The sequence below is a fragment of the Hyaena hyaena genome, unplaced genomic scaffold (assembly GCF_003009895.1).
Source record: "Hyaena hyaena isolate Hyena2069 unplaced genomic scaffold, ASM300989v1 scaffold_637, whole genome shotgun sequence".
In the NCBI taxonomy this organism is placed as follows: Eukaryota; Metazoa; Chordata; class Mammalia; order Carnivora; family Hyaenidae; genus Hyaena; species Hyaena hyaena.
The window spans coordinates 204764-274563 of NW_024081260.1; the positions used below are offsets into that span (position 1 = coordinate 204764).

At 46.5% G+C, this 69800-nt stretch overlaps 4 protein-coding genes and 1 non-coding gene across 6 annotated transcripts; 4 read left to right on the top strand and 1 right to left on the bottom strand.

Annotated features, from left to right (window-relative positions):
- Nucleotides 1–1927: 1927 nt before the first annotated feature.
- Nucleotides 1928–10941, top strand: LOC120249067 (zinc finger protein 2 homolog). Of its 2 annotated transcripts, none has more exons than XM_039257554.1 (3): nucleotides 1928–3000; nucleotides 3570–3708; nucleotides 9260–10941. In XM_039257554.1, exons 1-3 carry the CDS (start codon nucleotides 2446–2448, stop codon nucleotides 10849–10851), a joined length of 2286 nt encoding a protein of 761 aa, XP_039113485.1. In that variant the 5' UTR covers nucleotides 1928–2445; the 3' UTR covers nucleotides 10852–10941. The 2 variants fall into 2 exon arrangements, with proteins under 2 accessions (XP_039113485.1, XP_039113486.1); XM_039257555.1 differs by having other exon boundaries at nucleotides 1928–2997.
- Nucleotides 10942–24245: 13304 nt separating this feature from the next.
- On the top strand, nucleotides 24246–24327 carry TRNAS-GCU. The gene has a single exon. It is a non-coding gene; the product is annotated as a tRNA-Ser (tRNA).
- Nucleotides 24328–31605: 7278 nt separating this feature from the next.
- Nucleotides 31606–38477, top strand: LOC120249057. The gene is made up of 6 exons (XM_039257543.1): nucleotides 31606–31633; nucleotides 31819–32025; nucleotides 32518–32821; nucleotides 33440–33929; nucleotides 34111–34258; nucleotides 37227–38477. The coding sequence occupies exons 1-5, from the start codon at nucleotides 31606–31608 to the stop codon at nucleotides 34132–34134; spliced, it is 1053 nt and encodes a 350-aa protein (XP_039113474.1). The 3' UTR covers nucleotides 34135–34258; nucleotides 37227–38477.
- Nucleotides 38478–55220: 16743 nt separating this feature from the next.
- On the bottom strand, nucleotides 55221–62302 carry ZKSCAN4 (zinc finger with KRAB and SCAN domains 4). The gene is made up of 5 exons (XM_039257566.1): nucleotides 61488–62302; nucleotides 60013–60160; nucleotides 58892–58974; nucleotides 57776–57899; nucleotides 55221–56873 (listed from the first exon to the last, which is right to left on the bottom strand). Exons 1-5 carry the CDS (start codon nucleotides 61920–61922, stop codon nucleotides 56011–56013), a joined length of 1653 nt encoding a protein of 550 aa, XP_039113497.1. The 5' UTR covers nucleotides 61923–62302; the 3' UTR covers nucleotides 55221–56010.
- A 3458-nt stretch (nucleotides 62303–65760) lies between these two features.
- Nucleotides 65761–67503, top strand: NKAPL (NFKB activating protein like). The gene has a single exon (XM_039257577.1). It carries the CDS (start codon nucleotides 65857–65859, stop codon nucleotides 67072–67074), a length of 1218 nt encoding a protein of 405 aa, XP_039113508.1. The 5' UTR covers nucleotides 65761–65856; the 3' UTR covers nucleotides 67075–67503.
- Nucleotides 67504–69800: the final 2297 nt, after the last annotated feature.

Genomic DNA, 69800 nt, shown 5'->3' on the forward strand with positions numbered 1-69800 from the left:
GAATCCTGCAACATCTGCTCATGTCAACTGATCCCAGATGTGAACTCCATCTACAAGGTCCCTTCTCCGCAGCAGCTACACCGTGGGAGCGTGATGCCACCGCAGAAGAGGGGCAGGGGGCAGTCAACCCCACAGATGTCCACGCCATCCTCCCGAGGGCGCCGGACAGCACAATTGGGTTGTGCTAGCTGCTCCCGTCCATGTAAATGCGTCTCACCGATGGGCCGAGCAAGGCCGGGAGCAAGCCTTCTCGGTGCAAGGGTCACAGGAAGAGCGTGAGCCTACCCTCCGGCAAAGACTGGGTACTGGGGTGGGTGGCAAGCGGTCGGGGGACGGGTCGTGACCGCACCGGCCGGGAGTGCAAGCCATAGGGAGGCCCAGACCTCCCGGTTCCTAAACCCGAAAGTAGGTTCTCGGGGATCCAGTTCCACGGACCACTCCACGCGTGGGCTCGCCGTGCAGCGGGGCGCGGAGAGCCTGGGCTCGGGGAGCTGATCGGACAGAGGGCTGGGCTGGATGCGAGGTAAGAGGGCACGGGGCGACCTTCTGCTCTGCCTGCCCAGCCGGCCCCTGGGGTCAGCAGCTCAAGCCGCTCACTGTTCCAGCTCACTGCCCCCGCGGGCCTGGAGTTACTCGCAGCCCCGAAGACAGGGCGCGCTGCAAATACCTGCCTCCGCAGCCTGGGCGCCCTGTGTCCCTAGATTGTCCCGGTCGGCTTACCACCGCCATCGTATTAAGGTATTAAGTTAACAGCCTTATCCAAGTTCTCTGCTGCCCCGGTCATTCTGTGTTTATAATACGTTCTGATCCCCCAGAGCCCAGAAGAGCCGACTCTGACTCTGCCCCGAGTCCAGCGAGTTTTGTCTGGAGTCTTCGCAGCCCGAGTTGGCTACAGTTTGTCTACAGTTTGGTGTAACCCTGATTCCTGTCGTCCACACTCCCCGAGAGCAGGAGGGTTTGCACATAGTGAACCGGGAAGAGAACATTTTGGGGAGCAGTCTACACTGTGTGGGAACGTGTGTCCTCTCCAAACTCTCACCAGCATTTCTGGCGCTTCTGCTGCCAAGAAGCCTCTGGGCCCCACGAAGAGCTAACAGGCTCCAGGACTGGCAGAAGCCGGAGCCAGACATGCATACCGAGGAGCGGATCCTGGAGCAGCTGGTGTTGGACGGTCTTCTCTGTCCCTGGGGAGCTAAAGCCGTTAAAGGGTAAGACACGCGGCGGGGAAGGGAGGGGGCTGCATGCGGGAGGTGCACGTGGCCGGGCGGGTAGTCACGGGTGGACAAGACTCGCTGGCACCCCCCGCAGCCATTTTACAGTGCGGTCAGGCCTTATCCTCTGGGAAGGTCTGGTCTTTCACTTCTCAAGGCCAGTGGTCCGCAAACCTCAAGGCCAGTGTATTTCTGCTACAGACCAAGGGACGTAGGTCAGCAAGCAAGGGGTGCATAAGCTTGAAGCAAGGTCACCCTTACACGGGCTGGAGCGCTGTTCCCACTCCCCCAAGGCTGTATGAGCTGATTAGAGCATCTAGTCACATAAAATGAGGTCAAGTTTTTGTTACTGTCATTGGTTTTTAGTAAATTACAGACCACAGCAAGGATAACCTGTTTTTACCAGACAAACGAACCTTAGGCTCAACAATTTTCCCTCGTCTATAAAAGATATTCCCGGAAAGTAAGCATTCTTATCGCCAATGCTGGATTCCATTTACTTCCTAGTATTTCAGACAACTGACAGAAACAGAAATGTACCTCAACGAAAACGACTTCACATTGCTAACGGCGCGTCGTGCTTTCCTAACCCGGTTGCGTGTATTCCGGGAGACGCCGGAAGTGGACGCGGGCGCGCGCGCCAGGGGGCGTGGCCTCCAGGAGCCGCCGGCGGTGCGCTGGGTGCGGCGGGGAAGCGCTTCCGGGAGCCTGGCGGTCGCTTCCGGGAGCCGGACGCTTGGCTCGTCCGGTGGCAGCCGAGCTGGACCAGCCGCCTGGAGTGTCCGTCGCGCTGGGGCCCTGGGCTCGGCATCCGAGGCGCGCGAGGGCGCGAGGCGTGAGGGCTCCTTGTTGAGAGCCGGGAGTGGGGCTCCCCGCTCCCCGTTGCCAAGCCAGCACGAACGAAGGTCACCGCTGTCGTGACCGCGGCTCCCGAGCGTTTCTCTCCCACCGGGTGGGGCGCCCGTGCGCGCGGACGGACGACCCCGTGCCGCCTCACGAGGGGTGGAAGCGTCTCCTGAGGCCAGGACGCCGGGTTCAGCCTTCCTCGCCCCTCCCCGCCTCCAGGGCCGCGGCACCGCCCCACGCGCGGGGTTCCGCTGGGAGTTGTTTGCTGACTGCCCCGCGGGGAGTGGACGCTGCAGGGCTCTTTGCTCTGCGCTGACGCGGTTCAAATACCTGCAACACTTTTCTACGCAGGGCGGCCTCTATGAATGCTTATTTGTGGATTTAGTGAATGAATAAGAGTAGTTCCTGTGGTCCCAGGCCCTCCGTCTGGCGAGGCTCTTCGCAGGATTTGCCGTTGACCCCCCCATCTAGCCCTGTGCCCGAGAGCGCCGTCAGCGGCCTCCGGGCGACGCGGCCGCAGAAGCCGGGCAGGATGGCTGCGGACGCCCGGGAGTCGGCTGGCCGGTCCCTGCACCCCGGGTGCGGTCAGCAGCGGCCTGCGGCGGTGACGGTGGAGCTGGAGGACGCCAGCCCCGGCAGCCAGGGTGTCCGCCTGCTGGACGACCAGCCGCCGGCCTGGGAGGGCTTCAGGCGGCGCTTCCGGGGCTTCCGCTACCCAGAGGCCGAGGGGCCCCGCGAGGCGCTGCGCCGGCTCCGCGAGCTGTGCCGCCAGTGGCTGCGGCCCGAGACGCACAGCAAGGAGCAGATCCTGGAGCTGCTGGTGCTGGAGCAGTTCCTGACCATCCTGCCCGCCGGGCTCCAGGCCCGGGTGCGGGAGCAGCAGCCGGAGAGCGGGGACGAGGCGGTGACCGTGCTGGAGGATCTGGACAGAAAGAGAAATGTAGTAGGAAGACACTGGTCTGATGTGGTTGTGGGTGACTGGGAACAAAATTTCCTAAGCTGTGGAGTTCTGAGGGAGCAGGGGAGAACCAGCATTCAGCAGGGGACTGAGCTTCTTGCTAAGCCAGCCCTGAAAAGAGGGAAAGGGAGGGAACAGATTCAGGGATGGTGAGTAAAGGTACGGAAGGCATTTTATCTTTCACACACAACCAGGAGCATCATGCTCCTTGCTTTAGGGGTCACTCGGAACTCTCACAGCAACAAAGAAGGAGGTGAAATCATTCCCAGTTTGCACACATGGAAACTAAGGTCAGAGAGGTTGTGTAACTTGGCCAAGGGCACACAGGCAATAGTGAAGTAACAGAAACAAGGCTTGATCAAATTTTGCTTTGCTTACCTTTCTAGCTGTTTCCCGGTGCCCCAGAAGGCAAATTAGGCTGTGGCTTTTCTTTTCCTAGTGTTTCGGGGGGATTTTTCTTGTGGATTCCTCAAGGAGTCCTTCTAAACCAGTTTAGTCTCTGTTAAATTCTCACTCAGTATCCTTAGGGCTTAATCACTATTGCTTGTCTCCAGGTTTCAGCCTGTGCTCTGGAACAGGAAATCCTTTTGCAGACAGTGACCCTTCAGACACTGGGTGAAGAATCTTCATACACATGGGTTCAGCCCCCAGTGGTCCAGTTCAAGGGCAAAGGACCTGAACCCCAGGAAGGAGGTGAGACAATAATTTCTCTAGGAGATTTGGACTAAAATGAACTCTGAGTGGTTATTTTTGTGGAGTATGACATGTTAATTCCTTGTGATGAGGGTTATTAAAGAACCTGATGAAGGCAACATTTTAGGTAATAATGATTAAAAAGCAGTAAGTCGTATCAGAACAGCCTCAGTAATAAGGTTGGTTTTAAATATCCATATTTGCAGGGTGCCTGGGTGGCCCAGTCAGTTAAGGATCTGACTTTGGCTCAGGTCATGATCTCGCTGTTGGTGAGTTCAAGCCCCCCATCAACTTCTGTGCTGACAGCTCAGAGCCTGGATCCTGCCTTGGATTCTGTCCCTCTCTCTGCCCCTCCTCCACTCATGCTCTGTCTTTCTCTCTCTCTCTCAAAAATAAATAAATATTAAAAATATGTATATCTATCTTTGAATATCTGCATATAGTCTAATAGCAAATGTTATTTCAAGAATTTTTATGCCTACATCTTTCAATAGATACTGATAGGATTAACCTTGTAAAACTATATTGACTGTTTTGAAAGTTATCCTTCATTATTACCCAGACATATATATGCATTGTACAAAGTTAGAAAATACATAGTAGCAAAATAAGAAAATAAAGCACCATATTCTATCACCCAGAGATTATTACAATTGATGACTTTTTATTCGAAATCTGTGTATTTTTTGTGTGCGTGTATATTTACATACACGTATGTGTACATACATATGCATACACATACATACCTTTTACCAAAAAATCATATTCTGCTTTTTTCTAACCTATTTTGTTCGCTAATGAAAATGTCAGTACATTTTCTTTTTTTTTTTTTTTTAATTTTTTTTAATGTTTTATTTATTTCTAGCAGAGAGAGAGAGAGACTGCATGAGCAGGGGAGGGTCAGAGAGAGAGAGAGTCACAGACTCTGAAACAGGCTCCAGGCTCTGAGCTGGCAGTCAGCACAGAGCCCGACACGGGGCTTGAACCCACGAACCGCGAGATCATGACCTAAGCGAAAGTCGGACGCTTAACCGACTAAGCCACCCGGGCGCCCCGAGTACATTTTCTTGTTATCTAAATTCAGTTCAAATTCAGATTGGCTCATTTTTTTCAAAAATGTATTTAAAGCTGATCTGTCCAACTCGGGGTAGAATCCAGGGCCACATGATACATCTGGTTTTTATGCCTCTTAATTCTTTGCTACATTTTTTTTTTTAATTTAAATATATTTTTTTTATTTCTAGGAGAGAGACAGCGTGAGCAGGGGAGGGTCAGAGAGAGAGGGAGATACAGATTCTGAAATAGGCTCCAGGCTCTGAGCTGGCAGTCAGCACANTACGTGTTTTCTGTGAAAATCTCTCTCTCATCAAAATAGCAATGCAGAGTAATTAGGAGTGTAGACTTGAGAACTGGACAGACACAGGTTCTTACCATGGTTCCACTGATAAATACCTATAAGATTCTGTACATTTTTATTTTATTTTATTTTTAATGTTTTATTTATTTCTAGGAGAGAGAGAGAGAGAGAGAGACAGTATGAGCAGGGGAGGGTCAGAGAGAGAGGGAGATACAGATTCTGAAATAGGCTCCAGGCTCTGAGCTGGAAGTCAGCACAGAGCCCGACGCGGGGCCCGAACCCACGAACCGCGAGATCATGACCTAAGCGAAAGTCGGACGCTTAACCGACTAAGCCACCCAGGCGCCCCAATTCTTTGCTACATTAAAACAATTCCCCACCCATTTTTTCCCCATAACCCAGACTTTTGATGAGCCCAGGCCAGTTTCCCTGGAGTTTTCTAATTGCTTCCTCATTGTATCATTTACTTTGCTGCCCATGTACCTTGTATTTGGTACAAACTGGAAATTGGATCTAAAGGTTTGAAGGACTTGAGGTAAACATTTTGGGCTAGAATTAATATTAGGTAACAAAAGACATTACTACCTGGGTGACCCACTATTGAAATCACTGACTTACATGATGACAGTGAACGGCTGATTTTTTCCCTGGTAGCTAACTCTGAGGTGTCACCTTGGCACTTTGCGAAGAGCTGGTTCCCCATCAACAAATTACAAATGTTTGATAATCCTTGTATAGGTCAACCATTTTATTAAGAGTTACAGGATGATTTTATAATTCTTTCATTCTTTCTATTATTAATTGGCATTCTTCAAAATGAAGCTTTCCTTCATCGGATATGTCTTTTTGGTCACTTCTTTCTACGCAGTCATGATTGATGCGTAGTTTTCCCCCTTTTATTTACCAATTTCCAAATTTAGAAAGTGGTTTATTAGGCATCTTACATGGCGACATGAGATTTTAGGACTTTATCTGTGTAGGTATCATTATGGACGTGGGCATTTTTATTGAGTTAGCCTATTTCAACCCACCACATTAAAAATCCACCCTTTATTCCACACATCTTTGGCTTGTGTGGATGTCTTCATTCTTGCTCCCATCTCTGTTATTTTTGAATGCTTGCTTTTGCTTTTTGAACAAAATAAATTGTTTCAGGCTCACCTGTATCTTCTCTATGCCCAGAGCCGCTGTCAACCATTTCTGAAGGAGCCTTGTTTTTTTTTTTTTTTTTTTTTAATGGAGAATGCTGTTGGCAAATAAGATCTGGGTGCGAGGAGTGTTCTTAATAACCTGGGTAACACTGCTTCTCAGACATTTCATGGGCAGAGCTAGGTAATATATATTTTTCCTAACCTGCATGAATTTATATTGATGTATTCAATTATGTTTTCCCATTACAATGTTCCATCAGTTTTCTATATTGTATTTGGCTTCTGCATTTTTTAAAATTCATTTCTTATGTCCTCCTTTGGTTGGTTGGTTTATTCATTCACTTGCTCACTTATTTACTTAAGGTTATGACAGTTAGTATCAGAGGTGATCCCAAGAAGAACAGGAGTGGGAATTGAGACACTAAAGGGAAAAAGCCAATAAAGTGCGTGAGTGAGCAGTCTGTCTTGGCTTATTTAGTTGTCTTTCTTGTTTTTTTCCCCTAACTTTTCAGCTGGGTTGATTTATATATTTTCATTCTCCTATTTACTAATATAAATATTTAATGCTATGAATGTTTCATTGAACACTGCTTTAGATGAATTCCAAATGTTTTGAAATGTAGGGTTTTCATTATTATTTTCTAGAAAATCTCAAATGCATGTTTATATTTTGCCTTTGAACTAACAGTTTTTTTTCTTTTAAAATGTTTATTTATTTTTGAAAAAGAGAGCTAGAGAGTGAGCAAGAGAGGGGCAGAGAGAGAGGGAAACAGAATCCCAACCAGGCTCCACGCTGTCCCCAACACGGGACTCCAACTCACGGAACTGTGAGATCATGACCTGAGCCCAAATCAAGTGTCAGATACTTAATCTACTTAGCTACCCAGGCACCTCAGTTGTTTGAGTTCAAAATTTTCAGATGAAAGAGCTTGTTTTCTGATTTCATTTTTAATTTATTGCATTGTGACCAGGGAATGTTTGTATTAATTCATATCTTTTATAATTTATTGTGGTTTTCTTATTACCCAATAGGTAGTTTTCATTAATGTTCACTACACATCTGAAAAGTTTTTTTGCATTCAGGATATAGAACTTCATATGTGTATGTATCTGTAAGATTATTGATTTCACTTTGTAAATCTTCTCTATCTTTATTTTTTTGTCCATTTCGTGTTTTTGTGACAGAGAGGACAATTAAAGTCTATTCTTTGTTGTGTCTGTTCCTTAAATTTTTTTAAGATTTTATTTTATTTATTTATTAAAAAAATTTTTTAATGTTTATTTTTCAGGGGGGATGCAGAGAAAGAGGAAGACAAAGAATCCAAAGCAGGCTTCAGGCTTTGACCTGTCAGCACAGGGCCCAACACAGGGCTCAAACTCATGGACCACAAGATCATGACCTGAGCCAAAGTTGGACACTTAACTGACTGAGCCACCCAAGAACCTCTTTTAAGATTTTATTTTTAAGTAATCTTTATATGTAAAGTATTTTTAAAAAAACAAACATTAAAAAGCATATACGTAAAATAGAGTTCAGTTTTGCTCTGTGACCAAATCTAATGTTTTTTAATGAGTAGTCATTTGCATTTATTGATATGGCTGTTAGGACAGTTATGTTTGATTTTTAACATAACTTTCTGGGGCGCCTGGGTGGCTCAGTCGGTTAAGCAGCTGACTTCGGCTCAGGTCATGATCTCACGATTCGTCGGTTCGAGCCCCATGTAAGGCTCTGTGCTGACAGCGAGCTCGGAGCCTGGAGCCTGTCTTCGAATTCTATGTCTCCCTCTCTCTCTGACCCTCCCTTGCTCATGCTGTCTCTATCTCTCTCTCAAAAATAAATAAAACATTAAAAAAAAAACCACATAATTTTCTTATGTTTCTTGTTCTACATGTCATCTATACACATATGACTATATAAACATAAGTACATTCATATGTGCACAGATACATGTGTGTGTACATGTACATATATGTGCTTTTCATCGTGTAGTTTGTTTACCCTTTTGTTTTTTAAGATTTTATTTTTAAGTAATTTCTACATCCAACATGGGGCTTGAACTCAACTCTGAGATCAAGAGTTTCATGCTCTTCCAACTGAGCCAGCCAGGCACCCCTCTCTTTTCTTTTTATTTATTTATTTTTATTTTTTTATTTTTTTTATTTTTTATTTATTTCTAGGAGAGAGAGAGACAGCGTGAGCAGGGGAGGGTCAGAGAGAGAGGGAGATACAGACTCCGAAACAGGCTCCAGGCTCTGAGCTGGCAGTCAGCACAGAGCCCGACGCGGGGCTCGAACCCACAAACCGCGAGATCATGACCTAAGTGAAAGTCGGACGCTTAACCGACTAAGCCACCCAGGTGCCCCTCTCTTTTCTTTTTAATTGTAGTAGTTCTTATACTAAGGAAGCTTTGTGATTTTGTGCTAATTATACATTAGTTATCAACTGCTGCTTAACAAATTACCACAAAGTTAGTGGCTTAAAGCTATGCAGGTTTTATCTCACAGTGTCTGTGGGGCAAGAGTCTGGGTTGGCTCAGCTGGCCCCGTCTTCTAGATCTCTTACAAGGTTGCAGTCAAGGTGCTAGGACAGAGGTCTCATCTGAGTTGTGACTGGGGAAGGATCTATTTCCAGCCTTACATCAATGCTGGCAGGACTCACATCTCTGTCAGACAGAGGGTCTCAGTCCCTTACTGGTTGCTGGCCGGGACTACATGGCTTCTCTGTATGGTAGTGGTGGCTTTCTTTATCAAAGGCAGCAAGCCAGCAAGGAAGAGCAGGATGGGACTTACAGTCTTATGTCACCACAGAAGTGATAGCTTGTCACCTTTGCCACACGCTACTAGTAACTCAGCCATACTTTGTTCTTTCTCACTTCCACACCTGTATTACTACCATTCCTTCTACCTTGACTAACACGAGAGACGATACGATATCCTCTGTTAACATCAACCTAAAATCAAGACTAACCTTTCCAGCCGTCTTATCTCTTACATTACTTTTGAGTTATCTTTTCTCCTCAAGTTGTGTGGTCTGTTGTTTCAGATGGTGGTGTGAGGACTGACAACGTGATGTTAGACGTGAAGCAGGAACTTTGTGAAGAAACAGAACCATGTGGGAAGGGGTCTGATGGACGGGATGGAGCTTTGTCTCCGCACACCAAATACACAGGGGACAGGGAGCCTGGTGGAAGTGTGGAAATGGAGGACGGGGGTGCCCCTGGTAGAAAAGCCTACACCTGTGAAGAATGCAGGAAAACCTTCACCTGGACAGGAGGCCTTCACATTCACAGGAGGACCCACATGGGAGAGAAACCGTACTCATGCACAGAATGCGGAAAGTCCTTCATCAGACGTGCAGAGCTTAGCCAGCACCAGGGGCTTCACGGCAAGGAAAAGCCTTATCACTGTCAAGAGTGTGGCAAAGGTTTCAGTCAGAAGGCAGGCCTCTTCCAACATCTCAAAATCCACAGTGGAGAAAAGCCATATCGATGTAGTAAATGTGGCCGGTGTTTTAGTCGGAGATCAGTTCTTACAAAGCATCAAAGCATCCACACTGGAGAGAAAGAATGTACGGACTGTGGAAAAGCATTCTGCCGTAGTTCAGATCTCACTGAGCATCAGCGATTCCACAAGGAGAAGCCTTATGAATGTAACGAGTGTGGGAAAACCTTCAGGCAACGTTCACATCTGATTGAGCATCAGCGGATTCACAGTGAAGAAAAACCCTATGAATGTAAAGTGTGTGGAAAAGCCTTCACTCAGTATGCAGGACTTAACCAACACCAGAGAATCCATACTGGGGAGAAACCTTTTGAATGTCCTGTGTGTGGACGAGCCTTTAGCCGGACCTCAGAACTCATAATACATCACAGAATCCACTCGGGGGAGAAACCCTATGAGTGTGCTGAGTGTGGAAAAACCTTTAGCGTGAGCTCAACCCTGGTCATACACCAAAGAAGCCACACTGGGGAGAAGCCCTATAAATGTGGTGAGTGTGGCGAAGCCTTCAGTCAGCGCTCAGGTCTTAATAAGCACAGGTCAGGAGGGAAGCATGGTAACCCCCCTGAGCCAGGAACATATAAGTGCGACGAGTGCGGGAAGACCTTTACTCGGTCGACTGGCCTGCGGAACCATAAAAGAATCCACACTGGGGATAAAACCTACCAGTGCCCTGAGTGTGGGAAGGCCTTCACCAGGGGTGAGCATCTTATCGAACACCAGGCGATTCACAACAAGGTGAAGCCATATCAGTGTAAAGAGTGTGGCAAAGCCTTCAGTCAGAAGACGGGTCTTAGTCACCATGTCAGAATCCACACGGGAGAGAAGCCTTTTCAGTGTCCGGAATGTGGGCGCGCCTTCAGTTGGAAGTCAGATCTCAAGAAACATAAGAGAGTCCACTCCGAGGAGAAACCCTATGCATGTGAGGAGTGTGGGAAGGCCTACAGGCAGAGAGCCACGCTGCTCCAGCACCTGAGAGGCCACACAGAGCTGAGCCCCGGCGATCCAGTGAGTGCGCTGAAGCCCAAGGCAGGAGCTCAGCCCCAACCCAGTACCAGAGAATCCGCTGCACCAGACACCCTGCCCAGTCATGAGGTGACAGCTGCCGGAGAATCCACGATTTCGTTTCTTAACTGAGATAAAATGCTTCTTGAACTTTATTTAATTTAAAGAAATCCTGAGGCACCACATTGGAAAGTTTTTATAGGGGCTCCTGGGTGGCTCAGTCGGTTACGTGTCTGACTTCGGCTCAGGTCATGATCTTACCATTCGTGAGTTCCAGCCCCATGTCGGGCTGTGTGCTGACAGCCTGGAGCCTGCTTCAGATTCTGTCTCCCTCTCTCTCTGCCCCTCCCCTGTTAGTGCTCTCTGTCTCTCTCTCAAAAATAAATAAACTTAAAAAAGAAAGAAAAGTTTTTTATAAAGGCCATATATGCTGGAAAAATTGAGAATTTAGAAAAATAAACGTCAACAAGAAATTTACCTGCCATTACCTTTATTAAATGCAACAAAGTATCAGTTAATAGGATGAAAAGTAAACAGGGGAGCTATAAAAAAAACAGTATTTTTCTACTGAATTCATGAGTTTTTATGTTGTGTGTTTTCAAACCATTTTGATTCCTCACTAGCTTTAACTTAGCCCAGCGTCGAGATTACTACTCTTACCGGCTGGGGACTTTCTAATGTCCAAGTTTAGAATGTGCGAGGTGAGTAGTCTGTTTCCCTCCCTCCCTAACCATGCCTTTGACCACAAGTGGATGGCCTGTGGACCCTTCCTGATCTCCAACCCCAGATTTAGTATTTCCTGGTGAAGAAAGGATGTGTTATACGGTCGTTTTTTTTTTTTTAATGTTTATTCATTTTTGAGAGAGCATGAGCAAGGGAGGAGCAAGGAGAGAAGGGGGCAGAGGATCTGAAGCAGGTTTCAGGCTCCGCAGGTGACAGCAGAGTGCAATGTGGGGCTTGAACTCACAAACCATGAGATCATGACCTGAGCCAAAGTCTGACACTGCTCAACCCACTGAGCCACCCAGGCGCCCCGAGGATGTGCTATAGTCTGAGTGATGTGGAAAGCATAAGGGTTTTGACCTCCAGTAGCTCAAAATTTTGGAGGGGTGGTGGGCCTTCTGACTGAAGCCCAGGGCATACTCTTACTGTGAGCACTCTCCTTGAGCTCACAACCCAGGACAGAAGGGAAGAGGGAAGATCAAACTTTTCATTCCAGCATTTTCGCCCTCCTGTTATAATTATACAACTGAAAACCTCTTTCGGAACTACCTGTGTCCCTCGGGCAATGACGTGAGGGACTTCTCTGCTGAACCTCACAATAGTCTTCACATACTGGAGAGTATGTTCTCATTTTTTTGTGCCATCCATGATGGAACAGCTACAGACCTGACACAATTTAAAGCTTAATCTGCATGACTAACATTGTCTTAACCTAGACAGCCAGCAAAAGAACAGTTCTGCTTCTCCTTTTCTTTGATTGATGTTTGCATCATGTACGTGTATCTCTTCCCATCCTTTTACTTTCCGCTTACCTGTATCATTAAATCTGAAGAGATTTTCTTGTAGATGGCATAGACTTGAGTGATGGGTTTTAATTTACCCCACCAACCTTTGTCTTATGATTGAATTGAAACGTTTTCCACTTAATGTAATTATTGGTATTTTAAGGCTTAAGTCTGCTATTTTTTTTCTTGTTCCCCATATTGCATTTCTGTGGTTTCCCTGCCTTCTTGTGGCTTACATGAATGTGATTTTGGAAGTCCATCCTGACTGGTTTATGTTTTTGAATGTATCTCTGTATAGCATCTTTGTCTTTGATAAAAGCTGTTATTTTGATCTGGCTTTCAATCCACATACACTCTACATCTTTCTCTCCAAGAAATACATCACTTTTTATTAATATTGATTTGAGAGCAACCATAGACACCAATACAAAACATTCTAAACAGACACAGAGGACTAAACAGAATTGGGTTCTTATCTAAGTCTGTGTTAATTTTTTGTTTCCAGTTACTCTTGTCTCAGGAGAGGCAGTGAGGAGGCCCAGCAGAGGGAGCCCTCCAGCACTTCTGGAGCTAAGAATGGCTGAGAGCAGGACTCTTATTCTCAGCCTATCTCCGTACTTCATATGGTACCTGACATGTATTCATGCCCCATGAATATGGAAGGAAGGAAAGGAGGTTCCTGAGCCTTGGGCAGCTCTGGCTTAGTTACCAGCAGCTGAGGCTGGAGACACACGACAAGGTGCTGATCCTGGAGCTGCTGTTATATAAGTGGTTCTTGACCTTCCTGCCTAAGGAGCTATAGGCCTAAATTCAAAAACATAATGCAGGGGAAGTTGATACCTTTGCTGTGGAGAAATCTGGTAAACAACACCTTAATCAAGTAATCCAACAACAGCTAGTAATGGGATGAACTGCTGTATTACTTCTGATACCATTGCTTCACCGAGGACACATCACTTCTGTGGTATTTCTGGCAAAAATGCATAACCTGAATCTAATTGTGGGGCAACATTAGGCAAACCCAAGTTTGGGGCAGAGGGTTCAACAGACCAACTGCCCTGTATTCTTCAAAAATATGTATGTTATAAGGTGGGGCACATGGGTGGCTTGGTCAGTTAAGCGTCCGACTTTGGCTCAGGTCATGATCTTGTGGTTTGTGGGTTTGAGCCCTGTGTCGGGCTCTGTGCAGACAGCTAAGAGTTTGGAACCTGTTTCAGATTCTGTGTCTCCCTCTCTCTCTGCCCCTCCTCCACTCATGCTCTGTCTCTCTCTGTCTCAAAAATAAATAAACTATAAAAAATTTTTTTAAATCTATGTTATGAGAGACAAACATTGGGGAATTGTAATTGAGATTAAAGAAATGTAATAACTAAATTCAGTGTGTGAGCCTAGGTTGGATCCTAGATTGGAATAAAATTTGTGTAAAGAACATTATTGGAACGATTGGCATAGTGGAAACATGGACTATACATTCAATAATAGGTTTGTCTCAGTGTTCAGTTTGAGTCAGGCATCATTTTGTGGTCCCAGGGCAGAATGTCTGTTTTTAGGACATGCATATGGAAGTGTTTGGGGTGAAGGTCTTGGTAACTTGGCAGCACGTCTTCAGGAGGTTGAGCAGGCTAGCCAATGACAAAGGTAAGGCATATGTGGGGGAGAAAACCAGTGTCAAGCATTAAGAACAGGCAAATCTCAGTAAAAGGGATATAGCACTCATTATGTTGTTCCTACAATTTTTTCTAATGAAGGTTGGAATAAAAACAATACCCACACCACAACAAACCCAAAGAGTGAGTATCAAGGATCGGTTTTTATTAGAGAATCGTAGAGAGTATGTAATAAGCCAGGACAACTTATGGAAGGAGGGCGGTAAATGACAGATGTCTCAGAGTAGGAAAGGCTGGAACGTCCTCGGGGAAGTACTAGTCTGTATACTTTGGGTTGCTTTGACAAATCTACTGTAACACTCAAAACTTCACATTTAAGAAAGTTTTTCTCACTGGGTTCTTTCCAACAGAGACCAGTTTGCCCTGAAGTGTTTTCTTGTGGCATCTACATTTTTTAAAAATATCTTTTACATTTATTTATTTTTGAGAGACAGATCACAAGCAGGGGAGGGGCAGAGAGAGAAGGAAACACAGAATCTGAAGCAGCTCCAGACAGCTGTCAGCACAGAGCCTGATGCGGGGCTCAAACTCACAAACTGAGATCATGACCTGAGCTGAAGTCGGAGGCTTAACTGACTGAGCCACATAGGCGCCCCAGCATCTACATTTTCTACTGCATGATTATCAAGCTTCTTTCCAGACTCAGGACTCCTTTAAGATGAACTCACACACCACTCACCTCACAGACACTGAAATTCTCCTAGTGGCCATTCACCTCGCTAAACATATGTGAGGTGCAGCTTTAGAGCTGCAAGAGACCAGAATGAAATGCACTCACTCCTTTCTCAGGCCTTTGTTAGGTGCCAACGCTGTGCCAACCATAGAAGGGAAATGATGCAAAAAAAAGTTTAGCAGATGCGAAATGGGTGTGCTTCCAAGATGAGAAGTGTGTCCTTGGAAAGAATTATTTTATTTTTATTTCACTCAGAAAACAGAAGCTTGATTTGCAGCATGTCCCAGACCACTGCTCCTGACTTCCTACTGGATTTACCACGTTTATAGGCAACATAATTCCCTGTCAATAATGAAAAACTGGCCCAACTGTTAAGAATATTGAATTTAAGTTTCCCTTAGGTTATCTAGTCTTCTAATTTGTCATGTCACTTTTCTGCTCTACTCTCTTTGATCCTCCAAAACTAAGACTCTTCACACTTTCCTGGTCATAGAGAATGTTTTTCCTGTTTCTCTCTCTCTCTCTTTGAGCTTATTTATGAGAGAAAGAGCGGGGGGGGGGGGGGGGGGGGGGGGGTGTCGCTGGGGAGAAAGAATCCCAAGCAGGCTCCATTCTGTCAGCACAGAGCCTGATGCCGGGCTCCATCTCACAAACTGAGATCATGACCTGAGCCAAAATCAAGATTCGGACGCTTAACCAACTGAGCCACCCAGGTGCCCCTCCCCTGTCTCTTTTTGTAGTTTTTACATCATCTCACGTCTGTAGTGAATGGAAATCACTTCAGTTACAGGCCAATGATATTATCCCCATGTTCCCCATCCATGTAAATACAATGTGTTCTTAAAAGAATTGATATCTCAGGGGCGCCTGGGTGGCTTAGTCGGTTAAGCGTCCGACTTTCGCTTAGGTCATGATCTCGCGGTTCGTGGGTTCGAGCCCCGCGTCGGGCTCTGTGCTGACTGCCAGCTCGGAGCCTGGAGCCTGTTTCAGTCTGTGACTCCCTCTCTCTCTGACCCTCCCCTGCTCACGCTGTCTCTCTCTCTCTCTCCTAGAAATAAATAAAAAACATTAAAAAAATTAAAAAAAAATTGATATCTGTAGGAGCATCAAAAGTTATCAAAGGTAGTGTGAGGCCTTCAGACTCCACTCAAATGTAAATTGCCATTAGCTCAACTTTAAAAAGTTGAGATATAGTTGACATATAACTTCATCTAAGTTCCGGGTCTACAACACACTTCAGTATTTGCACATGTGGTGAAGCAGTCACCACGGTAAGCATAGTCAGCATCCGTCACCTTATGTAGTTACAGTTTTTTTCATTTAATGAGAACATCTAAGATCTACTCTCAGCAGCTCTCAAATGTGCAATAAATATTATTAACCATAGTCACCATGTGGTACATTATAGCTTCATCCTTTATTTATTTTATAACTGGAAGCTTGTATCTTCTGACCACCTTCACCTATTTCACCCCCTGCCTCTGGCAACCACCAGTCTGTTCTCTGTGTCTGAGCTCGGTTTGTTGTTCTTTTAGGTTCCACATATCAGTGAGATCAGATGGTATTCATCTTTCTGTGTCTAACTTATTTCACTCAGCATAATGTCTTCAATGTCCATCAGGTACATGACAAGACTTCATTCTTTTTTAGGCTAAACAGTATTCCGCTGTGTTTATATGCCATGGTTTCTTCATTCATCCATCCACTGACGGACACGCACTTGCTTCTGTGTCTTGGCTACTGTATACAGTGCTGCCGTGAGCATGGGGGTGCAGATCTCTGAGCTCATGTTTTCTTTGTCTTTGAAAGTGGAATTTCTGGATCGTATGTGGTAGTTCTATTTTTATTTCATTGAGGAACTTCTATGCTGTTTTCCATAGCAGCCCATCCTAATTTACATTCACACCAACGGCAAACAAGGAATCCCTTTCCTCCACGTTCTGGCCTCCCCTCATTATCTCTTGTCTTTTTGATAATAACTATCCTAACAAGGGGGGTTTGGATTTGCATTTCCCTGATGGTGAGTGATGTTGAGCACTTTTTAATGTACCTATTTGCCATCTTTACATCTTTGGGAAAGTTTTTACTCAGATCCCCTGCCCATTTAAAAATTTTTAACATCCGATTGGATTTGTTTTTCTTTTCTTTTCTTTTTTCTTCTCTTCTCTTCTCTTTTCCTTTTCTGTTGTATAGGTTCTTTACACCCAGGCACCTACCGTGGATATATTACAGCTTCAGTTCCTGACCACTGCAATAAAGTGCATCAAGTGAATGTTTTCGTTTCCCAGTATATGAAGGTTATGTTTGCACTATACTCCAATCTTTTAAGTGTGCGATAGCATTATGTCTACAAAAACAATCTATGTGCCTTAATTTAAAAATACTCTTGTTGCTAAAACATGCTAACCATCATCTGAGCTCTCAGCAAGCTGTAACCCCTGACCACAGATCACCAAAACAAATCATACTGAACAAGGACGAAATGCAGAAGTTGAAAAAGTTGCGAGAATTATCAAGACGAAGTGAGCAAATGTTGAAAACTGGTGCCAACAAGCTCGCGTGATGCCGGGTTGTCACAAACCTTCACTTTGGAGAGGAGAAAGGCAGTGTCTGCGACGTGCGATAAAGGGAAGAATGTGTGTATTTGGGAGTATTAGTCCCCATCAGACATGTGATTTGTAAATCTTTTCTCCCACTCAGCAGGTTGCCTGCCCTGCGCCCCTAGCGCGGAACCCGGCATGTACCCGGTTTTCGACCCGGCTTCGGGCCGTGTGGCCGCCCCCCGGCTCGCCAGCAGGTGGGGAAGGTTTTTCGGGGGGCTGGGGTGGGGGGCGGTGACCTTTGCAGGCGGGGCCCCGAGGGCGACGCGGGCCTCCCGTGTGCGCTAGCGACCATCCGAGGCTCTCGGCTTGAGCGAGAGTGGCTTCTGTTCTCGGAGCGGTTTTGGGGTCGCGACCCCCGGCCCCCTCAGCCTCTCAAATTCGCAGGCGTCCGTCAATCTGTAGTCGCAGTTGCGGCGCCTGAAACCGCGCAGAGCTCAGCAGACGGACTGCGCACACCTGGCGGTGGAGCGACCTGAGGGCCGGGACGCACACCTGGGGGGCGGAAGGAATCGGGTAGGGGGAGGGCGCACACCTGGCACCTGGCAGAGGTGCTGGGGCGTGCTCCCCACGGGGCTGTGAGGGGCTTCAGAAGCCTGCGGAGAGGCCCCGCGCCTCCCCCGCCAGCCTCGGGGAGCCGGTGTGCGGTACCGCCCGCAGTTCGTGCCCCGGAGCCTCTGCGCTTTTCCGGGGAGGACCGGGAGCCGGGGCTCTGAGGGGGCACCCGGCGGTCGCCGTGCAGAGGCGGGGCCCGCGATGGGCGGGCACTTCCGTGCACCTACGCCCGGCGCGGCCGGGTCCCAAGACGCGGTCTCGGTAGTGTGCACGAACCCCCGCCCCCCGGGAGATAAGCCTTCCCCAGCTCATCCGGGTGTTTGCTTACCTGCGTATTCTCTCCGGACTCACGCATCCGCGTGTGCGGGGACCACCACATCTCGCGTATTTTGTCATGTAATCAAAATATTTTATTACGGAAAATGTCAAGGTTTTTTCCTTTTTTTAAAAAAATTAAGTAAATGCTACCTCCAACGTGGGGCTCGATCTCAGAACCTCTAAATAAGAGTCTCTTGCTCTCCTCACCGGGCCAGCCGAGCCCCTACGTTTATTATGGAAAAATTTAAACACAAAACAAAACAAGGAAACCTATAAGGCCTCCTAAGTCCATCTCCCAACTGCAAGATTAACAGTACTTTTCCCAGCCTCTCCCTTCCCACCCCCCTCTCTCTATAACATTTTCCCCTCCTATACTTTAAGGAAAACCCAAGTATATCATTTTATCCATAAAAATTCCAATGTGTAAGAGAAGAGAGATGTGAATTGTAAATAGAAGCACTGCTTATTTAGTGAGGATGTCTAGTAGGGGGAAAATGGCTTATTTAGATGTCTTGGTTTTATTCTTTTATATTTTGATCAGTGTGATAATTTTCTTAGAATGGCCTTTTAAAATTTTTCATTCATTCATTCATTCATTCATTTATAAAGTTGTGAGAGAGAGAAAGCGTGAGTGGGAAGGGGCAGAGAGAGAATCCCAAACAGGCCCTGCTCTGTCAGCGCTGAGCCCCACACTGGCTTAAACCCACCAAACCCTGAGATCATGACCTGAGCCAAAACCAAGAGTCAGATGTTCAGCAGACTGAACCACTCATGTGCTCCTACTTATTTATTGAATGTTTACTCATTTTTGAGACAGAGAGGGAGATGGAGAATCCAAAGCAGGCTCCACGCTGTCAGCGCGGAGCCCCACTTGGGGCTCCAACCCACGACGTGAGACCATAATCTGAGCTGAAGTCATGAGCTCAACCAACTGAGCCGCCCAGGCTCCCCTAGAATGGTCTCAAAATAAAGGATCAGGTGAACAGATCTAGTGCCCAAAGTTGGTAGGCAGAGGTTTGCTTACATAATCAACAGGACCATTTCCCTTTAAAGGATCAATAATAAGGGACACCTGGGTGGCTCAGTTGGTTAGGCATCTGATTTAGGCTCAGGTCATGGTCTCACAGTTTGTGAGTTCAAGCCCAGCCTTGGGCTCTGTGCTGACATCTCATAGCCTGGAGCCTGCTTTGGATTCTGTGTCTCCCTCTCCCACTTGTGTTCTATGTCTCAAGAATAAATAAATATTAAAAAGGTTTTTGAAAGAAAAAAGGGGGGGGTTGGGGGGAAAATAAAGGATCAGTGTTAAATACTGATTTTATTAATTTGAACATATCTGCAATATTCTTCAGGAACAGAATCACCTAGATTTTCATGTTCATAGTAATGTGTGATACCTTCCTCCATTTCCCTGCTCTCCTTGAATACCTTTGCAATTGCCTCCTTAAAGTCTCCTCTCCCTGGATTTTATATTGCTCTTTATATTTAGCCTGGGTCATTTTTTTCTGTCAAAAGACACTTGCTTTTCAGAATGCTTGTACTTAGGATCTTCAGGTTTCAAGACCAACCTGCCACCTTTGCTAAGAAAACATCTACAAATAAAAAAATATCTTTATTCCAGTTAATATGGATTCAAACAAATTGGTTATCAAAGTTTTTGCAAGACTGGAAGTTTTCCTAACTGTTTTCCCTATTCTTTTAAATAAATTAAACACATACAATTCTGCAGTATTTAAATAAATTGTCAAAAGAAATAATAGAATCATGAAAACTGGGAAACAAACCAAGAAGTCAAACGATTTCCTGACAAATTAGATAATACCTCTAAAAAAAGAGAAAGTTCCAGAATCTACCTTTCATAATTAAAATCTTGAATAGGGCATCAAACACTTGTTATGGATATAAATTTGGTAATTTTTACAGTGCTTTAAAAAGTTAAATTCTTCAGCAAACTCTTCACCCTTCACCCAGGGCTTGCTGAGGGCATCCCAGGGAAGCCGCCCTTTCAGTGCGCAAAGGGGAAAGCTCCCAGCAACCCCGAGCAGTCGCCCTGCAGGCCCCCGTCAGTGTGCATGGGAGTCAGCTGCAGGTATAGGCAGTCTTATCCCCCAATTATATCTTGGATCTGGTCTTCCAGAAATATTAGACCGTATTCTTCCTCTACTTGTAAGGCTTCAGTATGTTACCATTGCAGTTGGGGTAAAATTTCAATTCCTGAGCGTAGTCAATGCCCGTGTGACTTGGTCACACTGTCCCCAGTGCGCTTTCCCCACCGTCTCCCCTGCTCATTGTGTTCAGCTCACACTGGCCTTCTCCCAAGCTTCCTGACCCCCACACACAACTCTCACTCTGCCCGGAATACACCTCCCTTCACTTTCCCCTGCCTGTCCCTACACTGCTCTAATTTTATCCTAAATGTCACCTACTCACCTAAAGGGTATCTGTTGAGAGGCACATTCCCTCACCTCCCAGCGAAGATGAATTCTCTCATGTGATTTTCTTATGCCACTCTGCACATTTTTCCTATCCCTTAACAAAATTTGTGGCCATGTGCTCACGTCTGTCTTCATTGAAATGTCTGTCTTCCCCCTGACCAATGTACACTTTGCACAGGAAGAGAGAGGACATTTGTTAAACAGTTGTTAAGAGAACGGAGGCATGGACGGTGGGCGCTGTGAGGTGCTGTGATTTCATCATGCTCAAAATACGAGTTTGTTTGGTAGATTTGCCGCAGTCTCTCCTCTCTCTGCAACTACACAATATTTAACAGGATCAAACAGACGTTCCAAGCTTGAACAGAGAATCCCCAGACCACTCAGTGATTGAGTGTTATCTACACATATAGGGAAGGAGAGAAAAACCAGAATAACAGGCACAGAGGACAATGAGATAGATCATCTGAAGGACTTCCGAGCTGAAGGCTCAGGAAAGTTAGCAGGTTATGAGAGAAAAGGGTGGACACACAAGGGTTAATCAGGGCACCTTGTAGAATCTCAGGCTCAGACTCTGCTTGAGAGCAGTTAGTAATCAAATCTCTTTCTGAAGGTCAAATGTTCTCCCTGAGGGAATGGAAAGTGCAACTTGGATCCCCACTGAGAAAAAATGGGGAAGTAGAGCCCTGATCCTCTGTAGTTTGGTGAGAAATAAGAGAGGAGTTTAGGAATCTCTGATAGGAGGAAGCCCAGGCAGAAGCCTGAGGTGCAGAACAGCCATTACAGTTCATTTGTGAGCAGCATTTGGCACTGTTCACCACGCTCCAACCTTTAACTACTTCGTTTAAATTTATCCTTACTTTTAAAAAGGAAACCACTGGGATGCCTGGGTGGCTCAGCCAGTAAAGCATCTGACTCTTGATTTCAGGGTTGTGAGTTCAAGCCCCCAGGTGGGGTGTGGAGGGTACTTTAAAAGAATGAAATAGTTAAGTAACACATACTCACGGTAACATTTGATGTAGAAAGCTGAAAAACTCTGCTGTTAACAATTGACATACACCCTTCAGGGCTTTTTTTTTCTTTTTTTTTTTTTAATTTTATATCAGAGACTTTCAGAAATTGCAAAAGGTTTATACTTAGTACATTAAAAAATAAAGAAATGCCAAATAAATTTTGAAAATATTGGGATACGTTAAAAACTCTTCAGCTAGCTTGGGGCGCCTGGGTGGCTTAGTCGGTTAAGCGTCCGACTTTTGCGTAGGTCATGATCTCCCGGTTCGTGGGTTTGGGCCCCGCGTCGGGCTCTGTGCTGACTGCCAGCTCAGAGCCTGGAGCCTATTTCAGTCCGTGACTCCCTCTCTCTCTGACCCTCCCCTGCTCACGCTGTCTCTCTCTCTCCTAGAAATAAATTAAAAAATATATATATTAAAAAAAAAAAACTCTTCAGCTAGCTCATTAAAAAGAAATGCACAATTGTTGTATGATGCTTAAAAGATTTGGAGGTGTACATAATAGTTCTGTGAAGGTAACATGGAAAGTCTAAGTTTGGGACCCTGATAAAATTAAGACTGCAGCTAAATGGCCCTCACTGATATTAAATATGTAAACTCAGGGGTGCCTGTCTGGCTGAGTCAGTAGGCCGTGTGACTCTTGATTTCCAGGTTGTAAGGTTGAGCCCCACATGGGGTGTAGAGATTACTTGTAAAAAAATAATAAATATCCAGGGGCACCTGGGTGGCTCAGTAGGTTAAGCATCTGACTCTGTTTCAAGTCAGGTCATTATCTCAAGGTTGAGTTTATGAGTTCAAGCCCCACATGGGGCTCTGTGCTGGCAGAGTGGAGCCTGCTTGGGATTTTCTCTCTCTTTCTCTCTCTCTCTCTCTCTCTCTGCCCTCCGCTGCCCCCTCTGCTCACATACATGTTTGTGAGTGCTCTCTCTCAAAATAAATAAATTTTTAAAAATTAATTATAAGCCCTTTTAAAAATAATAAATATCTAAACCCAGTTTATCACCTAAAATGAAACACAGTACCAAAACAATAAAAAGTACTATACTGGGGCGCCTGGGTGGCATAGTCGGTTAAGCGGCCGACTTTCGCTTAGGTCGTGATCTTGCGGTTCGTGGGTTCGAGCCCCGCATCAGGCTATGTGCTGACTGCCAGCTCAGAGCCTGGAGCCTGTTTCAGAGTCTGTGTCTCCCTCTCTCTCTGACCCTCCCCTGCTCACGCTGTCTCTCTCTCTCTCTCCTAGAAATAAGTAAAAATATTTTTAAAAAATGCTATACATACTGTTCTGCAATTTGCCTTAAAAAAAGTAATTGGGAAAAATATTTATAAGATACTATATGTAGATTTGAATTGTTTTTTTTTTAATGATTACAGGCTCCTCCAATGTTCTGTTTGATCATAAAGTTATTTAACTAAGTACTTCATGTGTTAAGCATTGGGTAGTCTCTGATATTTAACTATCAGAGTAGTTCTGAACTGTATGCAATCTGTGTATGTGTGCGTGTGTGTATTTTTTACACTAGTGTTGATATTTCTCTAGCATAATTCTCTACTAGTGGGTTGACTGTTGGGTTAAAGAAGGGTATGAACTTCGTAAATTTTAATAGGTCTTATGCAATTGTCTTATGCAATTCCTACCGGGTTTTCTTTTTCTTGTTGACTATAATTTCATGTAATTAATTATTAGTTTACTTATTAGCCCTAAAACAACAACAGTGTCAAATGACTTACACAGCAATTACTGTTTGCAAGACAATTTTCTAAGCATTTTATTGATATTAACTAATATTCGTCACAACCTTGATTTAAAAAAACTAGGATTATTAACCCAAGCAAGAGGCTTAATTAATTGAAAATATCCTTTCTAGGTATCTTGACTCTTATGCTGAGAGTCTGAATTAAACCTAGAACCTTCATGCCTGCATTTAACTATAGTTACTGTTTGCTTCCTCTGGCATTGCTGTTAATACCCTGATCAGAACGCACACACACGATTCCCTGCCCTCCAGCGGAGGGAAGGTGGTGTCCACGCCCCTCCCCCTCCCCCTGGGAATCGTTCTGAAGTTACTGGTGGGAATGGGGTTGTCCCTGACTCTCTGAAGAGCGAGTGTCCCATTTAGCAGCGTGGATGCGGTAGCCTTAGTGGCAGTTTCGGGCTGACCGGAGGGATTCTGAAATTCGGTGAACTCGGGAAAGAGAAAAGCATTCCCTGCAACACAGCTAAGAACAGAGCTCAGAGGTTTCACAGGGAGGGAAAGAAGCACCAGCACTTTGGCGGAAAGAGAACATCCGCCCCTCCGCACCTGCACCTGCACCACCCTCCTGCCCGAAGGACGGGGCAGGTGAGCGCACCTGGGGCCCCCGCACGGACCTCCCCCCCCCGCACCGGCCTCCCCCTCCCGGCACGGACCTCCCCCCCCTGCACGGACCTCCCCCCGCCCCCGCACGGGCCTCTCCGCGCTGCTCTCGCCTGCCCGCTTCTTTCGGAAGCTCCTGGTCGCGCGTTGCGGGTCAGCGCCCAGGCCTGGAAAGGGAGTCGCGAGGCCGGTTCTCGGGCCCCATCCGACCGGGCTCTGCGCGCAGGTCTGGTTCCCCCTGCCCGCAGGTGTTCGCCGCCCGCCGCGGTGCGGTCGGGTCCGTGCGCGTCGTTTCACACACCGGACTCGGACGGGGTGTGGCCGGCAAGCCCGCGAAAGGTGAGCGGAGGCGCTGGGGGAAATCGCGGAGTGCAGCGGGGAGGAAGAAGCAGAGCAGCCCGGGCTCCCGCGTGACGAGGTGGCCGAGTGGTTAAGGCGATGGACTGCTAATCCATTGTGCTCTGCACGCGTGGGTTCGAATCCCACCCTCGTCGGGCAGCCCGGTTCCCTCCTGTGTGGCGCCCCCCAAGCAATGGGAACAGCTTCCTTTTGCTGAGCGGATTCCTTACTCTCCACTGTTCAGCTGGCACTTAATCTGTTAATTGAGTGACTTGATCCATGCTTCAGTCCCCCACCAAATTTCCGCTCCCTGACAGGTTTTGCTTGTCAGACATTCCCCGCTGAGGAAACAACGGAATCCAGCACCATAGAAAAATGCTGCCCAACAAAGAGGATTGTCTGCAGAGTAAGTTCTGTGATACTGGACTTCAGGGTTATGTAAGGCACTTTCATGTTATCTCTACTGCAATTTTCATTTGTTATTTATACTAACTCTAAAAGCAACTGTTATTCCCTAAGGATTTCTGTCTTTGACAAGGAGGAGTAATGTATTCTTAGCGGGATGACCAAACTAAAAGTCACAAAGTTAAGGTCAAAGATTTCTTCCGGGGGAAGCAAAGGAAAACGTTAGCCTTGTGTAGTTTCTACTTGTGACTTCCATCTTGGCAAAATTTTTTTTTTGGGGGGGGGATTAACATACTTCTTCATTTAATTATTTTCCTTTTTCCCAAAAAACATGCTTTTTCTTTTTAAAATATTTTTATTTCTAGGAGAGAGAGAGAGCGCGAGCGTGAGCAGGGGAGGGTCAGAGAGGGAGTCACAGACTGAAACAGGCTCCAGGCTCTGAGCTGGCCGTCAGCACAGAGCCCGACGCGGGGCTCGAACCCACAAACCGCGAGGTCATGATAAAGTCGGACACTTAACCGACTAAGCCATCCAGGCGCCCCTAAAAAAACATGCCTTTTCTTTATTTTTATATTTTTAATTAATTTAAGGAAGCTCTACACCCAACGTGGGCCTTGAACTCACAACCTCAGAGCTGTATGCTCTACCCACTGAGCCAGCTCGGCACCTCTATTATTTCCATTTTTGAGAAGTTCTACAGTCACATGATACAAAAGTATTAAAAGCTACACAGCAAGTTTTGTCACCAGTTACCCTCCCCACCAGTAGGACACCATTAACTCTCATGTATCCTTCCAGACACAAAGTATGCATAGGTTATATTAAGCTCTCAAGCTATATTGTTAAGTGAAAAAAAAAAAACATCGTGCAAGGCGATATGAAGACGCCACTTGTAAAGAGAGGTCCTATGTCTATATCTGAATACATACACCATTTTGCACGTGTGTGTATCTACCTCTGTATATAAATGTCTAGCAAGGACACGCTGGGCTCTACAGAGTATCATGCGTGAGATATTGCCATTTTTCTTCCATGGGGGTTGATCTACACCCCCCACCAACAAAGTGGAAAGCAGACCAGACCACTGGGGCTTGCGCAGCCCTGTAAGGCGGGTTGTTATTTCAATCAGCATTGTCACATCATCTAAATGGAGACACAACCACACACAGTGAGAAGGAAAAGATTACGAATCCCAAGCTCTCATATGCTTCGTAGCCTTGGTTTATCATAGAGTTTCTGCGTAACCGTCTATCCATGGGACTGACTAAATATTTAAGATTTAAGGGACTTTAGGGATTGGTGAGGTTGAACCTTTGTGTGTTTTGAGGGTAAAACTCTTTTGATTGTTTTATTAGGATGGAGTTTTTGGATGTCTAAGTCAGAGGTCTGAATCGGATCACCGGATTCAAAGCTAATATTAGCTTGTCGGTAGCACCAGGCGGTGCTGTGTTTCCAGCGTCGCTTCCCGCAAGCAATAGCATCGCCATTCCTGTGGAACACAGGCTGCAGAGCCGGGGCCCAGCAATGTGCGCGTTCACGAGACCCAGTCTGTGCTACAGCTGATGCTACTACTTCTGTTTTGTTTTATTTTATTTCAAAACGTGGTTGACCTGGTTTCTTGGTGTCCATCTTTTCTCCCCAGGACCCAGGTCTCTCCGTCTTTCCAATATCAGCGTGATGAGAGTTTATCCTGAACCTTCTGGCTCTGCCTGGTTTAAGGTCTCCAGCCATTACTGTGTCCATGTCCTAGGACCCAGAGGGCGCTAAGTTGTGCCAAAGACATCAACCCAGACCATCAGGGACAAACTTGTAAAACGACAAAATCCTCTTATCAAATCAATGCAGCCATGGGAGACCCCAGAGGAAAGGGAAATGCGTCTCAGCCAGGGGGTGGGGGTGGAGGAATGGCCTTTGTTGAGGTCTGAGTCCCCGGAGCAGGTCTCAGAGGAGCCTGAGGGACGACGTTGGGGGGGGGGGGGTGTTCTGGTCGGTGGCAGTTTCCAGGATTCTCTGGGGACAGGGCACCGTCATCAGCAGGCCGCGGGGAAAGAGAAAGCCCCTTCCCGCCCCTGCCCGGGCCGCGGGCGGCGTGCGCGGCAGGCGGGCTGCAGGTGGGCCTGTTTCCGACGCGTGCACGCCAACGGGGTGCCGGTAGGCCGGGGTCCGGGGGCCCTCGGGTCCCTGGCCAGGTGCCCCCCCACAGTCTCTCGGGGGCGCACTGGGGGCTCAGAGACGACGTTGTCGCTCCCTGAGACGGAGTCAGCGCCGCGCACGCGGAGCGCGCACCCGGGTCCTAGTTGGTGACGCGCGCTGCGCGGCTCCCGCCGGAGGCAGAAGCGGAACGTCCGTCTGGAGCCGCCTTTGGGCTCAGCAGGGACTGGAGCGCAGGTGGAGGAGGAGACAGGCGGCGGACAGGTGGCCTGGGGTCCGGCTTGAAGTCGCTGTCACACACGCCGGGTGGGAGAGGGAATTGCCCTTGGGAGGGCAACCTGGAGTGTTACTGATTTATTGCCATTTAAAATGCAGACCGCAAGGGCGCCTGTGTGGCTCAGTGGGTTAAACCACTGACTCTTGAGCTCGGCCCAGGTCATGATCTCACAGCTCCTGGGTTCACGCCTCGCATTGGGCTCTGCGCAGAGCCTGCTTTGGATTCTTTCTCATTGCCCATCCCATGCTCTGTCTCTCCCAAAATAAATAAACGTTAAAAGAAAGAACTTCACATAGTGTTGACTGACCAAAGATATGGGGAGAAAGGAAAATCAATTTTCTCTACGTGTTAGTCTAGGTATTTAATATAATGCCAACAAAGTTAACATAGAATTTTGTTTTCAAACTGGGTAATTGCTTTCCAGTTCATGTGAAAAATAAACAAGCATTAGTAGCCAGGAAAATTCAGAAAAGAATAATAAGGAAAACACAGGCCTCCAGGATTTTCAAACATATTACAAGCTACAATGAATAATGCATTGTCGTATAAACAGGATAGGAAATCCAGAAGTGGGCACAAATATTTAAGCATTTGACAAAAATGTCATTTCAGGTTACTAGAGAAAGGACGGATCATTCAAGAAATGGTACTGGGACATCTATGTAAAAATCTGAGAAAAAAAAAAAAAGAGAGAGACTGTAATCCACACCTCACGTCTTACAACTGGATCATTTCCAAGTGATTCAAAATTTAAGTAGGAAAAAAATAAAACTGTAAAAGTACTAAAGAAAACTACAGAATTTTCTTTTACAGTCATGGCATAAGGAAGGCCTTTCTTATTACAGAAAACATACAAGATTAGTAAATTTAACCAAAAAATTAAAAAATTTCTGTAAAACTAAAGCCACCATAAAGAAAGTAGAAAGGAAAAATTCCAAATTATCACAAAGGCATAATTTCTTTAATATATGATGATTATACATGTCAAAAGATAAAACCACAAGAAGGGAAAAGTGTAATTAATTTATACATGAATATTAATTATAAAATGCTAAATGACACTACAAAATATACCATTTTTTATCCATCAGTTTGGCAAAGATAAAAAAACTTTGGTGAAGATTTGGGGTGGCATCACATTTAGATATTGTCAGAGATGTGTAGGGTTTTTTTAAAAATTTTGTTTCAATTTTTATTTATTTTGAGACAGAGAGCACGAGCAGGGTAGGGGCAGAGAGGGATACACAAAATCGAAAGCAGGCTCCAGGCTCCAAGCTGTCAGCACAGAGCCTGACACAGGGCTGGAACCCATGAGCTGCAAGGTCATGACCTGAGCCAAAGTTAGACACTTAACTGACTAAGCCACCCATGTGTCCCTGGAGAGTTGCAGATTTTTTATAACTCTTATTTTTTACATTTTACTTATTGAAAAGGTTTAATTTCAGTGTAGTTAACATAGTTTCAGGTATAGTTTATAACTACTTTAGAGAGCAGTTTTGTAAATGTATATTCTTTGACTCGGGAACTCAACTTTTAGGAATTTGTTCTAGAAATATATTCACGTGTAAGATGTTGTATGTAGGAAACTAATTCAGCGTTATTTATAAATAGCAAATGATCAGAAATGACCTCATTGGTCATCAGTAGAGGACTAGATAAATAAATCTGTGTAATGGAATAGTTTGCAACTGTCAAAAATGAAAAGAGAGATCTATGTGTATGGCTATGGGGGAAACTCTAAGATGTTAAATTAAGCAAGCAAAATAAGGAACAGTATGTGTGATTTTTGCACTATTCATGTAAAAATAATGGGGATATGTTATGTATAAACATATGTTTCTACATGCATAAAATATCTCCAAAAGTCTACATAAGAAATCAAAAGTTTTGACTGTTTCTATTAGGTGGCTGAGGATGGGAGTACCATGAAGAGCTTTACTTAAAAATCTTTTTATTTTGAAAAAACTATTTTTAAATGTTTAAATATACAAAAGAAAGAAAGAAAGAAAGAAAGAAAGAAAGAAAGAAAGAAAGAAAGAAAGAAAGAAAGAAAGAAAGAAAGAAAGAGAAAGACAGACAGACTAGTATATATTCAGGATCCCTTGCTCAGTTTGAAAAATCCATACAATTCTGTAAACTCTTAACATTGGCGAATCTTCATTTCCCTCTGGGGCAAATCCTAGCTGCTGTTGATACACCTGTCCTTGCAGACTCTGGCAGCCGCAGGAGTGGAGGCGGCCTGCGCCCCCGCGGCAGCCCCGGCTCGTGCCCTCCCAGCCCCCGCGGAAGGAAGGCCCGGAGTGGCCCAGGGACTCGAGGGGGAAGGGGCCGAGCTCGAACTCCGAGGCAGCCCGTCCAGGAGCCGCGGGGACACCAGTGAGGCCGCTGCTCTGCCCGGGGCCCCGCAGTGCTGCAGGGAGGGCGGCCCTCCCTCCTTTCCTACCAGGGGACAGAAGGCCCCCGGGTGGCGATGGCCCGGCTGCCCTCCAGGAGCAGCTGGACAGGGGACCTGGGTTCAGGGACTCCACAACCAGCACCCACCCCGGCGGCGCCCCGCGGATCCGGGGGGGCGGGTCACCGGCCTTCGGCAGCGTTTGCAAGCTGGTCCTCATCTGTCGCGCCTCCAGCACCGCGAGGGGCGCCCGCTCGCACTGCTGCCCAGGTTCCGGCCACGCGACCCCTGGGAGGCGCTTTGTCCCCCGGGACGTGGAGGGCTGCGCGTGGGGGCGCAGAAAGCCTGGTGTGTTGGTGGGGACGCTGGTCGGGGGTTGCGGGGACAGTGTCTCTGCCTGCTGGGCACCCCTGTGCTCGCCGCCCGCCGCCGCGTTTGCCTCTGGGCTCCGCGCTCCTGGAGGCGAGACCCTCACGGGGTTGGCGGCCCTGGCTCCGGAGCTGGGCACCTGCATGCGCTTATTTGGCAAAGGAGAAGCCGCTGAGGGTGTTTCCTCCTAAGGCATCGGTCATCTGGGGCAAATACAGGCTTCTGAAAATCTGAATTCGGAAACACAGTTACTCCCAAGGGGTTACATGTTTATGTATAACGAACACCATATACTTACCTACATTTACAGTTGTTCATTTTTGCCAGATTTACTTTTTCTCCCTCTGCTGAAGTATTTCGAAGTAAATTATGGACATTATTACACTTAACACCTTTGAATACTTCAGTACCCATCTCTAAAATATAAGGACATTTTCCTATGGAACTACAATATCATTATCAAGCTCAACAGAAGAAAAAAAATCGCAGAGATTTTTTCTTTTTCTTTTTTTTAATGTTTCAAGTTTTTACTTAAATTCTAGTTAGTTAACATATGTTATAATATTAGTTTGAGTAGAATTTAATGATTCATCACTTATCTACAACACCCAGTGCTCATCACAAGTGCCTTCCAGAAAGAGATTTTTCAACGTTTGCCCTTTTATACTACTTATATTTTGAGTCTGTTGCTATATAGCTTATTCAATAGATAATAAATTTTCAAATGAAAAATAAATTGAATGGGGGGCACCTGGGTGGCTCAGGAGGCTAAGCATCTGACTTGGGCTCAGGTCACCATCTCCTGGTTTGTGAGTCTGACCCCCTGTAGGGCTCTGTGCTGACGCGCAGAGCCTGGAGCCTGCTTGGGATTCTGTTTCCCTCTCTCTCTGCCCCTCCCCCACTTTCACTCTGCGTTTGTGTCTCTCTCAAAAATGAATGAACATTAAAAATTTTAACTGGATGGGATCTTTTTTTAAAAATATATTTAAGTAATCTCTACACCCAGGGTAGGGCTCAAACTCACAACCCCCAAATCAAAAGTCATATGTTCTAACTGCTGAGCCAGCCAGGCACCTCTGGATGGGATCTCTAATACTTAAAATTGACCAGAAAGCTATGCGGTCTGCCCAAACTATCATTAAAGGACAGGAAAGAAGGATTCAGAAGGACCTAGTTGAAAGTACACATGTAGGGATAGATGCTTCTGAGTGGCCCAGTGGTTAGATTCCTGCCTGGCTCCAGGTTTTGGCTCAGATCTTGATCTCCCAGTTCATGAGTTTAAACCCCCACGACAACTAGGATTCTACTTGGGATTCTCTATCTTTCTTTCTTTTCCCCTCCTCCACTCATTCTCTCTCAAAAATTAATAAATTAAAAATAAAAAAGAAAGTACAGACTTGAAGGAAAACCCACTTCATTTCAATGCCAACTAAGTTAGGGTTGGTGTGAGCAAAGCTTTCATCAAGTCAATACCGACATGGTGGGCAGAAGGACAAAAGGGAGGGAGGGAAGGAGGGAGACAGCGAAGGGGGAGGAAAGAAGGAAGAAGGTAAGTCTATCAATACATAGGGCCTGGACAGATAAATGGAAGTACATGTGCTTGAGGTACTATTACTCAGCCACCAAATGAGTTGGACCTACATGACCAATAAAGAGGTCTAAGATATGTGAAGTGCCGTTAAAATAAGTGGAGAAAAAGCTAAATATAAAATAGCTTAGCGCCTGTCCTGTGTATCTGTTCGTGAGAGATATCAGAATTATACTTGCAAATCCCCAGAGAATGTACGTAAAAGAGATGGGACAGAATTATACTCGCAAATCCCCCAGCGAACCGTGACAATGGCGATCCCCGGGTCGTGGGACCTTAGTGACAGGATGGGATTTCGCCTTTTACTTTATTAATTTTGGCATTGCCTGAGGTTTTTTTAAAAACCAGAGGTAACTTATTCTTTTTATTAAAAAAAAAAAATGTTTAAAAACATCGTCCAGTTAATGACCTAGGGTTCCTGCGCTTCAATTGAAAACCTGCGCGGGGCGTCCCCGCGCCCACAGTCCCAACCACGTGCGCCGCCGCGGGAGGCGGGAGGCAGGAGGCGAGGCGCGAGCCGCGGGGTCCTAGAGCGGCCCGGAAGTGCCTCGGCCCCGAGCGCCCCCCGCGGCGGGCGGCCCCCTCGGCGCGGCGCCGTGTCCCGGCCGGCGCGCTCCCGCTGACGCCGCTCCGGCGCCCTCCGTCTCGCCGCCGCGTCCAGTCCAGCTCGCGTGAGTCGGCGCCGGGACCCCGGGCGGGCGAGGCTGGGAGGGGGCGGCGGCCGGCGAGCCTCCGCCCGGGGAGGGGACGTCGCGCGGGCAGGGCCGGGGAGGGCCGCCGAGCTGGAGGGCCGCCCCTGCGATGACGGCCGCGGGCTGGAGTCGGCGGGAAGTGCCCGGGGTCTGGACGGCCGGCCTCGGGGCGGGGAAGGCACGCACGGGTTAAGATGTGACACCCTCTCTTCCGGTTCGAAGCGGGTGAAGGGGCTTTGAGCGCCCTGGCTTTCAGGCGCAGAGCTTGCCCTTCCCCTTCCCTCAGCCCCGCGGTCCTCGCGCCCTGGGGCGCACGCACGGCGTGGGGAGCCCTGCTTCCCTCCCGCCAGAACCCCAGACCCGTATCCGTCCCTGGATCCGCATCCACCCAGGGTCCCCCTCCGTCCCCGGATTCCTCTCCTTCCTGGGATTCGCATCCACCCCGGATTTTCATACACCCGGGTTCCGCAGCCGTCCCCAGCTTCCCATCCGCTCCGGACCGATCCCCGTCCCTCCCCGGATCCCCGTTCGTCCGGGATCCCTATCCGCCCTGGATCCCATTCCCTGGACGTCCGCCCGGCGCCTGTCCAGCTGGAAGCCAGCTGCGGGGCCGCACTTCCAGGCGATGGCGAGGCGCGCAGGCCCGCTGGGTCCCAGCGCTGCCGGGCAGCGAGCAGACCACTGCCCCGCGGGCCTCTGTGCGCCCCGAGGACTGTCCTCAGAGAGGGTTTGCCCTCAGGCAACCTCACGCGTGCTTGTTACCAAACCTCCGAGGGTGAGTGAGCGTTAAATGTGGTCTCGTATCAGAAAGCACGTGTGGACTGTAGTGCGGCGCTGTGACCTCAGCTTTCTAAAGTTTTCCGTAAATTTAGCTCGAGTGACAACTCGAAATGGTTGTTTTCAAGACTAATTTTCGAAACTATAGTTAAGAGTCCAATGAGAGTTAGCTCATTCATTAATCAAAGATAAGAACAGTATTTTCATTTACTTTCTCTGATTTGATTTTTTAAACATGAGCCTGAACTTTTTAACCATTCTGACCGAATTGTGTGGTCCCGCTTTTCTCCGTGAGCTCTGTAAGGTATTTTTTTATTGCTGTTTCTTTACATTGAGACTGAGATTGAAAGAAGATAAGAAATTGGCTGAAAGTCACACAATCAATCAGTAAACTGGTAAATGCTGTAACCACAATAGAATTCAGTTCTGGGTAACTTGACAGCCTGTGCCTTTTGCACATTGTGACCTTATATTTTCCATTATCTCCATCCTTTGGTCACCACGTGACCTTACTGTCAGTGAAGAGCCTTGGGGTCTATGACAGTTGCTTATGGCATCAATGCCTGTCACTAGATGGTGTCATTTTTCTGTATAAACGGTGATTCTTACTGCTTAGGAGGGAGCCTCCGAAGGTGTTTCTGAAACACGACTCCAGCTGGAGGGTGCTTCGTAAACTGTTCAAAGTCAAGATGAATACAGACTCTAAGGAGGTTTTGCCCATGGATGTGCAAGCTCCTGAGGTTTGGGAAGAACTGACAGTGAAGGTGGAGACAGAAAGTCACCTCTGGATGCAGGCATCCAGACTGAAACGTAGCAGTCCCCTGGCAAGGGAAGTCTTCCAAAGGCGCTTTCGACAGCTGTGCTACCAGGAGACCCCTGGGCCCAGGGAGGCCCTCACCCATCTCTGGGAGCTGTGCCGCCAGTGGCTGAGCCCAGAAACACGCACCAAGGAGCAGATCCAGAAGCTGCTGGTGCTGGAGCAGTTCCTGACCATCCTGCCCGCCGAGCTCCAGGCCCGGGTGTGGGAGCACCATCTGGAGAGCGGGGAAGAGGCTGTGATTTTGCTGGAGGATCTGGAGAAAGAGCTCGATGAACCACAACTTGAGGTAGGACGGAGGTTTGCAGGGAAAAAGTGTATGTGTGTCATCAAAGACCCTTGGATCCCTTGTTTTGTATCCCCTTGACCGACTTTGACCCTGAGCCTGAACCTGCTTCCTGTTGCTTTCCGGGAAGGGTTTCTTTAGACCGTTAACTTCTTCAGAAGTCAATGCCATCTCTCTGTTCCAGATGGCAGCCTACAGACAGGGATGAGAAGTCTGCTCTAGAGAGATAGTGCCTGAAGGCGAGCAGACGTCACTGAGCCTTCAGCCCCAGCCTGAGGAGCCCCAGCTCACACGTGACACTTCCCAAGAGTCCCACCCTACTGGAGAGACAGGTGAGGGACAAGACTTTCCTGGGGTTGAACACATCCCCCCTTGTCAAGCAAAAACAGATGCAAAGCCCAGACCTGGGGAACCAGGTAAGGTCAGTGCTCCAGCTGCCGAGGGCCCAGCACTTTGGCCCCTTCCCCTGCGTTCAGGCTCCGCCTGCGAACCATCCTGGCATCTCTCTGGTCTTCTGGCACGTGGTACCTTAGGAAGACTTTCAGGAATCACTGTGGAGTGCAGCTTTACAGAATGGGTGTGATATGTTCAGATTGTGGCTTTGCCTTTTAGAAGCCACGCTTGTACATGGGCAGATGTATTTAACCATTTGGTTCCCTCATCTCCAAAATGGGGTTGATAATAGTATTGCCTTAGTCTGCTCGGGCTGTTGTAATAGAAAGGCACACATTTCAGGTGGCCGAAACAGCAGACATTCATTTTATCACATTTTATCTTGGAGGCTGGATCTTCAAGATCAAGGTACCAGCAGGCTTGGTTTCCGGGGAGACCTGCCTTCCTGGGTTGTTGACGGTCACCTTCTTGCTTTGTTCTCACACATGCCTTTCTCTGTGTACATGTCTGTTGGGAGAGAGAGAGAAGGCTCTGGTCATTTCCTCATAAGGACATCAGTCCTATCAGATTAGGGCCCCACTCTTACTTACCATAGTTACTTTCCTAAAAGGTCCCATTTCTAAATATAGTTAGGGTTTCACCATGTGACTCGGGGAGGGAGACAACACAAGTATGTACCGTAGAAGGTAGTTGTGAGCACGGAACACAGACAACTGATGAAAAGCACTTGGCTGTCATTTTGCTTAGTAAATGGTCGCTGTTCTTCAGGTCGCCCTTGCTGATTGGGGTTTACGTTTGCAGTAGAAAGGGGTGAGCACCGTGCAGTAGGTGGCAGACTGGTGGGGAAACTTGTGGAATCAGTATGGTGTTTCCTGGTGTGTCGTTCAGTGGCGGGTGCAGGCCTGGGCACTCGGGGCTGTGCCGGCTGCCGGCCTGCTCTCGTTCTCCCTGCCACAGTTGGCTCAGCTTCTGTCCCTTTTCTCACCGGTACAGCGTAGCCTCTGCCCGACTTTTTGTTAACCATCTAACAGTCAGTCTGCAGAGACGTCTGCTGTTTGCATTTTCACTTCGTCGTCAGTGTATCAAAGCCACGATGCCCCTTGCCGCTCTGCCTCCTGCCTCTGTTTCGTCTACCCTGGCAATCATGCAGTCATCATGATTTCTGCCACTTGGAACACATGTCTTGACTTAAATTAAAAAGATTTTTTTTTAAGTAAATGTGCTCTGTAGATCTTCCTCTGGCTCCAGTAACCTCATCAGATTAAATTCCTTTGATTTCATTTTCCTCTTTTATGAACATCTTTCCTGTCAATTCCTTTGTTTCTTCCTCCTCTCACCATGAACTTGGACTTTTATTTTCCAGCCATGTTTCTCATTCTTCTACCTTCAGGAAGCACATCTGAGTAAGTCCATCCTCTCATCCGTCCATTCCTCCATCCTTTCCATCCCTTCATCCCTCTCTCCCTCTCTCCCATCCATCCCCTCATCCACCCACCCACCCCTCCACCCATCCACCCACCCATCCACCCTTCCCTCCATCCNGAGCGAAAATCAGGAGTCAGGCTGAGCCACCCAGGTGCCCCAATAAAATGATGCTTTTCAGTAAAAACTAAAGTGTTCCAGGAGGCATACTGGTCGGGCTGGGGGTCGGACCTCACAGGCTGTTCTGGATTTTCTCCCCGGATCCCATGTAAATGATTTAAAAATACAGAAATCAACAACCCCCAAACCCTAGAATTTGGGGAGAGAGAAAGCTGCTGGGGACACAGAGAACTGGCCTGTCCCCGCTTCTGCCCGGGGGGCCCTAGTCGGGGCTGGGCACAGCAGGTGCAAACAACTGGTCCAGTAAAGTGGGGGTGGGGGCGCCCCCAGGCGCTCCCTCCACGGGCTGGCGGGAGGCCCCATGGTGGGCACCACTCTGCGGGGACCCGCCCGCACCCCACACCTGCTTGCCCCCCATGTGGCTCTCCTGCCACCATGGGTGGCAGGGGCCGCGTGGCTGTTCTGCGGAAAACGTCCACAGAAAAGCCGTCGGGCCCTGGGTTAGAGAGAAAAGTGCCGTGGCAGCTGCCGGGGCCACTTCAGGCCACTTCATCAGACATGGGTAAAAACATACTTATCGACAGAAAAAGTGGTTTTTTGGGGCAGTTAAGTCCTGAAATCACATCTCCAAGATGACCCGGTGCTCCACTAATCCACGATGAAACAGGATTAATGCAGGAAACAAAAGGGAATTTTAAAATTTCTAATTAGCATCCACGAAGAGAGACTCAAAAGGATACCGCGTCCCTGAAATAAGAACTAGCCACAGTTTTTAAAAAAAATTTTTTTAATGTTTTTTTTCAATTTATTTCTAGGAGAGAGAGCGAGCGTGAGCAGGGGAGGGTCAGAGAGAGAGGGAGTCACAGAATGAAACAGACTCCAGGCTCTGAGCCCGCAGTCAGCACAGAGCCCGACGCGGGGCTCGAACCCACGAACCGTGAGATCATGACCTGAGCGAAAGTCGGACGCTTAACCGACTAAGCCACCCAGGCGCCCCAAGGTTGGGTTTCTTTCAGAATTCATGCTGATAGTAAAAAATGCAAATAGTAAAGAAGTTTATATGGTAAAACATGAAAGTTCTCCAAATTTTATTGCCCGGGAGTAGCCACACTTGTTAAATTGCTGTGTGTTTTCCAGACTTTTTCTGGTACGTGCAGAGTCTGTCTAGCTACAGTCTACTTTTCACTTGTCATTCCGTTTTTTAAAGAGGTGGGATAATAACCGCAGGTAAGAGGTGCGGTGGTGTGGCAGCGCCCGTGATGCTGCTCTGCCACAGAGGGCTGTGTGAGGGGTGATTATGAGAAGGCGAGAAATGTCTTTGCTTTCATTCTACCCAGTTTCCTTGTATATTTCAACTATAAAGAGGAAGTCCGCGCAGAAGTGCAGTACTGATCCCTTCTGTGGTCTGTTTCTTCTCTGCGGACACATTTCTGTTTTCCACACCTGTTGTCCTCCCCCAGCTGAAAGGAGGAGGAGCACCGTGGTCTGACGGCGGAGGAGCCCTGGGAGGCACCTGTACAGGTGTGTGAGCGACAGTACAGTCAGATGTGGCAGAAAGAGCCTGATGTTTTGGTAAAAAGACGGGGGTTAGGGGGTGTTTTCTTGGGACTTTGCTGGGTTGCGAGGTGGAAATCTGTTGTTTCACAAGGTCCTTGGGAGCTTCCCAGGTGTCACGTGAGGCTGCCCCTTATTTTGGGGGGCAGGGAGAGACCAGAGAAAGAGGGTAGGGGGCAGTTTTAAGAAGCAAAGGAGGCTTACCTGTGAGGCTTGTTCCGGGCGCAGCAAAATGTGTAGGTCTCGGCACCTGCCCACAGAGCTTACAGCTTTACGTAGGGGCCTTACCAGGCTGCAGTCACGCGTGCAGCCCAGGTGCCCTGTTTCCCGTCACGCTCGCTGTCCTTGGAGCAGCTTCTGGGAGCAGGGCAGTCAGCGAGAGCTCACGTCGCAAGGACAGAGGAGGGGGTGAGGAGCCTCCACTGTCGGCATCCAGCTTGTGGGTCAGTTGTTCTTGGCTTCTCGACGGCTGCCCCCAGCATTCGTGCTCGGGGCACCTGAGACGTCGAGGATTCTACTGGACTGCGCTCTAGTGTCTACACAGTTTGGGTTTCTGTGTCTCTGTTTTCCGGCCTTCAGACCCTTCAAGTCCTATCGGGTTGTTGGACGAGTGTCCAGGGGGGCCAGTTCCATCGGGCACTGTGTGCCTTCTGTGCCCATCCCTGGGCCAGTTGTTTGAGACCAGAGCCGCAGAATTGGTTTCAGTCCTTTGTCTTTTATTCATTTGACAAATGTTTATTCAACAACTGCCATGTGCCAGCTGTGACCCAAGGAATAAAACAGAAAGATCCTGTCAGAGGGAGAAAAACTACCTAAAGCACAGATTCCACGGAGCACCAGCCTGAGCCAGGCCATCCATTTCCCTCGCGCTGTCATGGAAGGTTCTGCTTCTGAGAAGCCCAAGATGAATTTCCACATCATTGTAGGCTTGAAGATACACTCTGGGATCATTTGGTAGAAATGTTAGTGTGAAATACAGAAACGGTCTGAGGATTCGCTGTTGCCGGGTACATTGTTGTCACTGACTGCCATGTCCTGAGTGAGTTCAGGTTTAAGAATTCAACTATTGGGGCGCCTGGGTGGCTTAGTCGGTTAAGCGTCCGACTTTCACTTAGGTCATGATCTCACGGTTCGTGGGTTCGAGCCCCGCGTCGGGCTCTGTGCTGACTGCCAGCTCGGAGCCTGGAGTCTGTTTCAGTCTGTGACTCCCTCTCTCTCTGACCCTCCCCTGTTCATGCTGTCTCTCTCTCTCCTAGAAATAAACAAACAAACAAACAAACAAACAAAAAAAGAATTCAACTATTAACGTGACCTGTCCCCCTCCCTTGTTATGTCTCCACACTGCCTGGTGCAGCGGGGAGGCTGAGGACCGGGAGCCAGGTCCCCTGCGATGGAGTCCCTCTCCGTCTCCGTGGATTGTGGAAGGGGGGGTCCTGGGAGAAGTCACTTGGATTGGATTGTGGAGAAGCGGAGCCGGGCAGGGATGGGGGCCCAGGGGATTTACTTGAGCACTAACAGCTGGAAACGGGCCCTGCAGCCGGGGAAGCGGGACGCCGAGGAGGAAAGGGCTGCGCAAGCCGTGGCCTCAGAGTCCAGCTGCAGCCTAATTTGGAGGAAGGGCCTCTGGAACAGAGCTTACCTCGTGTGCACTCGCAGATCTAGGGCTGCCCTCATCCAAGGGCAACTATTCAGAGAAGCAGCGGCTGTGAGCCCCTTGCAGCCAGTGCTCACGGCAGCGGGGATGGGCGCACTGGCCGGGTGCAGGTCAGGGCACAGAACCAGATGCTCCGGCCCCCCCATGCCTGCGCCGTGCAGGACTGCTGAGGAGCTGCAGCCGGTGGTGGTGTGGAGGGACGCTGGGGTCAAAGTGCACATCAGAGGAGGAGAAGGTGACATTATTACTAAACGTGAACACACTATAGAAAAGGAGGGCTGTATGGCAGTGAGAGACTTGCTTGTAAATTAAGGTTTTTGTGAGACTTTTTCTTTAATCACTGTTAAAAAAAATTATTACAGGGGCGCCTGGGTGGCTTAGTTAAGCATCCGACTTTTGCTTAGGTCATCATCTCGCGGTTCGTGGGTTCGAGCCCCGCGTCGGGCTCTGTGCTGACTGCCAGCTCAGAGCCTGGAGCCTATTTCAGAGTCTGTATCTCCCTCTCTCTCTGACCCTCCCCTGCTCACGCTGTCTGTCTCTCTCCTCGAAATAAATAAAAATATAAAAAAAAAAATTATTACAGACCTCTGTCACATGGACTTAAAAGTAGACCAGTATTGGGGCACCTGGGTGGCTCAGTCAGTTGAACTTCCGATGTCAGCTCAGGTCATGATCTCACCATTCATGGGTTTGAACCCCACATCGGGCTCTGCATTGATGGTGTAGGGCCTGCTTGAGATTCTTTCCTCTGTCTGCCCCTCCCCTGCTCTGTCTCTCTCTCTCTCTCAAAGTAAATAAAAACATTAAAAATATATATATGGGGCACCCAGGTGGCTCAGTCAATTAAATGTCTAACTTCGTGGTCCATGAATTTGAGCCCCATATCAGGGTCTGTGCTGACAGCCTGGAGCCTGCTTCAGATTCTGTGTCTCCCTCTCTGCCCCTCCCCATTCATGCTCTGTCTCTTTCTTAAAAATAAACATTTTTTTAAAAAAAGTAGATCGGGGCGCCTGGGTGGCTTAGTCGGTTGAGCGTCCGACTTTCGCTTAGGTCATGATCTCGCGGTTCGTGGGTTCGAGCCCCGCGTCGGGCTCTGTGCTGACTGCCAGCTCAGAGCCTGGAGCCTGTTTCAGTCTGTGACTCCCTCTCTCTCTGACCCTCCCCTGCTCGCGCTGTCTCTCTCTCTCTCTCTCCTAGAAATAAATAAAAAACATAAAAAAAAATAAATAAAAAAAGTAGATCAATATTTGCATTAGGGAACTGAAAAAAAAAGTAAGTTAAAATTAAAAAGTAAAGACTTGTGTCTTGAGTACAATTCCCCCTTTCCCGCACATACGGTTCATCACTTAGTTCATGTGGAACATGAATCTGCAACAGTCTGTCAACGGAATCCGTCTAGGAGTGCTCCCGTCCTGCCCACTTTCGTCCTCCAGTGGGCTAGGCTGCCTTCACTACTCAGGGCTTGAGGGGGAGGCTGGAAGTTCAGGGTAGGGCTGCCAGCAGAGGTGTGGTCCACTCTGAGCCTCCTTCTGGCTTGTGCCAGGGAGAGGTGGGGATGGAGCTGGGAGAGGGAGAGAGCGACAGACCCAGAGGCGGAGAGGCAGAGAGCACGCTCTCTGGTGTCTTCTTAAAAGGGCACACTAATCTCACTAGTCGCCACCCTCATCACCTCACCTGACCCTATTGTGTCCAAAGGCCCCATCTCCAAATGCCATCACATTGTGGAGTTCAGGCTTTAAGTTTTAATTTACTGAGAGAGAAAGAGAGCAGGGAGAAGGGCAGAGAGAGGGAGAGAGAGAATCCTAAGCAGGCTGCACGCTGTCAGCACAGAGCCAGATGCAGGGCTGGACCTCATGAACCAGAATGTGAGATCATGACCTCAGCTGAAATCAAGAGTCAGAGTTGACTGAGCCACCCCAGCGCCCCGGGGGTTCAGGCTTTAATATGAGCGCACGGGGACCTGGGTTCCATCTGTAACCCTGCTCCTCTGTATTTGTTTCTCCAGCTCTGCTTGAGAGCCAAGCATACCTGTACTTTTCTATAATCCTGTTCTTGTGAATAAGGAGTACTAAAGTACTTACTTCTCCTTTCGCTCGTTTCTCTTTGGTGCCCTAGCCAATCTCTCCAGCACAGTGTTGAGCAGAAATCATACTAATAGTCATCCTTATCTTATTCCTGATTTTGAAGGATGCATCTAATGTTTTGGCAAAAGTCACATTTTCTGATAATTATCCACATAACATTAAGAATATTCCCACCCATTCTTCATTTGCAAGAATTCTTTATCATGAATGATTTTCTGTTGTTGGAATATTGTCAACACATTTTTATTGTTAAAATACTAGTTTTTCAAGTTTAATTGTACTGTTAAAAATCTACATCTTTGCTAAGTTTTTGTCTGTTTCATCTATTGATTGCTGGGAGGGTGTGTTACAGCTTTGCTATGGGAGGGGACTTACACACTTCTCCTTGTAGTGTGTCAGTGTTGCTTTTTATAGAAGTTCAAGAATTGTGTCTTCTTGTGGAATTATTCCTTTTATTTTTTTATCTCTAATAAGCTTATGTTGCTGATATTAATGTAGCTCATCTGAAATCATTTTTTAATGTTTACTGTTGAGAGAGAAGGAGCATAAGTGGGGGGGGAGAGAGAGAGAGAGAGGGAGAGAGAATCCCAAGCAGACTCCACACTGACAGCAGAGACCCCAATGTGGCACTCGAACTCATGAACTGTGAAATCATGACCCGAGCCAAAGTCGAATGCTCAACCAACTGAGCTACCCAGGTGCTCCTGGTCTAAAATTTTTAAGAGAATATTAGCCTGTTACCTCTTTCCCATCCTTTTAAAAAAAAGTATTTCTTTTGGATATCCTGTGTACAGAATTAGATTAATTGTAATCTTTGATAGGAGTCATGACACACTGTTGTCACTGGTCCATGAATGCCATGCTTTATGAGTTTGGTAACTTAGGTAGTTAATTTAGTACTTAGCACTCATTAATGTGCCATTAAACACAAAAGAGAAGTTAAGACCTTGAAAAACGCCTGTGTCATCTGATCACTTAGCACCTCTCATCCAGCACCTCAGTTTCCCAGTTAAAGGAACATCATCTTGAATCCTGATTTTATAATATCTTGTTTTTCTATTTTTATACTTATATTGCATATATATGCATTCCTACTACCTAGAGTTTTTATTTTAATTGATTTTAATAACTTTATAAAATTTTCTATGTTCTGTCTCGTCTTTTAAATCCTTACTGTAATCCAGTTGTGTCTATCATCATTATCCGTTCATTCCTACCACCCAATTTTGTCTTTTCTGTTCTTCATGACCTTTCTTTAAATTTTTCTCAGTTCCTGTTTTGTTGGTTAGTTTATATGTTCTTCTTTTTTCCACATTTACATGTTAGAAAATTATACATTTTTAGTCTTTATTTTTACTGGTTACATGTAAAATTTCAATATGCCCACCTGACTTGTGAGATTATGAAACTGATTCTCTCTGTGCTTCTCCGGGATGTTACACAAACCCCGAGTACATCCCATAAACCTGCTCCAACAGTCCACACCACTGCTGATTAGTATTTTAGTTGTGCTTGACCCCAAGATTGAACTTGTCATTGTAATTATTGTTGTTGCTGGGTTTTTAATAGTCAGTGACTAATTAGGTTTTCATGTATGTTTTAACAAATTGATTTTACTCACTGAGGCTTCCTCGGAGATTCATTTCTCTTCTCATCAAAGCATGTCTTTTGGTGGTTTAGTGACGGTGAGTTACCTTCGGCTTTGTGTGAATGAACATGTTTTCATTCCACTCTCCCCCTTGAATGTTGGTTTCATGTATTTGCGGTGAGAGAGCCCTCATTAACTCAGTCTGCGTAGAAGGCTAACAGTTTTTCTTGTTCAGCACTTTGAAATGCTTCTTCCAGCTTGAGACTTACGTCTTCCATCAATTCTGGCAATTCTCAGTCAACATCTCCTTCCAAATTCTCTCTCAGGAAATAACTCCTCCTGGCTCTCCCATTACATGCACGTACCAGGCGTTCTCACACTGTCTTCCAGCTCTCTCCCTCCCATTGTGTGCTGACCTGCATCTCTCTGTGATGGATGTCTTCAGATCAGTTGTATAGCTTACATATTCTCCATGAGCTGGTTTAACATGCTGTTCACCATAGGAGATTTTCATCTCAATGCCTTTATATTTCGTTTCCTAAGGTTTTATATGATTCTTTTTCAGAACTCTCTGCTCTTCTCGCTTCCTATCCTGTTCTTCCACTGTGGTTTCTAGATCTCTAAAAAATATTTAAGTGTTCTAAATACATTTTACTATTTCCTTCATATTATTATATCTGAAGCTGTTAGGGAGCCGACTCTGCTCTTCATTTCTACAGCCTTTTCCCAGCATAAATGCTTCCTCCTTTGGTTTGTATTTTCAGCCATTGCTTATTCTCTGGAGGGGTTATTTTGATCTGTGGCAGGACCCTGTGTTGTACCCTATGAAACTGTTACTATGGGCCTGTTGTGTATTTACTTCTGTTAAACAACCCGACGGGTTCCTGAACCCAAGATCTTATTTATGGATTTCTGAATTGGAATTTCAGAGTCTTGCAAAATGGAGGTACTGTGAGTTCTGATTGCACATTCCTACCTCCCCCCCTTCTCTAATGATAGAATTTTAGGATTTAAACTTCTGTTCGGAGGCTCAGGAGACCCCTCTTTCCTCCTCTGGCTGGAAGCGCAAGGGGAGTTTTCTCCAATATTCACTCTGGGAACCTGGTCAAACTCACGAAGGCAGAACGCACTGTGCACTGTCGTGGGGGCCTCGCTGTGACTGGAGGCCTCACCTCCAGGCCTCCCTGGAGATTGTAACTCTCGCAGTTGCCCTCACAGTGCCTCCAGCAATCCTGCCACTCATGTTCAGGTGTTTTTGCCCCAATGCTGGTGTTGCTCCGGCTTTTACTCTTGGGTTCCTGCTTCCTCGAACTTCCCTCCCTGGAGTCGTCTGAGTGTCTCTCCAGTCAGTCACGGCATTTTGCCGTGTTCTCCGCTCTCTTCTGACCCGGGAAGAGTTACTGACTTCAGTCTGTTCGGCTCTTTCTGTGTTAGGTCAGGGTGGTAACTTCCGGGCTCCTCTCCCGCAGAACCAGGGACGGGACGCTGCGTGTGAGCTGAGTGTGGTCACTGGCTTCTCAGAGCTAGACTGTGGCAGGGGCGTCCCGCTGCCTCTTGGGCCCTGGGGGGTGGGGGGAGCCGGGCCAGGCGGCACCGAGCCCTGCTGCTGGCCAGCGGGCTCCGGTCCCACTCAGGGGTGCCGATAGCCTGGCTCATACCTTGAGTGCAGCCTCACAGAAGACTCTGAGCGAGAATTACCCACGTAATGTATTCCTGAGTTTCTGAACTACAGAAATCGTGAAACATAATAGATGCTGTTTCAAGCCTCTGAGTTTTGAGGGAATGTGTTAACCAGAAATGGCTCATTCGCTGCCTCGCGGATGCCAGCGCCCGGGCACAGCAGCTCTGAAAGTTCCTGCAGCACCTTTAGCGCCACGGCACGGCCTTGCGTGGTGCTTGCAAGTTCCCTTCTTGTTTCTGGCCCCTGGAAAATGTCCTGTTCTTTCTTTTGAGATCAGCTATTTAAGTTTTCTTTTGTTATACTTTGTCATTTCTTGTGTCAGTTGGCCATGTTAACATATGGTGATTCTCTATATAAATTACTAAAATTCACTCCAGAAAAGACAGAAAGTTTAAAGAGACTATGTGTTTCTTAGAATCAAGTTTGACTGAATATGATAAAATAGTCCAAGTAATAGTGGCTTAAATAAAATTTCATTTATCTTTTTTTGTAAAAGAAGTATAGAGACAGATAGTTTAGCACTGCTGTGGCAGCTCCACTATGTCATATAAGAGTTTGATTGATCGATCGGTCTGTCTGTCTATCTACCTACCTATCTATAAAGATGTCTATCTTATCTACCTACCTACCTATCTATCCAGATATCTGTGTATGTTTTGTTTTCAGGGATATAGGCTCATATATTTCTGTTAAAACATCATCGTGGTGTCTGGTGACATTTCTTAAGATCAACTTAGAGATCCATTGAGGCTGCTAGACCTCCAGCCATCACATTGGTGGTATAAGAGTAAAGGAGTAAGAAAAGCAGAATGAAAAATAAACACGCAGCCCTCACTGAGTCAACTCCCTGTGGGCGCTTCTTGGCCAGCGCCACAGAGCACTTCCACAAATGCCCCCCTGACTTGAACGCAGTCTCTGGGCCACAGCTACCTGCTAGGGAGACTGCACAGTGTGGCCCTGTGGTCCAGTGGCACTGCAGCCAGATAAAATTGGGATTATGTGTGTGAGGAGGAAGGGAAAGTGGATGTAGGGCACACAGTGAGCAATCTGCAACAGACTAATAACCTGAAAACAAACAGAAAAACTCTCACAGTTCTGCCCCTAGGATAGCACTGGGTTCACTGAATTACATAGGTAAAACCTATTCTAGGGAATGTGAAGCTGTTTTTATCTAAACTTTTCTAGAGCATAGGGAAAAGGAAATTATTCCAAATTGGGGTTTTGTTTTCAGTTTTTCTGAGAAATAATTGACATACATCACGGTATAAGTTTAAGGTAAGTTCTTTTTACAAAGTAAATATTACATTGATATTAAGACCTGTCAAGGGGCACCTTGTGTCGGTTAAGCATCCGACTTCGGCTCAGGTCAGATCTCATGGTTCATGGGTTCGAGCCCCATGTCAGGTTCTGTGCTGACAGCTCAGAGCCTGGAGCCTGTTTCAGACTCTGTGTCTCCCTCTCTCTCTGCCCCTCCCCCACCCATGCTCTGTCTCAAAAATAAACTATAAAAAAATTTAAAAAATCCTGTCAAAAGTAGCACAGAGAAAACTACCAAATTTACTTTTAAATATTAATTCAGAAATCCTAAGTAAATACTAGCCAGAAAGATCCATAGCATATTAAAAGAAGGAACGGGCTATGACTGACAAAAATTTAATACCCATTATTAAACTAGGAATAAATACTTACAAATTTAAATTTTAAAAATAACTTCTGAACTGTCAGCATGAGGGGTTCCAGGACCCACTCAGGGTGGTACAGTCATAACTTGTGAAAACTACCACTTACAGTCTCTGGAAACTGTCCTAAGAGCATATAGCAAATGAGGAAACATTTATTCAAGAAAGTCTACTACATTTGGTAAGAACACAATCTCTGGCACTTGTGCAATGGACGACTCCCTATCCTTTCCCTATCCACTGGCTCAGCATGAGGGAAACTCCAATCTGGGTGGGTATGTCCAAGAAGATGGGGGACCCAAGGAAAGGCTAAGGTACCACCTTAAGAGGGACAAGACATCAAAGTTCTATCTTTCAGAGACCAATTTTCAGGCAACTAAAACCGTAAGTCAAGAGCTCTCTCCTCCACCCAGCTCCCATTCGTATTTCAGAGGCTCTACTTGAGATACGGCAGGCTAAGAATCCTGGAGCCCAGCAAGCCCTCACATAAGCTCACTCGCAGGGCAGAGGTTCCATGCTGGGGAGACTGAAGGCGACTACCTGGCCCAGCACTATAATCATAATGCAGAATTGTCACCGAGAGAAGTAGGTCACTGTCCCTCTCTGTTCTGGAGCAGGGACTCAGAGATTTTGCCCTGGGGACGGGCAGGTTTAAGAGCAGAGGACTTTGAGTCTCTCTTCAATGGAACTGATTATAGTTGGAACAGATTATGGGAAAGATCAAGCCTATAGGTACTCTCCAAAAACAATGTAGCTTTGGTAGTAGCCATGAAAGCTAAATAATAATTCTTAGGCTGGTTTGTTTACCAAGGAGAACCAGGGAAAAAGACAAGTAAGGAGAGTCCTCTTGGGATCAGAAAGAAACCTCTTATTGGCCTCAAAAAGTATCCCTACAAAGGGCTTCCAATTTAATTGTATCACACTTCGAATAAGTTATGGCACAAGACATTGTTGAAAACAATAGAGCAATCAGCCACCAATTAATGGTGCCTAACAGCTGGGTGTGATATCAACAGAGACAGGTCTCTAAACCAAGAGGAGTGGGGAGATAGAGAGCCCTTCAAAATCTCTGTCATGTCATAACCCATCGTGTATATATACCACAGTTTCATGACCCATTCATCCATCAGTGGACACTTACATTGTTTCCATATCTTGACTGTTACAAATAATGCTGTAGTGAACATGGAAGTACATACATATTTTTTAGGTAGTGTTTTTAGTTTTTTGATTTGTCTTTTGTTGTTTGTTTTAATAAATAGACATGGAATTGCTGGACTATATGGTAGTTAGATCTCTAAATTTTTTGAGGAACCTCCATACTGTTTCCATCGTGGCTGCACCAATTTACATTCCCACGAACAGTGCATGAGGGTTCCCTTTTCTCCACATCCTTGCCAGCATTTATTTCTTGTCTTTTTTGATAATAGCCATTCTAACAGATGTGAGGTGATAATCTCATTATGGTTTTGATTTGCATTTCCCTGATGATTAATGATGTAGACCATCTTTTCATGTGCCTGTTGGCCATCTGTTTGTCTGTTCAGATCTTTTAGGAGGTGTGTTGTTGATTGTTTTTTTTTTTTGTTTTGTTTTGTTTTGCTATTAACTAGTAAGAGTTATATATTTTGGATATTAGACCTTTATCAGATATGTTATCTGCAGATATCTTCTCCTATTCCATAGGTTGCCTTTTCATTTTGTTGGTGGTCTCCTTTGCTGAGCAGAGCATTTTAGTTTGATGCAGCCCCACTTGTTTACTTTTGTTGCTGTTGCTTTTGGTGTGAGATTCAAAAAAGATTCAAGACCTACGTCAAGGAGCTTATTGCCTGTGTTTTCTTTAAGTAATTTTGTGTTTCAAGTCTTACATTCAAGTCTTTAATCCATTTTGAGTTAATTTTTGTATATGGTAGAAGATAGTGATCCAGATTCATTATTTTGCACGTGACTGTCCAATTTTCCCAACATCATTTATTGAAGAGACTGATCTTTCCTCATTGTATAGTTTTGGCTCCTTTGTCATAAATTAATTGGCCATATATGTGTGGGCTTATATTTCGATTATTTTCTCATTGATGTATGTGTCTGTTTTTATGCCAATACCTTACTAATTACTACAGTTTTGTAATATAGTTAGAAGCCAGGGAGCATGATGACTCCAGTTTTGTTCTTCTTTTTTCAGGATGGCTTTGGCTATTCAAGCCTTTTATTGTTCCATACAAATTTTAAAATTGCTTATTTCTGTGAAAAATGCCATTGGAATTAAATAAATTTTTTAATGTTTATTTATTTCTGAGGGGGGTGGTGGGGAGATGCAGAGAGAATCCGAAGCAGGCTCCAGGCTCTGAGCTGTCAGCACAGAGCCTGATACAGGGCTCAAACTCACCAACCTCGAGATCGTGACCTGAGCTGAAGTTGGACACTTAATGACTGAGCCGCTCAGGTTCCCCCTCCATTGGAATTTTATTTTATTATTATTAGTGTATTTATTTGTGAGAGAGGGAGCATGAGCAGGGGAGGATCAGAGAGAGAGAGGGAGACACAGAATCTGAAGCAGGCTCCAGGCTCTGAGCCAGCTGTCAGCACAGAGCCCTACACGGGGCTCGAACCCATGAACCATGAGACCATGACCTGAGCTGAAGTCAGAGGTTCAAGCTCAACTGACTGAGCCACCCAGCCGCCCCTCCCCTGGCATTTTAATAGCAATTTCATTGAATCTGTAGGGTTTTTGCATTGGTAATCAATAGGGATATTGTCCTGTAATTTTCTTTTCTTGTGCCATCTAGTTTTGATGTTAGGGTAATGCTGGCTTTGTAAAAGGAATGTGAAACTCCTTCCGTCCCCCTTTTTTTTTTGGGAAGAATTTAGGATTATTATTTTCCTTTGAATATTTGGTAGAGTTCACCAGTGAAGCTATCTGGTTTTGGACTTTTGTTGGGAGGTGTTTGATTACTGACTCAGTCTCCTTCCTAGTAACTGTTCTTTTCAGATTTTCTATTTCATCAGGATTCAGTCTTGGTAGGTTATATGTTTCTAGGAATTTACCTATTCCTTCTAGGTTGTCCAAGTTGGCATATAATTAATTGTTCATAGTAGTCTCATAGGACCTTTTGTATTTCTGTGGTATCAGTTGAAACAACTCTTTCATTTGATTTTTTTTTTTTTAATTTAAGACCTTTATTAATAGGTGCTTGCCGTTTGTCGACTTTTTTGAAAAAATCAAGTTGTAAATTTTTATTACAAATTAAAAATGAGGTTCTTAAAAATCTCAACTTGACCGGATATGAAACAGTTTAAAAACCTTTAAAGGTGTATTGAGAAAAACCAGGCTTTTTTTTTTCTTTTTTTAAAAAAACACGTTTGTCATTACCAAAAAGAGACATCTTTGGGTAAAAATAATAAAAACCCCATGCTGCATAGATAATGCAGATAGTTCTAGTTGTCTGGTCAATGGGCAAAAAGCAAGCACTTCAGGTCTTCAGCTCCATCTTTCATTTGATTTTTGAGTCCTCTCTCTCTCTCTTTCTTTGGGTAAGTCTAGCCAAATGTTGTCAAGTTTATCTTTTCAAAGAAAGAGCTTTTAGTTTCATTGATTTTCTTTCTACTATCTTTTTAGTCTCTATTTCATTTATTTCTGCTGTAATCTTATTATTTTCTTCTGACTTTGTTCTTTTTCTAGTTTCTTGGTGTGTAAAGTTAGATTGTTTGACACTCTTGTTTTTTGAGGTGGGCAATTGTCACTATGAACTTCTTAGAACTGCTTTTTGCTGCATTATTTCAATTATAGTATGTTACATTTCCATTTTCATTTGTCTCATGTATCTTTATTTTTTTTAATTTTTAAAAAATTTTTAATAGTTTATTGTCAAGTTGGTTTCCATATAACACCCAGTGCTCATCCCCACAAGTGCCCTCCTCCATGCCCATCACCCCCCTTCTCCTCTCCCCCACCCCCATTAGCCCTCACTTTGTTCTCAGCATTCAAGAGTCTCTCATGGTTTGGGGCACCTGGGTGGCTCAGTTGGTTAAGCGTTTGACTTCAGCTCAGGTCATGATCTCATGGTTTGTGGGTTCGAGCCCCGCATCAGGCTCTGTGCTGACAGCTAGCTCAGAGCCTGGAGCCTGCTTCAGATCTGTGTCTCCCTCTCTCTCTGACCCTCTGCTGCTCATGCTGTCTCTATCTCTCTCTCAAAAATAAGTAAAATATTTTTAAAAAAAAGCCTCTCATGGTTTGCCTCCCTCTCTCTCCCAAACTCTTCTTCCCTGTCTCCTCCCCCATGGTCCTCCATTAAGTTCCTACTAATCCACCTATACGTGCAAACATATGGTATCTGTTCTTCCCTGCCTGAATTATTTCGCTTAGCATAACACCCTCAAGTTCCATCCATGTTGCTACACATCGCCAGATTTCATTGTTTCTCATTGCCGTGTAGTATTCCATCGTATAGATATACCACATCTTCTTGATCCATTCGTCTGTTGATGGACACGTAGGCTCTTTCCATGTTTTGGCTATTGTTGAGAGCGCTGCTATGAACATTGGGGTACCCCTATGCATCAGTACTCCTGTATCCCTTGGGTAAATTCCTAGCAGTGCTATTGCTGGGTCATAGGGGAGTTCTATTGTTAATTTTTTGAGGAACCTCCACACTGTTTTCCAGAGGGGCCGCACCAGTTTACATTCTCACCAACAGTGTAGTAGGGTGCCTGTTTCTCCACATCCTCATCAGCATCTAGAGTTCTCTGATTTGCTTATTTTAGCCACTCTGACCGGCGTGAGGTCGTATCTCAGTGTGGTTTTAATTTGTATTTCCCTGGTGAGGAGGGATGCTGAGCATCGTTTCATGTGTCTGCTGGCCATCTGGATGTCCTCTTTGAATTTTTAAATTTTTTTCTTAATGTTTTATTTATTTCAAGGAGAGAGAGAGAGACACAGCGTGAGCAGGGGAGGGTCAGAGAGAGAGGGAGTCACAGACTCTGAAACAGGCTCCAGGCTCTGAGCTGGCAGTCAGCACAGAGCCCGACGCGGGGCTCGAACCCACGAACCGCGAGATCATGACCTAAATGAAAGTCGGACGCTTAACTGACTAAGCCACCCAGGCGCCCCCTGGATGTCCTCTTTGGAGAAGTGTCTGTTCATATCTTCTGACCATTTCTTCACTGGGTTGTTTGTTTTTCGGGTGAGGAGTTTGGTGAGTTTCTTATAGATTTTGGATACTAGCCCTTTATATGATATGTCATTTGCAACTCTCTTTTCCCATTCTGTTGGTTGCCTATTAGTTTTATGGATTGTTTCCTTTGCCGTGTCTCACATATCTTTTGATATTTGATTTCTTCTTTGACCCATTAGTTGTTCAGTAGCATGTTGTTCAATCTCCACAGATTAATTCTTCAGTAGCATGTTAGTCAATCTCCACAGTTTTCTTCATGTAATTAATTTTATACCAGTGTGGTTGGAAGATGCATGATTCAATCATTTTAAATTTGTTAAGACTTGTTTTGTGGCATAATGTATGATCTTGGAAAATGTTCCATGTGCTCTTCAGAAGAATGTGTATTCTGTTGCCTTAGGATGGACTGTTCTGTAAATATCTGTTAAGTCTGTCTGGTCTAACATAACACATCAGGCCAGTGTTTATTTTGTCTGGATGATCTATCCATCAGTGTAAGTCCTTACAGTTCTTGCACTGGTCTCTATCTCTCCCTTTAATCCTGTTAATATTTGCTTTATATGTTTAGATGCTCCTATGCTGGATGCCTAAATATTTAGTGTTTTATCTTCTTGTTGGACTGACCTTTTTATCATTATGTAATGCCCCTCTTTATCTTTTAGTCTTTGTTGTAAAGTCTATCTTACCTGATACCAGTATAGCTACTCTAGCTTTCTTTTGGTTCCATTTGCATGGAATATGTTTTCCGTTCCCTTATCTTTCAGTTTAGTGTGTCCTTACATCTATAGTATCTTGTAGTCCGTATACAGATAGGTATTGTCTTTTTATCTGCTCAGCCACTCTATGTCTTTTGACTGGAGAAGTTAGTCCATTTACATTTAAGGTAATTATTGATATGTGCTTATTGCCATTTTATTGTTTACTGGCTGTTTTTGTGGTTCCTCTCTGTTGCTTTCTTCTTTTCTTGCAGTCATAAAAATTAGGACACCAGACTGAGTATAAGCTCCTTTTTGGGTGACATTAAATATTATAGTCCCATGAGGCCAGGAATGTAAACTCCCAGGCCTTCAGAGCCAGGTGATCCAAAGGCATCCCCTGAGGGGCAGCCACAAAAATCAGGACACCAGATGCATATAAAAGCTCCCTTATGAGAGATACTAGTCCTCTGGAGCATGGTAAAGGGAGAATGCAAAGATGGTGCCTGTTTCCTTCTCTGGAATGTTCCAGCAGTCTCCTAGAATATATTGAGTTAGATGATCACCCCTCTGGTCAATGTTTTAATATAAGCAAGTGAGCCTCCTTCACTTTCAATCTGGGTGTTATCAGCTGCCTCCGGGCCCCCAGGTGGGTGAATCTGAGTGTATGAGTCCTAGAAGAGCAGTTTCTCAGATCACTTCAGTCTTGTGGGTCTTGGCAGGCAGGCCCTGTCAGTTTTCAGGAGTATGTTTTGGGGAGTTGTCTCTCAAGTGTATGTCTTAAAAGTTGGTATACCTGATGTGGGTTTGAGCCCAGTACTCCTCAGGGAGAAGCTCCAGGTTTTGAGTTCCTTCCCAGTTGTAGGTCACTGTGCCAGGGCTGGGCTTTATGAGGAGTGTCTGTCCTGGACTCTTCTACATGCTTCAACATGGTTTTCTCTTTCTTGTTTGCCCATGTGTAGTTGTCACTCAGCCGTCCTTTGTTTTTTAAGAGGAAACTGTTCCACTGTAGCTGGACTCAATGTGTGTCTGGGAGTAGGTGAGTTCAAGGTCTCCTATGGAACCATCTTGAACTAGAACCTCCCAGCATGTCTTTGTATAGGTGATCCTCACAACCCCGAGGGTAAGCTGTACCTTTTTTCCTTCTAAAGGAGGAGAAAAATAGTATTTCATAGGGTTATATACTTCTTTACCAAAATTAAAAACATGTCTAGGAGGGCTATTCATCAAAATCTCTTTTCATAGTAAGTATTCATTCTACCCAAGTGGAAAAAATCTGTTTTAACCAGCTCCTTAACTTATGCAAAGGGAGAAAAAAGAAAATGGAAGACTTCTGTATTGCAGCAGTTGGAGGAATTAAGTATAAGTAGAATGGCTGACCAATCGACACTAAAATTCATAAAACAATTTTAAAAAGTACAAAAAGTGGCATTTTATTCTACCTTAAATATTGGTCATATCTTAACTAAGGAACTTATTTTACTGGATCTGATTTTATCTAGAAATAATTTTTTGACCACCCTCTCGAATAGGCTGGTGTTGAAGCCACTTTATAGACATACCTTTGCTTTATAGAAAAGCAAGGTGTCCAGAAGACTATCAACAAAGTAATATTTTAAGTTGAAATTACACAATACTGCCAGATAGATAATATTTTGATCATGTCAGTAGCTCTCTGGTACTTACTGAATATAATTTAAACTCCTTGCTCTGGCACTGAAGACCCTACAATGTACCTACTTTAAACTTGCCCTAGTTACTAAACCTGACAAACTCTTTTAGTCTTTCTAGCTCCATCAAACATCACCCTATCCACATGGTAATAACAGCTCATAGCCAGAAGTAACCTTCTCCCGAGATTCCACACCCTTCAGCTCACCATTCACAAGGCATTTCTCATGGCATTGACTAATGTACATGTTTTATCAACTTTAGTATACTGAAACCCTAAGCCTAGGTATGTATGTATGTATGTGCGCATATGCTTTATTCTTTTCATTATTGGACACAGTAGGCAATTAAAAGTATTTTTCTACAATATTTCCTCCTCCACAGAGAAGTGTTTTAGGCTGGGAAGAAAGAATGAAAGGAAGCACAGTGGTCCCTGTCAATCCCTGTGACCTATACGTGGTCTGGTTTATCAAAAGCTTTTACATACATTCCTCTCCATGACATAAACAAATACCAGAAGAAAATGAACAGTATTTAAGATCAAAAAGATCAAAGCTATTAGCAAATAGTTATAAAAATAGAGAAGAGGAAATGGCTAGCTTTGCCAGAAGTAACAAAAGGTTAATTTAAGGAAATTTTAAAACACTAGGAGAGATGAAGTGGATAGATTCCATAGAATTTTGGAAAGCTACAGAGGTTTTAAATTAGACTGCAATGAGGGGACATGAAGGCAATGAAAAACTTCAGAGCAGTGATACAGGGAGGGCCGCATGGTCTGCAAAGTCTCCAGCCTGTGGTGCTTCGGAGCAGGAGCCCATAGAACACCATGCTGGTGACTCAACAAAACATGGTCTGAGATCCGTGAAAAACGGACATCATTCTTGGCACAGTTTGGTAAAGCTAGATGCTAGTGGTATCAGGAATGTTAGTCTTTGAAGAACTCTGCAGGTGATTTGGGTGAAAACAGATATTACAAAATTCTTATTGTGGCTTCACATGTTGGTACTTTAGATATTGTGGAGTAGGATTCCTAATGTGATTCTGAACAGATAGGTTTTCTCCTACCGCCTCTACTTGGGTTCCCATGTTCATTGGCTGCCTCTGACCCTATCTTCCTAACCCCACCAACAGAGCAGTTCTGAAAACATGAGTGAAACTTGTTATAAATATCTGATATGAATTCTCTGACCTGGAGGAAGCTTAGCTGGTGTAAGTTGTGGTGTAACTTGGCTCTAAGTTGGGAGAGAGTGATACAGATGGTGTCTTCATGCTTTGTTAGGCCCAAGATAAAAGATGAGAAACAAGCCGCTCAACATCACAGGATTTCTATCAAAATTCATAATCATTTTGGTCTGCCTTGGTCAATTCGTTTTTTATTTACCTGAACATGAAAGGTTTCCCCCCTAAAAGGAGCAAAAATTTTTTTAATTTATTTTTTAATGTTTTATTTATTTTTGAGAGAGAGAGAGAGAAAGACAGCGTGAGCAGGGGAGGGTCAGAGAGAGAGAGGGAGACCCAGAATCTGAAGCAAGCTCCACGCTCTAGGCTAGCTGTCACCACAGAGCCCGACATAGGGCTCGAACCCATGAACTGTGAGATCATGACCTGAGCTGAACTCAGACGCTTAACCAACTGAGCCACCCAGGCACCCCTAAAAGGAGCAAAATTAATGTGAACAAATATAATTACTATGGACTGAAGAATGGAGTTACATTGATGGAGCAGTCTCACAAATCTCAATTAGAAGCTGCTTAAGGCATTCTTCCAACTACTGTGCTGGTGAAGAAATATGGATTCCCCCACCCCAAATCTGACAACCCTATGTACTTGGTAATAAATAGATCAGATTGACCCAGAATCTTGAACCTCAGAGAATTAGTAAAATTAACAAACACAAATAGCCTTAGAAAGTCCTCAGAAATCTAGACCATATCAGATTTTCAGTGCTATGGAGGTCACCCCACTGGTGTACTAAACAAACATTTATAGCACCAATGCACAAGGTACAGTGGGGAGTATAAAATGTCACAGATCTGACCAACTGGTGAAAGATTCATTATAGGCAAAATGGTCAGAGCAGCAGCTCCCACCTAAGAGCCATCTGCCCAGGAGATGCCATCAAGTGCTGGCCGGAGGTGGTTAGCCAGTCTGGAAGTCTGTTAGTTAAGAACAAACATTTTCAGGTCCTGCCTCTTCCAGACAACTCTCCCAGAGCCTCTTATGAACAAGCTGTTTCCCAGCCACCTTCTAGAATGTAGAAGAGAATGCATCCCTCCAGACTCCGTCTTCTAACACAAGATGGTGCGTAGTAGTCAGTAAAGCCCCAGCCCAGTTTCATGAGGAATGAACAACTCGGGCATGTATGACACGTGTCACTGGGATAGAACTTTCTTTCCCACATGGCTCCTCCGGTGTTGAACAAGGTAGGAAGTTCGGGTGAAGCCTTTCCCACATGTGTCACACTGATAGGGTTTCTCACCAGTGTGGATTTTCTGATGTTCGATAAGGCTTCTATTCCGAGTGAAACTCCTCTCACACTCATTACATTTATAAGACACGGGAGCCTCAATGTTTTCCCACTGGCCTTCCACCCTCCCCTGACCCTCCCAGGTCTCTGCACGTTCAGGGTCCTGCACATTTTTATCACCGTGGATCCTCTGGTGTCTCAGGAGATGTGAATTCCGCCTAAAAGCCTTGCCACACATGTTGCACTGGTACGGCTTCTCCCCCGTGTGGATTTTGTGATGTTCAAGGAGGCTACAGCTCTGGCTGAAGGTTTTCCCACACTCCTCACACTCGTAGGGCTTCTCCCCAGTGTGGGTCCTCTGGTGTTTGATGAGGTTTGAGCTGTGACTGAACACCTTGCCACATTCCTCACACTCATAGGGTTTCTCCCCAGTGTGGACTCTCTGATGGATGACGAGGGCAGAGCTCCCAATGAAGGTCTTGCCACAGTCTTCACATTCATAGGGTTTCTCCCCCGTGTGGATTCTCCTGTGTTTAGTCAGGCCTGAACTCTGAGCAAAACTCTTTCCACATTCATGACAGTAGTGCCGCCTACTTCCTGGGGCAGTTTCCTGCTTTCCTGGGAACCTGCCCTCCTGTTCACCAGCTTCTGAGCCTCTGGGAATCTGGGCCATGTCTTCACGCCAGGGACATGGTATTTGCCCAGACTCTTGTACTGGCTGGTCCTCATCTGCAGGCCGGGACTGGATCTCAGCTTCTACCTCACCACCTGAAATAACAAGTGGCCAGATGTGGTCAATGACGCCCTGACATGCAGGAAAGCTGTGACTGCAGTTGCACACAGGCCAGGAAGAGGGTTTCGGTACAAGAACCGGAATAGGGATGAAGTGGGAGAATGGGTGGTGGGGAGGAAGGAAACCTGAGAACGGGCCTGGGGTCATCAGAAGCAGGTGCAGATGGGGCGTGGAGGGAAGAGGGTGGGGAGGACTGTGCTGGGGACACATGCAGAGGCTCTAAGTCCTGAGAACGAAGGCAGGGCCCTGCACTGGGGCTGGACCGAAGGAGGGCTGGGCAGACGGCAGCAGTAAGCAGACACGTGTGAGGACCTGGAAGTGTTCTGTGTGAACCAGGGGGAGTAGGTGCTTAGCGACTGCCAGTCAGGGACAGTCTTCTCGGCTCTCATCCCAGACGAAGGCAGGTGACTGGCTTCAGTGCTGACAGATCTGAGCCGGAGCTCCTGCTGCAACACAGTTGAGCTGCATGAACTCAGACAAATCAGGCTGTCCTGTGTGTGCCCTGTGCCCCGCTCTCTAGTCTCGCTCTCACTCTACGGTCCCATGGCCTGTTTCCTGGGGGGACCCCTGCTCTCTTCTGTGTCTAGACTAGCAACAGGGAGGGACCAACACTGCCTGAGCGCCTGGCGTGAGCCAGGGCTCTGCCCGGGGCTGCATCTGACGCATCCCACTTCACCCGGCCGGGACACCGCAAGACGGGGAAGGGAGCCAGGCCTGGAGGGTTAAGGAGCTGGTCACACACGTGGTTAGTAGCTGGGTTCAGAAACAGTGGCTCTGAACGTAGACATAATTCAGACAGCTTCTCACAGCCCAGTAGGTTTTAATCGACAAAGGAAGCCACAAAAGCCTACGAGAAACCAGCACCCGTCAGGCTTACCCAGGGAGGTCAGGCCACCGGGGTTCTCCTGCCCTTCATCTCTGTGGAAGCTCCTCCGAGATGCATCCAGCTGCGTCCAGCCAGCAGAGAAAGCCAGGGCCACATCTTCCGTTTTCAGCAAGCCCTGAAACAGCACATGGTCCACCTACTTCCTCTCACCCAGAGTCACGCCCAGGGCTGGGCACCGTGTAGAGGGGCTCAGGCGGTGAGGGAACAGCCCCTGAAAGCTCTGCTGACCGAGCCGGGGCGGCGCTTCACGCCACTTCTCCCAATCTTGTGATGGTTTCGTCAACAAAACCACCCAGAAGTAGAGAGGCCGTGAGCACGTGAGGACAGGTGTCTCCACACAGACACTCCGGACACCCGAGTCTCCGCGCCTAGACACTCCAGAAGCACGAGTCTCCACACAAATATCCAGACACCAGTGTCTCCACACAAATAATCTAGACACCAGTGTAGAAGGTAAAAATATTTGGAAAACAAAGACCAAGCCACTGAAAGGCCTGGAATTGAACAACAGTAGTGATGGTGGCTCATATGTAGTGAAATGTGGTCTGAAGTGAGGAAACTCTGGGAAAACAAACAAACAAACAAACAAAAAACCAGATACTACAGAGCCTCCAGGACGTGAAGGACCAGGTAAGAAGTTGAAATCCAGTTTAAGTACAGACTGTTCCAATTATGTCATCAGTTGAGACAATGGGCATGCCGTATCTGTCCCGGCCAGCTTATGTTCCTCCAGAGCCAGGGACCACATGTTTACACCCTGGTAACAGGGCAGGAAAGCAAAACCAAACCTTCAGAACAAAAGCACTGTCACAACAAAAGCTTCAGTTTGCTTTTGCAGAATTGCTCTTACTGATGAAGAAGATGCCACTGAAAAAGGGGCTGACCAAGGACACGGGGTAAGGGGTCTGGGAAACGGCACCCACACTAGTCATGAAATAGGACAAGGCTCTCAACGAGGCACCATGAAGTGAGACAGCGCAGACAACACTGCATACATGAGAAAGTTCACATCCCATCCAGGATTTGGGTGAAGCATGTAGACGGGGAGGGGGCGACCCTCCCGGGACGCACCACAGTAGCGAAGGGCAGGGAGGGGCTCCGGCTCACCTGGGGCTCTGGGGGCAGCCTGGCCGCCACCACTGCGTCTCCTCTGCAGCGCCCTCCCGGGGCAAGCCCAGGACCCTGGAGAACTAGGAAGGAAAGAAGCTCTGGATGAGAGGTCCCCTGGCCCTCAGCCTGCCTGGCCTGTGGAACCCAAGCTCAAAATCTGGGCCTGGAAGTTCATACAGAGCGTGCTCTTCCCAAATGCCCGATCCCTACTGGCCTCAGTCCCAGGGCCTAGAGACCTGTGCTGTGCTCGGCCCACATACAGAATCTAGGCAGAGAGGGCAGGATCCTTGGAAGGAATGGTGCCTTTGAACAACAGAAAACAGGCTTTTCATCTGAAGATGAAAACTCTGGGTTTTGCTTGGGAAGGGGAGAGAGAAGATTTTGGTTAAAATGCCTTACTGGGCATTAAGGGCTTCCGGCTTTGGTTTGGAAAAACGAGTCCAAAGAGGCTGGAACCAGAAAGGAGGAAATGGGCATCTGCTTGTACAGAACTTGCTCAGAGTCCCGAAGACTTGAGGTTTCCCTATAGGAGGCAAACTTTAAACGGAACACAAAACAGCTGGTTTAGGCTAGACCCAGTGTTGGGAAGTCAAGACTCCTTGTTGGCTGGTGTGTCTCAGTGCTGTGTCTTGGAAACCGACACACACGTTCAGGGCACATGAGAAGACACCAGACGACATACAGCCAGTCTTGTGGAGTAAATCCTGCCATATTCATAAGAGACCAGGGTTTAGACATTTATACTCTAATCTACAATAGTCCTATAGTCTGTGGGATATTCCGATTGGCTTTACTGAGTCTGTTCATTTTCTTCTCAGCACTTACCACTAGCGGAAGCTGTACGGTTGTGTTTATCTGCTGTCTTCCCCCCTACACTGTAAACTCTGGTGCCACCAGGCCTCTGCGTCACCAGCGGCCTGTCCTCAGCACCAAACACACTGGCTACCACGTAGGAGGCATCGTTATGTGTTAAATGAACGAGGAACTGATTCTTTCCAGAACATTGAAATTTCCCTTTCAGTTTCAAAGTAGAGCCAGTCAGTGATGGCCAAATCAGTTAATCATCAATGAAGTTGGATGAAGTCTGCAGGTTCATGCGCCCAGAAGAGAACACTCACCTGTGTCTGGTAAGGCCCTTGATGCCAGCGATTCATGCTTGAGCAGAGCCCTCACTGGTTGTAACTGGGCACTCCGTGATCCACAGAAAGGTGTCAACACTGCCATCTTGCAGCAGACAAGCTCTCGGCTCTGGTTGCCACCTGGGACCTAGAGATTTTTCATTCATTTTCATTTATTCGTCAGACATTTCTGGAGCACTTCCCATATGCCTCACACAGTTTCCAGGAGCACTAGAAATATTAACTCAGGTAACACAGACAACAACCTTGAGGTTAGTACTGTTACCATCATTTCACTAATAAGGAAGCTAAGGCAGAGAGAGTTTACACAGTTTTCCCAAGGTTACCCCGCTAATAAGTGGCGATGCTAGGATGGGCACTCAGGCAGAATGACCCCAGAGCCTGTGCTCTCAACCATTACCAGGTGCTCCCTCGTTGCGCTTTTACAAATACCCTTTGGGAACTGGTGCTGAGTTCTCAGAATACTCCTATCTTATCTGAAAAGCAAAGGTAATAATTTCTTGTTTATAGGGGTTTGTTATTGGCTTTGAGGACTAAGAAATAAGGTCACAGTATGTTAATCACCTAAATCAGGACACACGGTCTGTCCCCACTAAAAGGTCTTGTCCCCACTAAAAGCAGGCTTCCCTGCATCTATCGGTAAATTACACTTGTCAAGTTACTTTCTCACATGGAGCTCAGAACTCCCCACATCTTCTGTAAAGACTGAGAGAGGCTGGAGCTAAGATACTTGAAATGTCTTCACTGTGAAGGGCTCATGGGCAGTGGGCCCACGTCCAGAGCCCGGGTCTCCTGGTCAGTGGTTAGGGGGCTCTGGCCGCGTGTCCCCTGAAGGCACATTAAGTGGTCCACAGAGGACACAACTTCATAACAGACCGACAAAACAGGAAGACGCAGGGGAGATCAACCCGTTTTCCACCAGGGGTGGTTTTCGGCCTGAGGTCCTTGGACTCCTCCCAAGTGGGCCTTCATGAACTTCAGATAGGAAACAAGTAGTTCTGTTTTTACCAGCCTCTAAGGGAAATTTGGTCTCTCCTATTATAAATGGAAGCAACAACCATATGGCGTAACCACAGGACTTCGTCACCAATAGAAATTGCAGATGTTTTCACACCACGTTACAGCGCAGCGAACACCGTCCAAGTCGCTCAAGCTTCTAACGGCTTTGAACCCGCACCCGGTCGACTCGGCCTGTGCCAACGTCCTCCTGTTTAGTGCAGCAGTTTAACAAAGCGCACATATAACGTTGTCACCTATTTGTTTAATGCTTTGTTGGCTGTATTTCAACATAATCGTGTTCTTCTGCAATCCTTTATGTACCTAAACATTCTGTTCCGAGAAGGGGCCCGGGGACTCCACCCAAGCAGCAGAGACACACCGAGAAGTTCGGATGTTGACGGAACGCCCCTCCCTCGGCCCCGAGACTTGGGGAAGAAACCGGGCTTGGCCTCTACCTGCGGCGCCGGCGCCTCCAGCTGCCTCTGCAGGTGCTCGAGGAGCAGCACCGCCTCGTCCCCGCTGTCGGGCTGCTGCTCCCGCACCCAGGCCTGGAGCCCGGCGGGCAGGATGGTCAGGAACTGCTCCAGCACCAGCAGCTCCAGGATCTGCTCCTTGCTGTGCGTCTCGGGCCGCAGCCACTGGCGGCACAGCTCGCGGAGCCGGCGCAGCGCCTCGCGGGGCCCCTCGGCCTCTGGGTAGCGGAAGCCCCGGAAGCGCCGGCGCGAGCGCTCCGGGCCGGGGGCCGGGGGGCCGGGCGCGCCAGCCTCCGCCAGGGCCGCGGGGACGTCCTCCTCCTCCACCTTTACGGTCAGGACGCCCGTCAGGTGCCCCGGCCGCTCCTCTGCACCGTCTGTGTCCAGGGTCGCGCTCTCATTCGACTCTCCGGCCATCCCGGACCTGGCGCGGGCAGGGACCGCGCCTCCCGGGGCGGCTCCTCAGGTGCGAGAGTCGCTCCCGGCCTGCACGGCTGCGGGCGGCTCGGCTTCCCGCGGCCGCGGCCGTTCTCCGCGCCCGCGCGGGGCCCCGCGGCGTCTCCCCGCGGCCGACCGGGGCCCGGGCTCCAGAATCCGATCGCGCCACTTCCTGGGCCCTCTAGGACGCGTCTCTCGGTGGCAGCCGAGTTAACCCTTCGGCTTCCGGGCTACCGCCGTCGAGTCCGCGGGAGAGGACTTGCGCGCTCTGACGTAAGCTTGGCTGAAGCTGACGTCTCACGTTCCTGAGAACTCGAGGCCCGCGGGTGCCCCCAGAGGCCCAGGCCAGAGGGCCTTCCCCTGGGGCCGCGTACGTCCCGGGGCCGGGCTGGGAGCGCAGCGCCTGCGCCTGCGCCTGCGCCTGCGCCTGCGCCCGGCCGGCTCCGCCCCCTCCTCCGAGGCCAGCCGGCCGGAAGTCCCTCCCCCCCCAGTTATTCCTCACTGCCACGCATCCTTAGCATAACTGCTTGTCTTCATGAACCGCCGGGGGAGCCATTGCGGTCCTTCCTGCAAAAGCAACCGGAGATCTCCAACCGCCCCCTTCAGCTACCATTTTCCGTGGCCTCCTCTCGAGCAGCCAGGCTTTTGCTGTTCCCTGATTCCAGCCGCTCTTGTGTCCCTGGACTGGCGGACCCTGCTCACTCCTGCTTGCTCTCTTGTTCCTTCCCAGTCATAGTCTAGCCGAGTGAAAGCCGCACACTCTCAGGCCAAATTCCCTGGGCTCCTAATCCTGTCTTTATTTACCACGTATTACCTGGGTGACCGCCGTTAACTACATAACCTCTCTGTGCCTGACCTTCCCACCCTGAGAATAGTAGTAGTAGATAGGGATGTGAGCATTGGGTGAGGTTTTTTGCGTGTAAAGTTCTTAGGATAATGGGTAACCGGTAGTAAGGTAGGCCTACCTTAAAATGGAAGGAAGCCTGAGATTCCTTTTAGCTAGAAGAGGCTAGATTTTAAGCCAGAAGTGACAGCAGTTATTTTGCTGGACTGAATTGTCAGTCCACTTTCTACTCAGTAGAATGCAGGTTTGGTAGAAATTTTTTAGGTGGGAACATATCATGCTGGTACCTTCTCTGATTTTTTATTCCTCAGTCTATCCCATCTGTTAGTCTCCCGGCCTGGGCACGACTACTCGGTGGGCACAGCAACCTCCAGCCCTTCCCAGTCTTGGGGTCTGGCAACTCCTCACCCCCGTGCCCCTGGTACTCATAGGGCAGCAGGTGCAACCGCCTCTTCGGTTGCCTTCCGTTGGGTCCCATCCAGACTGGGGTGCGCAGTTGTAAGTAAATGCCTTATGGCTTTTGCTGTCAACTCTTTAAAAAAGCCGTGGACCAGTGGACCCCTGCAGTTCAAAGCCATGTTGTTCAAGGATCAGCAGGTCTTCATTTAGTCGCTTTGCACTTGCCTTTATCAGGGTAAGAAATGTAAGTTGTAGTCATAATACAAGTGTTTGTTTCCTCTTCCCAAAATAAATTTCTGTAATCTTGAGCACAGCTACTGAGATAAGTCTTGTAAAAACACTGTAAAATGTAAATCAGAGCACTGTGTGGAAGTGCGAACGTGAGCAGCTGGAGGGTACTGTCAGGTCGTGTGAATCTCATTAGTGAATGGCTGTTTTGTTGCTTGGTGAGTAAAGGTCACTTCACATTTGTAAAGGCCATAAGTATGAAGTAATTTGGGGGGATGTTTAATTTCGGCTTGTCCTCAGAGTTCTATATAACTTGCTTGTTAGGAATTTGTTAGCAATAAGTATAGATTGTGACAAACTAATGTTATATGCTTTCTGCTGAGATACCGTAACAAGTATATTTCACCTGTGTGATCTGCCAAACAGGATTACCCTAAATCTAATCATGGGGAAATTATCAGATAAATTCGAATTGTCAGACATATTACAAAACAATCACCCTGGACTCAGCAAAATTGTATGAAGTAATATTTAAAAAGTGGATGTGTAGGTAGAGAAAGTATTCTGGATTAAACAGACCAATAACTAATCACAATCAAATAGATTTCATTAACTTTGGATTTTGATCCCATTTTAAAGACATTATTGAGGGGCGCCTAGGTGGCTCAGTTGGTTAAGCGTCCTACTTCTGATCAGGTTATGATCTCGCCTTTGTGGGTTGGAGCGGAGCCCCACATCGGGCTCGGTGCTGACAGCTCAGAGCTTGGAGCCTGCTTGAGATTTTGTGTCTGTGTCTTGCTTGTGCTCTGTCTTTCTGTGTCTCTCAAAAATAAATAAATTTTTAAATCTTTTAAATTCTTCCCATTAGAAGACCTGTTACAAAAAAATGTCTCTAATTACATATTTTAACAAAATTTTTATTCAATTTCTAATCAAATATTATAATACTTTATTTTCTTTCATTAAAAAACTTAAATGTTTACAACATCAGTTTGGGAAGACAAGGAGTCAAAATGGAGAAAAGTGATCAAAAGACAAAATCCAATGACAGAATAAATATAGCCTATTTAAAGGCCTGCCTGGCCCTGGTGGCTGCTGCCAGAGCGAAGTCTCAGCCTCAGAACTTGCAGTAGCTCAAAATCTCCTTCAGCTTCAAACCGTCCACAGGAGAGATTTTGGTGACTTCAAAGAAGACCTGCGTGATCAAGGGATGAAGATCAGAGGTCTTCTAGCCACTGTAATACTACAGGGTAGGAGCCCCGTGTATGAACTTTGCATAGATGGCTAGGAGGAAGGAGTCAGCAGCTAGCTTGGAAGCTGTCTCCCGGATATAGTCCTATTCCTGCAGAGTCATTTCACAGATGAAACAGGTCGAGGTCAGTGTCTTCATGCTGGCATGGAGATACCTTGTATATCTGCACAGGAAGTATAGGCGATGCAAATGTTGATATTTAAGTTTGTGAGTTTGCTGGTTGCTGACTTCCATAGTGAGCATCTCGCTGATAAATATAATCTAAAATTTTAATTTGGTGCTATTCAATTTCTCACTTCAATGTTTAGAGCCTTAGCATCAGGAAAAGTGCTATATCTAAATTCTGATTTCCTTTTTCTGTCACTTTCCGAGTCTGTCAAATAACTGAGCCGGTCATTTTAAATACAGACAATCATGATGGTAATGCCTACCTATCTTTTAAGTTAAGAAGAAAACGATCTTGCATGAAATGCTGGTCGTTTCAGACAATGAACAAAGCGTGTGCATAAATAACTACAAAAAATCCTGAAGAAATTAACCAAATTAGGAGACATCTACAAGACTGGTTTGGATGTTTCCCTGCATTTCAGGAGTAGAAACGTCTGTGCATTTTAAAAATTAAAAATCATAACTCTGGCCTTCATTTGGCTTAGAGGCTGAGCTTAAACTTTTTGATTCTAAAAGAAGTTCCGGTGCTTGCTTCCAGTAGGAACAAGTGGGGTTTTGAAGTCAATAAACGTATTTCCGTCAAGAAAGTGGTGGACACGTCCCTTTCTAAGGTATCAACAAAAGGAGCGTGGGAAGTAGGGGACCCGCACTAGGCTGTGACCATAAAGAGGGCCGAGGGGAGCATGGAGAAGCGAAGGGTTATCAAGATGATTAAAGGCGAAGAGCCAAGCGGAGTAGGAGACCTCTGAACAGCAGAAGGGTCACTGGCGCAAATTCCTCTATTTGTGTCCCCAAGGACTCGGGGCGGGGCAGGTAAACCCGAGCCACGAACCACGAGACGAGCTGCGCCTCTCCACCAACCGCCCTAGAGGTTTTTCGCCCTCGCGCCACGCCCGTGCCCAGCAACCCGCCGGAAGCGGAAGCCGCCGACGCGTCTGCGTGGGCGGGAAGTCCAGGCCCGCCTCAGTCTCCGTGGCAACTGCCCGGCGTCGGCCGTTAGGTAGCCGGTGGGGGCGTGGCTCATGGCCCTAGTGTCCCGGTCCCGCTGTCCAGAGGACGCCGCGGGCTCTCGGAAGCAGCGACGCAGCTCGTCGGGGAGCCCGCTGTCCGCACAGGCCAGTCGCTCCCCTTGGGGAGGCCGCTCCCGATCCCGCTCTCACTCCCGCGGCCGCGAGGGTCCCAGGTCTCCGTGGGGGGCGTCGGGCGTTGGCGCCCCATGCGGGCTGGGCCGCTCTGAGTCTCAGGAACAGCCGCCCGGGTCCCGCAACTACGCGGTCTTGTTTTCTTCCGTCTACAGTGGCGGATACCGCTACCATCACCACCACTATGCGGGCGACCGGCAGTGGGCCCGAGAGTATGAGAAGGAGGAGGAGGAGAGCTATCGGCAGAGGAGGCTGAAAGAAAGAGAAAGGATTGGGGAGCTGGGAGCTCCTGAGGTGTGGGGGCTGTCTCCAAAGTTTCCTGAGCCGGATTCTGATGAACACACCCCAGTGGAGGAGGAAGAGGTAAAGACTCAGGAGACCAGCAGTTCGGATTTCAGCTCCGAAGAAAAAGGGAATACCAGTCGTTCAAAAAGCAAGAAAAAAAGAAAGAGAAAGTCCAAAAGGAAACATAGGAAACACTTTCATAATAGTGATAGTAATTCAGACTCTGACACTAATTCTAGCACTGATGGTAAAAAGAGGGCTAAAAAAGCCAAGAAGAAGGAAAAGAAGAAGAAACACAGGGCAAAAAGAACCAAGAAAAGGAAGAATAAGAACACTAAAAAAGAATCCAGTGGCTCAAGCTTTAAAGATTCAGAAGGGGAGTTGCCAGAAGATATCTGGATTAAGCAGTCAAAGATTGCAGATATCATGGATATAATAGGTCCAGAAGCACCTGTAATACACGCCTCTCAAGATGAGAAGCCTTTGAACTATGGCCATGCTCTGCTCCCAGGTGAGGGTGCAGCAATGGCTGAGTATGTAAAAGCTGGAAAGCGAATCCCGCGAAGAGGTGAAATTGGGCTGACAAGTGAAGAGATTGCTGCATTTGAATGCTCAGGTTATGTCATGAGTGGTAGCAGGCATCGTAGAATGGAGGCTGTACGACTGCGTAAAGAGAACCAGATCTACAGTGCTGATGAGAAGAGAGCTCTTGCATCCTTTAACCAAGAAGAGAGACGAAAGAGAGAGAATAAGATTCTAGCCAGTTTCCGAGAGATGGTGTACAGAAAGACAAAAGGGAAAGATGACAAGTAAGGACTTTTTGTACAGTGGGACTTTTAACAATTTTTATGTGGCCAAAATAATATGAAAAGACTTAATGGTGCTACTAGATCTACAATGTTAGGAAGTCCTTCAAGGAAAAGCTGAGATCTCTTTTTTTATTTTTTAACTTAATATGTGCACATGGTTTAAAAAATATTCAAACACTACAGTAGGAGTTAATAAAAGCTCTTTCCCCCTAGTCCCTAATTCTTACCAAAGAATTCTTTTCGATGTCTTTTATATCTGCTCATAAGTTCTTTGTATATGCAAGTATATTGAAGGATAAAGGTTGGAGCTATTAACCTGAAGGTTATTTTCCTTGTTGCTCTGTCTTCTCTCTCTCTCGAAGGGCCTTATGGAGCCTTTCATTTGCCCCAAGGATGATCAGAAGAACCCCAGAAAGAACAAAGGATTCAATTGAATGTATACTGGTTTCTGGTATTAACACATAAAGGAGATTTATTGGCTCATGGAACTGAAAAGTCCTGCAGGAGAATGGGTGTCCTATATGGCTTTATGGGTCTTTGATTTTTTTCTTCCCTGTGGGTTATTTTCCTCCTTTGGCTAGTTTCCCTTAAGTAAAAAAAGGGCTGCCAAAGGTTCTGGATTTGATTATATACTTCCTGGTCCATCTCTGAAGAAAGAACATTTCTGTCTTGGCATTCCAAACAATCCTGAGATTCACCCTAATTGGATTAGCTTAGGTCACATGTCCACTCTCAAAAAAAATGGTACTGTTGACATGGAAATAGGCCCACTCCCGGAGTATAGGTATACTCAGTTTATAGGCTACATACATGGGGAAGAACTGGAAGGCAAGTAGGCAACCAAAAAAATGCCAACTATAGTTGTGAATGATTTCTAAAAACCAATACGTGTGCTGAAAGCCAAAATTTTCTTGAAGCTTGGTTTTGACTATTAGGGAATACCTGATTGGAGGGAACATAGGATTTATCCATAAAATAGATACAAAGAAGAAAAGAGAGTCAATGGTGCTTGGGTCTTCCAAAGAGTAGATTAGCTGCCACCTTAGACTGAGAAGAAAAGAAATGAGAAGGTAGAAAGAAGAATACAGTTGGTGGAGCTCATGAAAAGGAGATCAGATCAGGAGGGACCTCATGGGCAACAGAGTTGACATTGAGAACCTGGTCAGCACCAGTGCTGGAGAAGATTTTAGAGTGAGCTCCACTCACAATCTATCATAAAGCTTTTGTTTTTATCCAGTGACATCTGTCTGAATTTTAAAACTTCATTACTAGGCAAACTATCTCATTTGAAAAGGGGATCCTGTGGGGTACCTGGGTTGCTCAGTTAGTTGAGTGTCCACCTCTTGATTTTGGCTTAGGTCACGATTCCAGGGATCGAGCCCTGTGTCCGGCTCCATGCTGAGCGTGGAGACTGCTTGGGATTCTCTCTCCCTCTCTTTCTGCCTCTCTCCCTGGTTTGTGTGCTACCTCTTTAAAAAAAAAAAAAAAGGAAGAAGAAGAGTAAACTCCCTTTTCAAGGCTCAAGACCCTATTAAGCCCCACAGAACTGAAGGTGAAGAGGTTCTAGAATCTCACACGCAGTGTGATGTGGAAGGGCACTTTCATCCTAGTAGAAGACAATTGCCGCTGGAGCACACTACCTTGAGAATTTCCCCAAAGAGGGTTGGGCAACACTGGTAAAATCCAGTGTTACACATGTATATTTTTATTTTTAGAAACCATACCATGATACATACATGAACCTACACCTTGCATTTTTCACTTAATATATCTTGGAGATGTTTTAATCAATACATAATAAATCTACCTTATTCTTTTTAATTAATGACTTTAAAATACTATGTTGAATGAAAGGACCATATTTTATTGGATGTTTAAGATCCAATAAAATGGATCTTATATTTTGGATTACACAGTACGTTGGTGAACATCTTTGTGGGTAAGTGAGAGTATTATCTGTTTCATTCTCATCTAGAAGTAGAATTATTGGGTCAAAAAGAATCCGTTGGATCACCTAAAAATGGCCACGTAGAAGTAGAGTTCTTGGATCAAAAGGAAAATATTTACTAGGTGTTTTTCTGTTTTAAAATGTGTATAGTGTTTTTTTTTTAAGTTATTTATTGTAAGAGAGCACTCGGGAGGGGCACAGAGAATCTCATGTAGGCTCTGTGCGGTCAGTGCAGAGCCCAATGCGAGGCTTGAACTCGTGAACTGTGAGATCATGATCTGAGCTGAAACCAAGAGTCAGAAGCCTAACCGACTGAGCCACGCAGGTGCCCCTATTAGGTGCTTTTTATATGCTAGGCACGATGACAGGTGCTGGATATAAACCAGAGATCAAGTAAAGTTTGATCTTTGCCATCACAGAATTTTACATTCTACTGGGGGAGACAGACCTTTAAAAAAAACTAACACAAATACGTATTAATTGCAGCATGCTGTGAAGAAAATAAAAGGACTAGAGACAGTAATTGGGGGACATTTTTGAAAGGGTGTTCAGGGAAAATGGAAGAATGTCACGTGTAAGTTTTACGTGTTTTTACATTTTAATAGGCATTGCAACATTGCATTCCAAATAAGATGTACCAGTTTTCACACCTACATCACCAACAGTATCATACTTCTAAACCTTTTGATCTTTGCCAATATGATGGGTGAAAAATGGCATTTCATTTTTTATGTTCATTTAAGAGCAAAGTTGAGTATCTTTCCGTGTGTATGTTTGTATAT

Coding starts and splice junctions, on each gene's coding strand:
- LOC120249067 (XM_039257554.1), top strand. CDS start 2,446: ATGAATAAGAGTAGTTCCTGTGGTCCCAGGCCCTCCGTCTGGCGAGGC. Junction 3,001..3,569: donor TGGACAGAAAGAGAAATGTA/GTAGGAAGACAC, acceptor GCTTGTCTCCAG/GTTTCAGCCTGTGCTCTGGA. Junction 3,709..9,259: donor ACCTGAACCCCAGGAAGGAG/GTGAGACAATAA, acceptor CTGTTGTTTCAG/ATGGTGGTGTGAGGACTGAC.
- LOC120249057 (XM_039257543.1), top strand. CDS start 31,606: ATGGCGATCCCCGGGTCGTGGGACCTTA. Junction 32,026..32,517: donor CCGCGTCCAGTCCAGCTCGC/GTGAGTCGGCGC, acceptor CGGGTTCCGCAG/CCGTCCCCAGCTTCCCATCC. Junction 33,930..34,110: donor TCGATGAACCACAACTTGAG/GTAGGACGGAGG, acceptor TCTCTGTTCCAG/ATGGCAGCCTACAGACAGGG.
- ZKSCAN4 (XM_039257566.1), bottom strand. CDS start 61,922: ATGGCCGGAGAGTCGAATGAGAGCGCGACCCTGGACACAGACGGTGCA. Junction 57,900..58,891: donor GGCTGCCCCCAGAGCCCCAG/GTGAGCCGGAGC, acceptor GTGCTGTTTCAG/GGCTTGCTGAAAACGGAAGA. Junction 56,874..57,775: donor CGGTGGCCTGACCTCCCTGG/GTAAGCCTGACG, acceptor TTGTTATTTCAG/GTGGTGAGGTAGAAGCTGAG.
- NKAPL (XM_039257577.1), top strand. CDS start 65,857: ATGGCCCTAGTGTCCCGGTCCCGCTGTCCAGAGGACGCCGCGGGCTCT.